The 60,948-nt window shown below is 39.7% G+C and overlaps 2 protein-coding genes and 2 pseudogenes across 3 annotated transcripts; 3 read left to right on the top strand and 1 right to left on the bottom strand.

The window, feature by feature from the left end:
- Positions 1 to 8,119: 8,119 nt before the first annotated feature.
- LOC101711821 (guanine nucleotide-binding protein G(i) subunit alpha-3 pseudogene) lies at positions 8,120 to 9,409 on the top strand (annotated as a pseudogene).
- Positions 9,410 to 25,524: 16,115 nt separating this feature from the next.
- Positions 25,525 to 26,591, bottom strand: LOC101712185 (TAF5-like RNA polymerase II p300/CBP-associated factor-associated factor 65 kDa subunit 5L pseudogene; annotated as a pseudogene).
- A 2,380-nt stretch (positions 26,592 to 28,971) lies between these two features.
- On the top strand, positions 28,972 to 41,544 carry LOC101699606 (olfactory receptor 2C1-like). Of its 2 annotated transcripts, XM_087181032.1 has the most exons (4): positions 28,972 to 29,638; positions 32,796 to 32,993; positions 33,525 to 33,719; positions 36,989 to 41,544. In XM_087181032.1, exon 4 carries the CDS (start codon positions 37,011 to 37,013, stop codon positions 37,968 to 37,970), a length of 960 nt encoding a protein of 319 aa, XP_087037158.1. In that variant the 5' UTR covers positions 28,972 to 29,638; positions 32,796 to 32,993; positions 33,525 to 33,719; positions 36,989 to 37,010; the 3' UTR covers positions 37,971 to 41,544. The 2 variants fall into 2 exon arrangements, with proteins under 2 accessions (XP_087037158.1, XP_012924695.2); XM_013069241.3 differs by lacking the exon at positions 33,525 to 33,719.
- A 13,433-nt stretch (positions 41,545 to 54,977) lies between these two features.
- Positions 54,978 to 55,966, top strand: LOC147826532 (olfactory receptor 2G3-like). The gene has a single exon (XM_087181019.1). The coding sequence runs from the start codon at positions 54,978 to 54,980 to the stop codon at positions 55,938 to 55,940; it is 963 nt and encodes a 320-aa protein (XP_087037145.1). The 3' UTR covers positions 55,941 to 55,966.
- The last annotated feature ends 4,982 nt before the right edge of the window (positions 55,967 to 60,948 follow it).

The following is a 60,948-nucleotide window of genomic DNA, read 5'->3' on the forward strand; positions in this document are numbered from 1 at the left end:
ATTTCTTTCTCTTGTCTAACTGCTATGGCTAATATTTCCAGAACAATATTGAACAGGAGTGGTGATAGTGGGCATCCTTGTCTTGTTCCTGATTTTAGTGTGAAAGTTTTCAGATTTTGACCATTTAGTATGATGTTCGCTATTGGGTTTTCACAGATAGCCTTAATCAGGTTGAGATAAAGACCTCCTATTCCAATTTTCTGTAGCATTTTTATCATGAATGGGTGTTGGATTTTGTCAAATGCTTTTTTGTGCATCTATTGAGATGACCATGTGGTTTTTGTCCTTGACTCTGCTAATATAGTGTATTACATTTATTGATTTATGGATGTTGAACCGTCCTTGCATCCCTGGGATAAATCCGACTTGGTCAGGGTGTATGATCTTCTTGATGACACTCTGTATTCTGTTTGCCAATATTTGTTGAGGATTTTTGCATCTATGTTCATTAGGGAGATTGGTCTATAGTTCTCTTTTTGGGTTGGGTCTTTCCGTGATTTTGGAATCAAAGTAACACTTTCTTCCAGGAATGAGTTTGGAAGCCTTGTTTCACTTTCAATTTCCTTGATGAATTTAAATAGTAATGGTGATAGTTCTTCTTTAAATGTCTTGTAGAATTCAGCAGTGAAACCATCAGGACCTGGGCTTTTTTTGTTGGTAAGTTTTTTATTACATTTTCAATTTCACTCATTGTAATTGGGGTGTTTAGAATTTCTATATCTTCTTCATTTAATTTTGGCAATTCATATGTATCTAGGAATCTGTCCATTTCTTCTGTGTTTTCCATTTTATTGGAGTACAGGTTCTCAAAGTAGGTATTGATGATTCTCTGGATTTCTGCTGGATTTGTTATGGCTTCACCTTTTTCATTCTTAATTACATGGATTTGAGCCTTTTCTTTCCTTTTTTGATAAGGTTAGCTAAGGGTTTATCAATTTTATTTTTTCTTTCAAAAAACCAATTCTGATTCATTGATTTTTTGTATCATTCTCTTAGTCCCCATTGCATTGATTTCTGCTGAGATCTTTATCATTTCCTTTCTTGTATGAGCTTTGGGTTTGCTATGCTCTTCTTTTTCTAGGAGCTTGAGGTTCTGCATTAGGTTATTTATCTGAGTTCTCTCCATTGTCCTAATATGGGCATTCACTGCTATGAATTTCCCACGTAGAACTGCTTTCAATGTGTCCCACAGATTCCTGTATGTTGTACTGGCATTATCATTTACTTGTAGAAACTGTCTAATCTCTTCTTTAATTTCCTCTGTGACCTATTGGTTGTTCAAGAGGGTGTTCTTCAATTTCCATGTGTTTGTGGGTGTTTTGCGGTTTCTTATGTTATTGATGTCCAATTGTATTGCACTATGGTCTGATAATATACAGGGGATAACTTCGATTCTTTTACTTTTACTTAGATATGTCCTCTGAGCTAGCATGTGATCTATTTTGGAGAATGACCTGTGTACAGCTGAAAAGAATGTGTATTCTGATTTTGTGGGGTGGAACACTCTGTAAACATCTATTAAATCCATCTGTTCAATAGCTTCATTTAGTTCTAGAATTTCATTATTAATTTTTTTCCTAGTTGATCTGTCTATTTAGGATAGAGGGGTGTTGAAGTCCCCCACTACAGTTGTATTAATGCTTATTTGGTTTTTCATGTCCATTAATATTTGTTTTGTATAGTTGGGGGCATTTGTATTTGGTGTGTATATATTTAGGATTGTCATCTCTTCCTCTTGGATTGTTCTTTTCACGAGGATGTAGTGACCATCTTTGTCTCTCTTAATTAGTTTTGATTTGAAATCTACCTTGTCTGCAAATAAGATTGCTATGCCTGCTTTTTTCTGGGTTCCTGTTGTGCAGAGAACTGTTTTCCATCCTTTTACTTTCAGTCTATGGATTTCTTTTTGAGTTAGGTGTGTTTGTTGTATACAGCATATTGCTAGGTTTTGCTTCTTAATCCATTCTGCCAGTCTATTTCTTTTGATTGCTGAATTGGGGCCATTAACATTGATAGTTATAATTGATAGAAATTTACTCATCCTTGTCATGATGTTTTACTGTTGTTGACTCTTACTTCTTTTTCCCCCTTTCCCTTTAGTTATTTACCTTGCCTGGTGGCTTCCCTCTGTTGAGCCTTATGGAGTTGTGACCTTTGTTTCCTTTTTCTAGGATATTGCTTAGAATTGTTTGGACTGCTGGTTTGGTGTTCATTAAATTTCTCAGGTGTCCTTTGTTATGGAAGTATCTAATTTCCCATTGTTTTGAAAGATAATTTTGCCAGATACAACAGTCTAGGTTGGAAGTTATTTTCTTTTAGGGCTTGAAATACTTCACTCCAGGCTCTCCTTGACTTGAGAACCCTCAAGTGTTGAGAAGTTTGCTGTGATTCTGATGGGCTTTCCTTTGTAGGTGATTTGTTTCTTTTCTCTAATTGCTTGTAGGATTTTGTTTTTCTGTTGGGTTTCTGGGATCTTGACTATTATATGTCTAGGTGTAGATTTTTTTTGGTCATGGTTAGTTTGAGTTCTATACGCCTCACTTATCAATAAGTCCAATTTTCTACCTCTGTCTGGGAAGTTTTCTACTATTACTTCTGTGACCAGTTTTTTATGTCAATTGTACTTTCTTCTGTTTTTTCATGGATTCCTATCAGTCTTATTTTATTCTTCTTTGCATCATCTAGCAGCTGCTGGATTGATTTCTCATTGTCCCTTACTATCTTTAAGAAATCTCTGTTTTCATGGTCCTTAACCACAATCGTGTCTTCTATACCTGATATTCTGTTTTCAGATTCTCTTAGTCTGCTCTGCATGCTTTCAATGGAGTTTTTAATCTCCTGAATATCTGCATGATTCTGTTTCATGGATTCCATTTCTTTCTTATGTTGGGTGATCATGGTTTCCATTTCTTTCTTATGCTGGGCATTCATGGCTTCCAGCATGTTTCTGATCTCAACTATTTTCTTATCTGTTTCTGCTCTCAACTATTTTCTTATCTGTTTCTGCTCTAGAGCCTCTAATCATGTCTTTCACTCTGCTCACCATCTCTGTATTTATCTGGGAGATTATTTCTGCTTTGAATTTTTCTAGAGCCTCATGCATCCGTTTTGTTACTTCCTGTGCTATCAGTTCAGGGTGTCCAAGTGGTTGCTTATCAGAGTTTTCCACCTCATTTCCCCCAGAATTTCCTTTTTGTGGCATGGAAGCCTGCGTTTGTGCCTTGCTTAAGTGTCTTCTCATTTTTATTTTTGGTACTGTCCTTGGTTTAATTCCTGGGTAGATATTTCAAAATTGCTTAATATGGATATCTTTGTTGCTTGTGTTTAAAACCCTTGTGGAATGATAGCTTTTCAGAGGTGTCTTCCAGATATGGCTTGTGTTTTGGTTTTGAGACTCTAATGACTCTGAGACGATTTTATTTTTCTTGTACCAGGAAGGAAAACTAATTAGATCAATCACAACATGTTAGCCCAAATGACACCATCAGCAATACCATAGCATCAAGTGCAGCCTAGAAAATGACAATTTGTGATAGTTATTAATCTATCACATTTAACTGTGTGAGTTAAATTAAAACCAAGGACCAACCCAACATAAGTTTATAATGAATGAACTCTTCAATATAGCATCTTTGCCCTTTGGGGTGGGGAGTTAGAAGGAGTTGGGGAGGGATGGACAGGTAGAAAGATCAGGAAAGATTAGCGATGAGGCCAGAAGGCATAGGAAGATCATACAAACTCTAAGAAGTTGTTAAGGGCAAGAGGAAAAGGCAGAATGAAAGAACAAAGATGTGAATAGAATCACCTAACAGCAACAGGGAGGCTAGATACCGTATTCACTTTCCTTTATACCTAATGATAATCAAGAGAAGGAAAAAGAGAAGAAAAGAAAAATAAAGGAGAAATCCAAATTCAGTGCAGAAAGGAACAAATGGGGAGATGGAGAGCAATGTGGGACAGCAAGAGAATGAGTGAGAGAGTGAGAGAGAAAGAAAAGATAAAAGAAAGAAAAGTAAAACTTTGAAGAGTAGAAAAAAGTAAAAATTAAGAATTAAAAATAAGGGGAAAAAATTTTTTCTTTTTTGCAAATAGCAAAAAATAAAAATTATAGGCCTTCTTCAGGGTATGTCTCTGCTGTCACAGTAGGCAACATAGGAATCTGTGTGCATATATGAGTCAATGAGTCTCAGCAAGCCAGCAGCAGACCTGTGAGATTCAGGCAGATTTCTGGCTGCTAGTCCCAAGTTGAGCTTCCTGTCCTCCTGCAGGGTTGAACTCTGCAAAGTTCTACTGCAGGTTCCAGTTGCCCTTCCCCTGGAGATAGTGCAGGTTTTGATGGGAGGTAATGGTCCCAGGTGATGATCCCTTCAATTTACCAAGTATGGTGGCCTGATGTGCCTTTATTGTAGATTCCCTTTACTTTTCCACTGAGCTTCAGTTTTCATTGAGGAGCCTGAGAAGCTCTCTTTCTGTTACTAACTTCTGCTCTATCTTGTGGCATTCAGGACAGGGGTCTTTATAATCCCCTGTGCCTCTGTAGTGTAGGACGAGGTAGCAGAAAAGCCAGAAGGCTAGAGGCAGGGCAGGGGGCAGTGAGACTGGGCCTTGGAGGTGCCCACATGGCTAAGCAGACCTCACCACGGCATGGGCAGGGCCTGGGACAGCTGGGGAGCTTCACGCTGCTTGTCTCACACTGTTTCAGTTATTTATACTAACATCTTGGTTCAGTAAGATATGTGTACCTAGAAACTGGTCCATTTCTTTCCACTGATGTTTGAAATTATTGGAAAGTTATTTTTCAAAATATTTCCTGATGATCTATTTGATTTCAGTTTGTCTAGTGGAATATTTCCTTTCTCACCTCAAATTTTGTTTACTGGGGCTTGCTCTTTCTTTTGCTTAGTTTTCCTAAGAGTCTGTTCATTTTCTTTACCAATTCAAAGAACCAATGCTTGATAGAACTCAAGTAATGAAGGCTCAAAGTAAGGGCCACAGAACGTGCTGACTTACATATTAATTAAACTAAGCAAAACCTTCCTAGGCAGAGTGCTTATAACAAATGCCTAAGTGTTCAAATCAAAACTGATATTTTTATTTCTCAACTCAATATACTTATCCAAGATTCCTGTAGGATGATGGTGATCTCTTCTGATTGGAACCTGGAAGATACTCAGATCTCCTTGTCCAAATGTTCATTCTCCATTTCAGGACAGTATGTCTGATCCTGGCTTCAAAGTGATACTGTCCTGCTGATAATATCTAAGTTGTCTGAGACATTTCTGTCCAATGACCATCCTTGTGAAAATACACACAATAATTTCTATGCCATGAAATTGTGGAGGATCTATCTTTAGCTCTCAGTTGAAGTAAATCAGCCAAAACCTATGTCTCTTTTTGGAACTTCTTATTCATCTTTTTCTTGAATTTCTTATTCATCTGGCCGGTCCTGGTTATTATAACCTGTGAAGGCCTCTTTTACCAAAGTTGACAGTGGGATTTCAGGTCCTGACTCAAGTTTTGTAACTTTCTTCAAATACCGGAATAGAATGCATTATAAAATACATGGCTGTTAGGGCTCTCACCTCTGATGACCCTGGGTCAATTTTAGTACACATTAAGAAGGCCTCTAACAAGTGATTTAAAAACACAGTAGTACTATGCTCTCTTTCTTACATGATCTCTTTGCCACTATCATAACTGACAGGTGTAACTTGTCACCTTCCCATTCTTTCCGTAATACAAGATAAAAAATTCTCCATCCTCCTTTATGGATAGAATTTTCAGGTTGCACTTAGGATCTTAATAGGGAACTGTGTCTTCCCTAGGCCTCTGAACACCATGGCATGAAGTGTTAACTGCCAACCTATCACTACTACACCAGCAATTCTAAGAATATGTACCTTAAAATATTTAGGAAAAGAACAACACCTTAAAGTGAAAAATATGTTTCTTCAGATCAGGAGGATAATAACAAGTAACCAGGAGGATAATAATGAGTTAATGAAGGATAATAATTCCTTCAAGGCAGAACAAAGGATGTGCTCAACTGACAAAATTCACCACTAAATTCACCAGGATCATCCTAACAATGAATAAACCTTTCTTTACACTGAAACATGTTTAAAACTGAGAAAGGAAGATGTGCTCTGATAGCTTCTTCATCCCCCCCAACACTTCCCATAATGGGAACAGATTTCCCTGAATAATATGAGGTGTTGGAGGTGGAGAAGCCCAGCACCATGGGCCAACCTGTAGCACTGCCCCTTGGGCATAAGGGAGTGGAGGAGCCAGCCACACAGGTGCCAGTGCCCCCACCCCACCTCTGAGCACTGGGCATCCCAGCACCTGACACCACAGAGGGGAAGTGGGTCAGAAAGGCCATTGTTGTGAGCTCCAGAAGATAGAGCAGAGGTGAATAACAGAAAGAGGGCTTCTCTGAGGCTCCTTGATGAAAATTGAAGCCAATAGGAAAAGTGAATGAAATCTCTGCAATAAAGGCACACCAGACCACCTTAGTTGGTAAGGCGGAGGGATAACCACCTCCCATTGGAACCTGGACTATTCAGGGGAAGGGCAGCTGGAATCTGCAGTAGAACCTTGCAGAGTTCAACCCAGCAAGAAGTCAGTGAACTCAACTTGGGCCTTGAAGCCAGAAATCAGCCTGAATCTCAGGGGACAGCTGCTGGCTTGCTGAGAGTAATTGACTTAGAACTGCACACTCCTGTCCACACTGTCTATTGTGACAGCAGAGACATACCCTGAAGGAGGCCCTTTATTTTTATTTTTGTTTTTTATTTTCAAACTTATTTTTTCTCTTATTTTTAATTTTTTTCTTCTATTTTCAAATTTATTTTTTTCTTATTTTCTTTCTTCTTTCTTTTTTTTCTTTCTCTCCCTCTCACTCTCCCTCTCTCCCACCTTGTTCTTTATCACTCTCACTTTTTGTTCCTGTTCTTGTCCTACTTCATATTTCTTTTTTCATTCATTTTCTTTTCTTCTCTCTTTTCCCTCCTCTCAATTGTCATTAGTTTTATAGGAAAGTAGATACAGTTTATAGCTTCCCTATTGCTGTTAGGTTGTTCTGTTCTTTTCTTTTTTTCTTTCATTCTGTCTCTTCCTCTTGTCATCAAAAGTTTCCTAGAGTTTACATGATTTTCCTGTGTCCTCTGGCCTCACTTATAAACTTTCCCTGTTCTACCTATTTATCCCTCCCTTCCCAACTCCAAGTCCCCATTCCAAAGGGTAAACTTGCTATATTGAAAAGTTTATTCACTATAAACATATTTAGGGTTGGTCCTCAATTGTGACTCAATACACATGTTTAAAGGTGATAGATTAATGACTACTACAAATTGCCATTTTATAAGCTGTGCTTGATGCTATTGTTGTTGCTGATTGTATCACTTGGGCTAAGGTGTTGTGATTGATCTAATCAGTTGTCATTCCTGGTGTACTGAAAACGAGATTGCCTAAGAGTCATTAGAGACTCAAAACCAAAAACCAGATGTATCTGGAAAACACCTCTGAAAAGCAATCATTCCATAAGGGTTCTAAATACAAACAACAAAGATACTTTCAATAAGCAATATTAAAGTATCAACCCAGGAATTTTTTTTAAATGGTACCAACAACAAAAATGGAAATGAGAAGACATTTAAGCAAGGCGCAAACCCAGAGGTCCAGCTCACCAAAGGGAAATTCTGGGAGAAACAAGGTGGAAAAGTGATAATCAACCGTGTGGATATCATGAACTGACAGCACAGGAAGTAACAAAATAGATGAATGAGGCTCTAGAAAACTTCAAAACAGAAATAATTTCCCAGGTAACTACAGAGATGGTGAGCAGAATGAAAGACATGATTAGAGACTCTAGAACAGAAACAGATTTTTAAAAATATGTGAGTAAACACCGGATGTCCAGTTCCTGTGGGCACTAGGCTGCTGACGGAGAGGGCCACCGCCTGCAGTAGATGCCATCTCAGCTAGCAAAGCCACAGTTCCCACAGTGTGTGAGTGAGCTCGGGCCTAGTTCCCCCTCCCGCTGCCATCGTGGGCTGCACGCTGACCACCAAAGACAAGGCAGCAGTGGAGCGGAGTAAGATGATTGACCACAATTTGCAGGAGGACAGGATAAAGTGGCCAAAGAAGTGAAGCTGCTGTTACTCAGAGCTGGAGAATCTGGTAAAAGTACCATTGTGAAACAGATGAAAATCATTCATGAAGATGGCTATTCAGAAGAAGAATGTAAACAATATAAAGTAGTTGTCTACAGCAATATTATACAGTCCATCATTGCAATCATAAGAGCCATGGGATGGCTAAAGATTGATTTTGGGAAAGCTGCCAGAGCACATGATGCTCAACAGTTATTTGTTTTAGCTGGCAGTGCTGAAGAAGGAATCATGACTTCAGAACTTGCAGGAGTGATTAAATGGTTATGGCGAGTTGGTGGGGTCCAGGCATGCTTTAGCAGATCCAGGGAATATCAGCTCAATGATTCTGCTTCATATTACCTAAATGATTTGGATAGAATATCACAAAAAAACTACATTCCAACTCAGCAAGATGTTCTCAGACAAGAGTGAAGACCACAGGCATTGTGGAAACACATTTTACCTTCAAAGACCTACACTTCAAGATGTTTGATGTAGGTGGCCAAAGATCAGAACAAAAAAAATGGATTCACTGTTTTGAGGGAGTGACAGCAAGTATCTTCTGTGTGGCCCTCAGTGATTATGACCTTGTTTTAGCTGAGGATGAGGAGATGAACTGAATGCATGAAAGCATGAAACTATACGATAGCATTTGTAACAACAAATGGTTTACAAACACTTCAATCATTCTCTTCCTTAACAAGAAAGACCTTTTTGAAGAAAAAAATAAAGAGGAGTCCATTAACTATCTGTTATCCAGAATATACAGGTTCTAATACATATGAAGAGGCAGCTGCTTACAGTCAGTGCCAGTTTGAAGATTTGAACAGAAGGAACGATACCAAGGAAATCTATACTCACTTCACCTGTGCCACAGACACCAAGAATGTGCAGTTTGTTTTTTATGCTGTTACAGAAGTCATCATTAAAAACAACTTAGAGGAATGTGTACTTTATTGAAGAAGGGGGATATGTTAGTAAAAGTTACTACAGTGTGGAGTGTTGAGACCAGACATCTTTTGCTGCCTTGTGGGGCAGCTGCAAGCATGAGGGGACCAGGGAATGGCAGCAGCATGAAGAATCTTAGCACTTTTCAGCACAATCTTCTGCATTAGGGAACTTTAATTGACATAAGATGCTAAAGTCAGACATTTGAATTTGCACAACTGTAAAGTGTGATTTGATCATCAAGATATCACTTGGATTTTGTAATTTTTAAGGCAGATATGAAGTTGAGGTGCTGCATTCCAGAACTTCAATACATAGCTTACTTTTTTCCTTCTTAATAAATCACCAATTCATTTCTAAAAAAAAAAAAATATGTGAGCTCAGGAAGATGATGGAACCCATGAATGAACAGCATAGGAAAGAAATGGAAAGCATGAATGACCAACATAGAAAAGAAATGGAATCCATGAAACACATTCAAACAGATATCCAGGAGATTAAAAAATGTATTGAAATCATACACAACAGACTGAGCCAATCTGAAGACGGAATATTGGATATAGAAGACAGGATGGCAGTCCATGAACATGAAAAGAGAAATCTCTTAAAAATAGTAAGAGACCATGAGAAATCAATCCAAAAGCTCCTAGACAATCCAAAGTAGAATAATATAAGATGGATAGGAGTCCAGGAAAAAGGAGGAGAAAGTACAAATGACATTTAAAAATCTATATTTACAGAATTAATGACAGAAAACTTCCCAGACAGACCAAAAGAATTTAACATACAGATAAGTGAGGCATTCAGGACTCCAACTACCTATGATCAAAAACATCTACACCTAGGGCGAGCTGGTCCCAGCACCCAGAAGGAAGCTCCCATGCTGCCATCCCAGGCTCCTAGGGCAGAGAAGGTGAGCCAGTCCCAGCACCCAGAAGGAAGCTCCCTAGGGAAGGTGAGCACCGTGGGCGTCAGAAGCACCGCCCCCCCCCCGTGGAAATGAGAAAACACATAAACAAGCCTCAAAAACAGACTTCCAGATCACCTACAGCAACCCCAGAGGAAAACAAGATGGAACACTCTGATACTCAACCACCTGGACTCTCTGAACTGACAACAAAAGAGGATCTGGGAAAAATGAAATCAGAAATAATTACTCAGATAACAGCAAAGATTTTGCTCATGGTGCAAGACATGATTAATAAATCTAGAGAGGACACAGATAAAAAAATAGAGGATCTGAGGAACATGATGGAATCCCCACATAGGAAACAAATGGAATCCATAGAACAGATACAAACAGATTTCTAGGAGATTAAAAACTCCATCAAACGTCTGCACATTAGAATGAACCAATGTGAGGACAGAATTTCAGATATAGAAGAAAAGATTGCAATTAGTGACCAGGAAAAGAAAAATTGCTTTAAAATTGTAAAGGAACATGAGAAATAAATCCAGCAGCTGCTAGATGATGCAAAGAAGAATAACATAAGATTGATTGGAGTCAATGAAGAAACAGGAGAGAGTGCAGATGACATAAAAAAATCTGTTCACAGAAGTGATGGCAGAAAACTTCCCAAGGAGGGGAAAAGAACTTGACATACAGATAAACACAGCATATAGGACTCCAGCTAGCCTTAATCAAAAAAAATCTACACATAGGCATATAATAGTTAGGATTCCAGAAATCCAACAGAAGAACACAATTCTACAAGCAGTGAGAGAAAAGAAACAAATCACATACAAAGGAAAGCCCATCAGAATCACAACAGACTTCTCAATGCAAACCCTCAAGGCAAGAAGAGCTTGGAGTGATGTATTTCAAGCCCTAAAGGAAAACAGCCTCCAACCCACATTGATGTACCCTGAAAAACTATCTTTCAAAATTGATGGACAAATAAGATGCTTTCAGGATAAAGAGCACCTCAGGAACTTCATGAATACCAAACCAGCACTCCAAAAAATTTTAGACAATACCCTAGGAAAAGACAATGAGGATCACAGCCCCAGGAAACGCAGCAGAATGAATCCATTGGGTGTGACAAATTAAATGCAAAGGGGGAGAATCCAACAAAAAGAAAAAGTCATGACAAGGCTTTTAAAACTTTTAACTTCATCTCCCTCATGAGTGTATAATTCAATCTTGTTATTGTACTGATTAGTATTTTTCTGATTCTAGAGTTGCACACCTTTCCTTGTGCTATACTGGCTATTTATCATCTTCTTATGTCTACATTTTAATTGGGTTATCTATTAATGAGCTCTAAGAATTCTTTATATATTCTGGTCATAGGTTATATACATTGTAAATATGGTCTGTTTAAGGACTACTTTTCATTTTAATGATGTCATTTAAAGTTTTAAATTTTGATGGAATCTCATTTATCAATTTTTTTCTTTTATAAATCATGTTTTTTGTACCCTAGGTAGTTCTTGCCTACCCTGAATTCATAAATATTTTCCCTTATAATTTCTTCTTAAAGTTTTATACTTTTAGTGTAAATAAGGACTAAAATGTATAATAGGTTATGTGAAATAGGAAGAAAAGGGGCAAGGGGGAAGGAAGTGGGAGGGCTAGGGGAAAGGATAGAAGGGAATGGGATTAATAGGAGAAAATGGAAAAGTAGGAACAAAACCTTTGTAAATAGGGAGGACTGGAGGGGTTGAAGGGAGGGCTGGGCAAGGGTGAAAAATAAGAACCAGGAGAGACTATGTAAAGGTGCAAATTTCCAATGATGAATGTCATTATATTGTATACCTAAAATGTACCAATGATTAGAATGAATAATCGATAATGCAAAATAGGAAGAAAAGGTCCAAAGGGGTAGGGGTAGTGGGAGGGGCAGGGGAAAGGAAAGAAGGGAAAGGAAAAATGATGAGAAATGGAAAAAATGCAAATAAAGTCTTTGTAAATAGGGAAGAGTGGAGGGGTGAAGGGAGGGCTAGGAATGGGGAAAAAATAAGAACCAAGATGCATTATGTAAAGGTACAATTCCCAATGAGAAATGTAATTGTGTTGTATACCTACAATGTACCAATAAAAGAATTTAATAAAGTGCAAAGAAAAGAAAGTTTTGTACTTTCAGGCTTTCTTATTTAGGTTCATAGATCCCTTCAAGGTATTTTCATGTATGGAAAAGAAGGGTTGAGGTTAATTTTTTATATACGGATACCAGGTGTCCTAGTGCCATTTGCTGAAAACACTATCTCTTTCTCAGCTCTTGAATTGAGTTTATATTCTATAAGATGCTAATGTTAAATAATCTTTCAAAACTCAGTGGACCATATATGTGTGGTTCTATTTCTAGATTCTCTGTTTTATTCCAATGATCTATATGTCTTTCCTTATACCAACACTGCCTTAATTACTGTAGCTTTAGAAGAAGTCTTAAAATTGGGTGCTAAACATCTTTCAACACTGTTTTTTTTAAAACTTTTCTAGGTCCTTTGTACTCCTACATAACTTTTAAATTTCAATATCCAATTCTTCATTTATAGCAAGTATACACAGACCTGAATTTTTATATATACCTTGTGTTTTCTAATCCTGCTAAATTCAAATACAAGTTCTAGGGGCTCATAGAGATTTCTTAATATTTTCTCTGTAGATGATCATTTCATCTACATATAAAGATTTTGCTTCTGCTGTCCCAAACCTGTCCTGGTTGTGTCATTTTATTGCCAGACTATTTTGGTGGGGACTAGGTTTCAAAGTTTAATGGACAGATGAAGAGTAAGCATATCTGCCCTTGTTCCCCACCTTAAGGAGAAAGCATTGAATCTTCTCCATTTATATAAGGCATTCTCACTGGAAGTATGGAGTACATGTCTTTAATCTGTAGAGAAGTTTCTGTTCTACTTCTAGTCTCCTGATAGCTTTTACCACGAACAGTTGTAGAATTTAGTCCAATACTTTTTCTCCAACTAGTGACAGGATCATATGGCTTTTTCCTTTCCTCTGTTTAATTGATGACTTTTGGGGGTGGATCTTCCATTGGTGAACCAACACTGCCATCCCTATAACAAAACCACTTTCTACATACTGCCAGATCTGACTTCTAATAGTTTGTTTTGTTAACCAAATTTCTATCTATGTTCATACTTTTTTCTTCTATTATCTTTATCCAGTTTTAGGATTAGCACAATGTTGAGTTCCTAAAATGAAGGGAGAAGTGTTCCTTCTTTTTCCTGCTTTAATTGTTTGATATAATTTATCAGTTAAAATGTTTATGAGCCTGCTGTTGTCATATAGGTAGGTTTTCACGCTAGGAATATACTTTCTTTAATAGGTGCTATTCAAATTTTATATTTCCTCCAGAGTTAGTTTCATTAATTTGTCTTCCAAGATACTTCTTAGAAGTTGTCAAATTTATTTCAAAAAAGATTTTTGTAATATTTTTTCTATATCCTTTTAAATTCTGTAAAATCTGTGGTAATATCTCCTAGATCTTGATATTATAATTTTAAAAATGTATAACTGATATTGTGTAACAGGAAGAAAAGGTCTAAAAGAGCAGGGGAATTGGGAGGGATAGGGGAAGGGAAAAAAGAGAAAGGAAAAAATATGAGAAGAGGAAATAAAATAGAAACAAGGTCTTTGCAAATAGGGAAGGGTGGAGGGGGTGAAAGGAGGGCAAGGGAAGGGGAAAAAAAATAAGAACCAAGAGACTCATGTAATGGTACAAGATCCCAGTGATGAATGTAACTGTATTGTATACCTAAAATGTACCAATAAACTTAATGGGGAGAAAAAATGTACCAATGATTACAATGAATAACCAATTATGCAAAATAAGAAGGAAAGGTCCAAAGGGGTAGGGGTAATGGGAGGGGCAGGGGAAAGGAAAGAAGGGAAAGGAAAAATGATGAGAAATGGAAAAAAGGGAAATAAAGTCTTTGTAAATAAGGAAGGGTGGAGGGGGTGAAGGGAGGGCTAGGAATGGGGAAAAAAATAAGAACAAAGATGCATCATGTAAAGTTACAAGATCCCAATGAGAAATGTAAATATGTTGTATACCTAAAATGTACCAATAAAAGAATTTCACAAAAAAAATGAAACTACGACCTCCCCCCACAATAAAAAAAAAATCTACACCTAGGCATATAATAATTAAGATCCTTAAAACCCAACAGAAGAACAAAATCCTATGGGCAGTTAGAGAAAAAAAACAAATCACATACAAAGGAAAGCCCCTCAGAATCACAGCAGACTTTTCAACACATACCCTCAAGTCAAGGAGAGCTTGAGTGAGGTATTTCAAGCCCTAAAGAAAACAATGTCCAACCTCAACTGATGTATCCTGCAAAACTATCTTTCCAAATTGGGGAAATAAGATACTTCCATGACAAAGAACATGAGAAACTTCATGAATACCAAACCAGCACTCCAAACAATATTACACAATATCCTGGAAAAAGAAAATGAAGGTCACAACTCCATGAGGTCCAACAGAGCAAATCCACCAGGCAAGGAAAGAAATTAAAGGGACAGGGGGAGCCAACAACAGGAAAATAACATGACAATGATAAGTCAATGTATGTTAGTTATAACCATCAATGTTAATGTCCTCAATTTACCAATCAAAAGAAATACACTGGCAGAATGCTTTAAGAAGCAAAATCTGATAATATGCTCTACACAAGAAACAGATCTAATTCAAAAAGAAATTCAGAGACTGAAAGTTAAAGGATGGAAAACAGTTCTTCATTCCATAGAGCCCAGAAAAAAGAGGGGGCAGCTGTCTTCTTTGCAGAAAAAGTAGATTTCAAACCAAAACTAATTAACAGAGACAAAGAAGGCCATTACATCCTTCTAAAGAGACCAATGAACAATCCAACAGGAAGAGCTGACAATCATAAATATATATGCACCAAATAGGAATGCCCCAAACTATACAAAACAAATATTAATCGACATGAAAAACCAAATCAGCACTAATACAGTTGTAGTGGGAGATCTCAATACCCCACTGTCACAAATAGAGAGATCATCTAGACAAAAAATCAACAATGAAATAATAGAACAGAGCCAAACATTTCAAGAAATGGACTTAATAGATGTCTACAGAGTACTCCACAACACAAAATCAGAATATACATTCTTTTCAGCTGCACACAGGTCATTCTCCAAAATAGACCACATGCTACCTCATAGAACATGCTTAAGTAAATGCAAAGGAATTGAAGTTATCCCCTGTATATTATCAGACCATAGTGCAATTAAACTGGAGATGAATAGCATAAGAAATTGCAAGAACTCCACAAACACATAGAAATTGAATAACACTCTCCTGAACAACCAATGGGTCACAGAGGAAATTAAAGAAGGAATTACACAGTTTCTACAAGTAAATGATAATGCCAGTACAACATACAGGAATCTATGGGATGCAATGAAAGCAGCTCTGTGAGGGAAATTGATAGCAGTAATGCCCATTGTAGGAAAAGAGTGAGCTCAAATAAATAACCTAATGCTGAAACAAGCTTCTAGAAAAAAGAAGAGCAAGAAAAACCCAAAACTCATACAAGGGAGGAAATTATAAAGATTGTCAGGAGCAATGCTACATAATTTTAGGGAAAAAAATCATTTGATTGGGCCTAGTTCTCCTGCCTACAGGCCAGCTATGGCATTTTGAGACATAACTCCATTTTGGCCTCCCTGGTCACAACTGAGACCTCAATGATCCGGTGATGCTGTGATGTTCCAGGACAAGATTACACCAGCTGAGGACATCCTTGGAGGAACAAAATCTTAATCTTCTCAGTTCCTCATTGTTCTTGGATTGTTACACTTTGTTTATCCTGATGTACTGAACTCTCTGCAAGTCATTTCTTACATCTTGTTTGTCTGCATGTACTGAACTCTCTGCAAGTCATTTGTTACATTTGTTTCTCCTGATGTACTGAATAAAAGGTGCCGTAACATGGGGGGTTTTGTCTTTGCTGCCCAGAGCAGCACTGATCAGACCCAAAGCTCAGCCTCTTCTCAAAGTCTCATTTTTCTACCTTTCCTGTATAATAAGTTAATTTGCCTTGTGCTGCCATGGCTTGCAGGAGACTAGGACTTACTGCAGAGGGAGTAATTGTCCCCTTTCCCTGTTCACTACAAATGATCAGAGCAGAAATCAGTGCAATGGAGACTAAGAGAATGATACAAAAACTCAATGAATTGAAGAGTTGATTTTTGAAAGAATAAATAAAATTGATAAACTCTTTTCCAACCCTATCAAAAAAAAGGAAAGAGAAGGCTCAAATTCATGCAATTAGGAATGAAAAAGGTGAAGTCACAACACATACAGCAGAAATCCAAAGGATCATCAATACCTACTTCGAGAATGTGTACTTTAATAAAATGGAAAATACAGGAGAAATGGACAGATTCCTAGATACATATGAATTACCAAAGATGAATGAAGAAGATGTAAAGTCTAAATACCCCAATTACAATCAGTGAAATTGAAAATGCAGTTTAAAATTTTCCAGCAAAGAAAACCCCAGGTCCTGATGGCTTCACTCCTGAATTCCACAAGACATTTAGAGGAGATCTATTGCACTACTCTTTATACTCTTCAATGAAATTGAAAGGGAAGAAATACTTCCAAATTCATTCCTGGAAGCAACTGTTACTTTGATTCCAAAACCAGGGAAAGACCCAACCAAATAAAAGAACTACAGTTCAATCTCCCTAATAAACATAGATGTAAAAATACTTAATAAGATACTGGCAAACAGAATACAGAGGGTCATCAAGAAGATCATACAGCCTGATGAAGGGATGCAAGACTGGTTCAACATATGTAAATCAATTAAAGTAATACACTATATTGACAGAGCAAGGGACAAAAACCATATGATCATCTCAATAGATGAAGAAAAAGCATTCAACAAAATCCAATACCCCTTCATGATAAAACCCCTACAGAAAATTGGAATAGATAGTCTTTAAATTAGCCTGATAAAGGCTATCTATGAAAAAGCAACAGCAAACATCATACTAAATTGGCAAAAACTGAAAACCTTCACTCTAAAATCAGTAACAAGACAAGGATGTCCATTATCACTACTCCCGTTCAATATAGTCCTAGAAACATTAGCCACAGCAATTAGACAAGAGAAAGAAATAAAAGGAATAAAGATAAGAAATGAAGACATTAAATTGTCCTTATTTGCTGATGATATGACACTCTGCATAGAAGACCTAAAAAACTCCAAAAAACAGAGTTCTAGACTTAATTGACAGATTCAGTAGAGTAGCTGGATACAAGGTCAACACTCAAAAATAAATAGCTTTCTTGTACACAAACAACAGTCTCACTGAGAGAGAAATTAGGGAAATAATTACTTTTACAATAGCATCCAAAAGTTAAATATCTGGGAATCAATCTAATGAAGGACGCAAAAGACCTCTACATTGAAAACTAAAGCACTCTGACTAAAGAGTTCAAAGGGGATATAAAAAAAATGGAAAGACACCCCCTGTTCCTGGGTAGAAAGAACCAATATAGTGTAAATGGTCATATTTCCAAAACTACTATATAGATTCAATGCAATCCCAATTGAAATCCCAACAGTATATTTCACAGAACTAAAGAAAGTAATCCAAAAATTCCTTTGGAACCAGAAGAGACCTACAATAGCAAAAGCAATTCTAGGCAAGAGAGACATGGCAGGAGGTATCACAATCCCCAACTTGAAACTGTACTACAAAGCCACTGTGATTAAAAAAAAAAAATACCATGGTGCTGGCAAAGGAATAGACCTGAGGGAAAAAAAACAGACCTGAGGGTCAGTGGAATAGATTAGAAGATGCAGAAGCCTCTCCAGACATACTCAACTACCCCATCTTTGACAAAGGAGCCAAACATCCTCACTGGAGGAAAGATATCCTCTTCAATAAATCATGTTGGAAAAACTGGATTTCAACTTTCAAAAGATTAAAACTAGACCCCTACCTTTCACCATGCTTTAAACTAAAATCCAAGTGGATTAAAGATCTAAATATTAAAACAGAAACACTGAACTTGCTGGAAGATGTAAGGTAGAACTCTCAAAGACATTGATATAAGAAAAGATTTTATGAACTAATCCTCGGTAGCACAGAAACTAATACAAAGAATCAACAAATGGGATCTCATCTTTGTAAAAAGCTTCTGCACTGAAAGAAAAACCAACAACAGAGCTAAGAGACAACCTATAATGTAGGAAAAATTTCTATCAGCTGTTCCTCACACAGAGGACTACTATCTAGTATATACAAAGAACTTTTAAAAAAACAGAGCTCCAAAATATAAAAACCCAACTCAAAAATGGGCATTTTAAATGAACAGACATTTCTCAGACAAAGAATTAAAAGCAGCAAATAAACATATTAAAAAATGTTCAACATCATTGGTCATTTGAGAGATGCAGATGAAAACAACACTGAGATTCCACCTTGCCCCAGAAAGAATAGCTGCTATCAAGAAATCAACCAACAACAAATGCTGGTGTGCTTGTTAGGAGAAGGAACCCTTCTCTATTATTGGTGGCAGTGCAGACTGGTGCAATCACTGTGGAAATTAATATGGAGATATCTTCAAAAACTAGGATTAGAGGTCCCATTTGTCCCAGCTAACCCCATGCTGGGTATCTTCCCAAAAGAATTAAAAGAATCACACCACAGTGATATATGCTCACCCATGTTTATAGCAGCACAGTTTGTAATAGCTAAAACTCAGAAACAGCCCAAGTGCCCATCAACTGGGGACTGGATAAAGAAGATACAGTTTTTTAATAAAATGGGATAACTCTCAGCCATAAAGAACAAGAAACTAGAGACATTTATAGCTAAATGAATCCACATTGAGACCACACTCTTATGTCAAATAAATAGGACACACATGTATGAGTGCTGAATAGTTTCTGTGGTGTGAAAAACTAAAAGTGTAAATAAGGTTCAAAATGTATAATTGATAATGTGAAATAGGAAGAAAAGGTCTAAAGTTGTAGGGGAAGTGGGAGTGGTAGGAGAAAGAAGAGAAGGGAAAAGAAAAAATATGAGAAAAGGAAAAAATGGAAACAAGGCCTTTGTAAATAGGGAAGGGTGGAGGGGGTGAAGGTAGGGCAGGGGAACAAGGAAAAAATAAGAACCAAGATACATCATGCAAAGGTACAGGACCCCAATGATGAATGTGACTCTACTGTATACCTAAAATATACCAGTAAACTTAATGGGAAAAAATCAATTATCTACAAAGACACTTGGTCTCCAACAGAGAATGTGACAGTGAACACAGGTCTCCTCACAAAGAAATAGGGTTCTCAGATTCAGACAGTCTGTTGAGCATCCTCAGCATGTTCCACACCCTGATGTCCAATGGTGCTCACAATGGTGCTCATATAATAAGGACTTTTGAAGGCAGTACTACTCATATATACTAAGTGCAAGGTGAAGAGATTGCACTAGGCAGAGCCATCCAGAAAGCAGTGGAATTTCTGGCATGAAGAAGAAATGGAGAAAATACTCTAAGAGGATAGAGAAAATGTGTATGGTCTTAGAATGGAAAGGAGAATGATAAATCTAACTTATCTTGAGGAATATGACAAACTTACTCTAAAACAGTGTCAAAGTTCTTAATGAAACAATGGAAAACATGTTACTCTAAACATATTCAGTATGGGTTGTGGAGTGCCTCTTTATCCAATGTAAATTAATAGCCATGACTAAATATATATCTAGAACTTTTAAAAGAACAATAAGTGATAACCTATGTATAGATTCCAAATAGGAAAAAGAAGCTTAGCTAATTCTATACAGAACTGTAATTCTGAATGCTTTTTTACTCATCTGCTAAAATAATGCAGAAAAGTACATACCTGCTTGGACATTTTAGATTGACTCAGCCAAAATTTTTCAATTTTGACAGTGAAAAGAAATAAATCTGGGTATATTTTTATGTGTGTGTTTCATTTTTTAATGGTTAATGTATGTTTATAAATTATAGCTGTACATATTTATGGTGTGCAAATAAATTTTTAATGTAATGTAGAATGATGGAATCAACCCAACCAACATATCCAGTATCTCAAACACATAATGTCTCCTGTGTGTTAATAGTCTAAGATTACATTCCATAATTGAGAAAGATGTTCAAGGAATACATATTTTACACACTTGTTTAAAAATGCAGATGACTTTAGATGAAAGCTAAGGCTTATTATTAACCTGGTTAATTTGAAAAAAAAAAAAAAGCAACATTTGAATAATTAATGGAATATGAGAAGGAGATTAAAATAACATAAAGTTTTTATTGAGTTTGTCCCAGGAAAAAACAAAGCAAAAAAGAATAAGGTAAACAGTAAGCAGAGGCAGGTCTGCGGACGCCGTAGGCACATGGCGAGTCACCGGGAACGAGCCAAATCAGCCTGCTGCAGACAGGCAGGTCTGCGGACGCCGTACCAAGGTCGCAGGTCGCTCGGAACAAGCCAAATCAGCCCGCGCCCCCTGGCAGCAATCCACTGGACACTCCCCCCCCCCCCCCCGCTCCTCTGGCCTCTTCTCTGTACAGCCACCTGGTTCCACACTACAAAGATGCAGAGGACACCGGACCACCAGACCACTGTACTGGGTAAGTGGGAGTCATCTTCACCTCCCATTAGGACCGGGACTATCTTCAGGGGAAGGGCAGCTGGAACCTGCAATACAACTCTGCAGAGTTCAACCCTACAGGAGGACAGGGAGCTCAACTTGGGACTTGCAGCCAGAAATCTGCCTGAATCTCATGGGTCTGTGACTGGCTTGCTGAGACCCACTGACTTATATCTGCACACTGCTACCCACGTTGTCTATTGTGACAGCAGAGACATACACTGAAAGAGGCCCTTCATCTTCATGGTTATTTTTTATTCCCAAAATTAGTTTTATTATTTTTTTCTCTTTTCTTTTCTTTTGCTCCTCTTATCTTTAATTTTTTCCCTACTCTTTTCAAATATTTGGTTTTCTTATTTTATTTTCTTTTCTTCTTTCTTTTCTCTTTCCTTTCTCTCTCTCTTGCACTCACTCTCTTGCTCTCTCACATTGTTCATCTTCCCTTTTTGTCCCTGTTTTGGTCCTCATCCAGAGTTCTTCTTTATTTTCCTAGTATTCTCTTTTTCCTCCTCACCTGTGTCCTCTGGCCACACTGCTAACCTTCCCCTATCCTTCTTCCCATCTATCCCTCCCTCCCCAGCCCCTTCTAACTCCCCATCCCAAAGGGTAAAGTTGTTATATTGAAGAGTTTATTCACTATATATTGGGTTGGTCCTCGATCTTGATTTAAGTCACACAGCTAAAGGTGATAGATTAATAACTACCACAAATTGTCATTCTTTAAGAGGTATTTGATGCTATGGTGTTGCTGATTGTATAACTTGGGCTAAGGTGTCGTGATTGATCTAAACAGTTTTCCTTCCTGGTATAATGAAAATGAGATAGCCTCAGAGTCATTATAGACTCAAAACCTAAAGACAGCTATATCTAGTAGATACCTCTGAGAAGCAATCATTCCATAAGGGTTTTAAATAGATCAACAAAGATACTTACAATAAACAACTTCATAATATCAACCCAGGAACTAAACCAGGGACAGTACCAAAAACAAAAATGAAAAGGCATTTAAGCAAGTCACAAACCCAGACTTCCACCCCACAAAAGGCAATTTCTGGGGGAAATGAGGTGCAAAATTCTGATAATCAACTACCTGGATACCCTGAACTGATAGCACAGGAAGTAACAAAACAGGTGAATGAGGCTCTAGAAAAATTCAAAGTGGAAATAATCTCCCAGATATCCGCAGAGATGGTGAGCAGAGTGAAAGACATGATTAGAGGATCTAGAACAGAAACAGATTTAAAAAATAGATGAGCTCAGAAACATGCTGAAGCCATGAATACCCAGCATAAGAAAGAAATGGAAACCATGATCGCCCAACATAAGAAAGAAATGGAATCCATGAAACAGATTCAAACAGATATTCAGGAGATCAAAAACTCCATTGAAGGTATCCACAGCAGATTAAGGGAATCTGAAGATAGAATATCAGATATAGAACACAGGATCACAGTTAGACACCATGAAAACAGAGATTTCTTAAAAATAGTAAGGGACCACGAGAAATCAATCCAACAAACTGCTAGATGATGCAAAGAAGAATAACATAAGACTGATTGGAGTCCATGAAAAAACAGGAGAAAGCACAATTGACATAAAAAAACTGTTCACAGAAGTAATAGTGGAAAACTTCCCAGACTGAGGTAGAAAATTGGACATACAGATAAGTGAGGCATATAGAACTCCAACTAGCCATGATCAAGAAAAATCTATATCTAGACATATAATAGTCAAGATCCCAGAAACCCAATAGAAAAACAAAATCCTACAAGCAGTTAGAGAAAAGAAATAAATCACCTACAAAGGAAAGCCCATCAGAATCACAGCAGACTTCTCAACACAAACCCTCAAGTCAAGGAGAGCCTGGAGTGAAGTATTTCAAGCCCTAAAAGACAATAACTTCCAACCTAGACTGTTGTATCCTGCAAAAGTATCTTTCAAAATTGATGGGGAAATTAGATACTTCCATGACAAAGAACACCTGAGAAATTTCATAAACACCAAACCAGCACTGCAAGCAATTCTAAACAATATCCTAGAAAAAAGCAATTAAGGTCACAACTCCATGAGGCCCAAGAGAGGGAAGCCACCAGGCAAGGTAAGACACTAAAGGGAAAGGGGCAAAAAATAAGAAATAAAAGAGCCAACAAAAGTAAAATATCATGACAATGATAAAGCAATATCTATCAACTATAGCCATCAATGTTAATGGCCTCAATTCACCAATCAAAAGAAATAGACTGGCAGAAAGGATTAAAAAGGAAAATGCAACAATATGCTGTATACAAGAAACACACCTAACTCAAAAGGAAATTCATAGACTAAAAGTAAAAGGATGGAAAACAGTTCTCCATGCCACACTAACCCAGAAGAAAGCAGGGGTAACAATCTTATTTGCAGACAAAGTAGATTTCAAACCAAAACTAATTAAGAGAGACAAAGATGGTCACTACATCCTTGTGAAGGGAACAATCCAAGAGGAAGAGATGACAATCCTAAATATATATGCACCAAATACGAATGCCCCCAACTATACAAAACAAATATTAATAGACATGAAAAACCAAATAAACCCTAACACAATTGTACTGGGAGACCTCAATACTCCATTGTCACAAATAGACAGATCATCTAGACAAAAAGTTAACAAGGAAATTCTAGAACTGAACCAAGCTATTGAACAAATGGACTTCATAGATGTTTACAGAGTGTTCCACCCCACAAAATCGGAATACACATTCTTTTCAGCTGCACACAGGTCATTCTCCAGAATAGACCACATGCTAGTTCATAGGACATATCTAAGTAAATGTAAAAGAATTGAAGTTATCCCCTGTATATTATCAGACCATAGTGCAATACAATTGGAGATCAATAACATAAGAAACCGCAAAACCCCAACAAATGCATGGAAACTGAATAACACCCTCTTGAACAACCAATGGGTCACAGAAGTAATTAAAGAAGAAATTAAACAGCTTCTACAAGTAAATGAAAATGCCCGTACAACATACAGGAATCTATGGGACAAAATGAAACCAGTTCTACATGGGAAATTCATACCAGTGAATGCCCATATTAGGAAAACAGAGAAAACTCAGATAAATAACCTAATGCAGAACCTCAAGCTCCTAGAAAAAGAAGAGCATAACAAACCCAAAGCTCATACAAGAGAGGAAATTATAAAGATAAGGGCAGAAATCAATGCAATGGAGACTAAGAGAGCAATACAAAAAAATCAATGAATCAAAGAGTTGGTTTTTTGAAAGAATAAATAAAATCAATGAACCTTTAGCCAACCTTATCAAAAAAAGGAAAGAAAAGCTGCAAATACATGCAATTAAGAATGACAAAGTTGAAGTCACAACAGACCCAATGGAAATCCAGAGGCTCATCAATACCTTCTTTGAGAACCTCTACTCCAATAAAATGGAAAACACAGAAGAAATGGGCAGATGCCTAGATACATACGAATTGCCAAAGTTAAATGAAGAGGATATAGAAATTCTAAACACCCCAATTACAATGAGTGAAATTGAAAATGTAATAAAATATTTACCAACAAAGAAAAGCCCAGGTCCTGATGGCTTCACTGCTGAATATTTTTTTTTGAAACTAAATACATTTTAATAGAAAACAAAATACAAAATAACTTTTCGGAAAACAGAAATATTTAATCCTTTCCCCATACACTAGAACTTGCTTTATCCTCAGAACACAGTTTGACATGTGCGTGCGCACTCAGGATTCACCTCATGATGCGCTCACCGCAGGAGAGAGAGCGGAAATGCTAACCTCTGGTTAACGGTCACTCTGAAATCTAATACTAATTCTATCTTCTGACTTACTCCAAATTATTCTTCTTTTTTTTTTTTGGTACTGGGAATTGAACTCAGAGACTTGTGCTTGTCAGGCAGATGCTGTGCCACTGAGCTACATTCCCACCCTCCAAATTATTAACCATAATCTTTTTTCTTTGGTGGTGCTGGGGATTGAACCTAGGGCCTCCCACATGCTAGGCAAATGCGCTACCACTAAGCTGCAGCCCCTCCTACCATAATCTTTCTTTTCAGGGGAGAGAATTATTGATAGAGGTGCAGCCAAGAAAGACTGTTTCCCACCAAAATTGCGAGAGCCCAGTGTTCTCGGTCAACCCACCCACCGGCTTCCGTGAACATGCTGTTGGTGTGCTCAGCGTGCGCCCAAGATTTCCCCTTCTCCTGATACACTGTGCCACCAAAATCTCTGATTTCCCTGAAGCTCAAAATCCCAAATATCACAGCCAGTGTCAGGAGTTGAACCTGATGATAAAAGCAGCAATGTTCCCCTCTGCCAGTGCTAGGTTTCCTCTTTGCAATGATAATCATCATCACCATAACAATAAAAAATCCTGGTTCTACCACTCAGGAAAAGGATTATCCCTCCCTTTGCCAGTTCTGTCCCCACTTCCCTCGAGGGTGGCTCAACTGAGGGTGTCTAGGGGTGCTGTGGAGGGCACTGGGCAACGGCCCTCAGTAAGCACACTGGGAGGCAGACAAGATGAAAATGGGAAGGCATTTGCACATAGGGTCCCAAGGGTCTCTGGGAGCATGCCACGGACCTCAGAGCACCCAGCGCTCACCTCGAGTCCAGGCATCACTGAGCCATGCCCTGGCCCTGACTGAGTCCCGTGACTACGAGGCTGCATCGGGGGAGGGCTCTTTCACAGTCTGTCAGTAATTTGCTCACCATGGCCATGTCCATGCTGCACCCAGAGGTCTCTCACCAGAGCCCAGTCCATTCCAGCCAAGGTAAGAATCAGTGTTCCTGATTCTCCTGTGTGATCCCAGTCACAAGAAGCAGGTTGCAGGCCATGAACTGCACGCTCAGGACACTGCTCATCTGCCCAGTGTAGACACCCACAAACTCACTGGAGGAGCCATCTGCGGGCGCACTGCAGCATGTGTTCTGGAGGCCCCAGATGCGCACTGAGTTGTCCATGGAGGCAGAGGCCACTAGGCCACTGTCAGGGCTGAAGGCGAGGCTGGTGATGGTGTCTGTGTGGCCTCTCAGCTCTTTAAAAAGGGTCCCGGAGGCCAGGTCCCACAGTTTTAACCGCTGGTCCCCACCAGCAGATGCCAAATACTTCCTGTTGGGAGAGAAAGCCAGAGAGAGCCCAGGGCCATGGTGGCCTGTGAAGAGCCTCACTGAGTTCCCCTGCTGGGCGCTCCACAGCCGGACAGTCTTGTCAGTCAAGCCGGTGGCTAAGTAGTTAGAGTTAGGGTGGAATCTGACACAGTCCACATCTGCCAGGTGTCCTGCATATATCCTCAGTGGGTATGTCTGATGGAAGGACCACAGCCTGGCAGTGCGGTCATGGGACCCACTGGCAAAGTACAGGCTGTACGGGCTGATGTCCAGGTCCCACACGGGATAGGCATGTCCTTGGTACAGCACAGTGTTGATGAAACCCCCCAGATCCCAGTACCGGATGGACATGTCCTCAGAACAAGAAAGCAACCCTGAGCTGTCCGCGAGGAAATGTGTGCTGTACACTGGTCCACAGTGTCCCCGCAGGATCTTCATCTCCGTGCCTGCGCTGTCCTCCTCATCCTCCTCTTCCTCCAGAGTATCACAAGCCGAGTGGATATGTGATGTGTCTACAAGGTGGGGCTCTGATTTCAACTTCTTGGACGGCAGACTCCAGAGTTTTATACAGGAGTTGTCAAACCCAGCAGCTAGCAGCTTGCTATTGGGGGCAATTTCTGCAGTGTTCCGCAGCTGCTCCGTGTTGTAGAAGGCGTAGAAGCAGATGGTGGTGAGGGAGGGGGGGCCATCCTTGACGCGTTTGATGCTCTCTCGTAAGACCTCCAGTGAGGCCTCATTCTGCAGAATTGGGGCTGGGCACATCCTAGGGCTCCAGGCCGCTGCTCTCACTGCGGGAGAAGCCACCACTGATATAGAGCTGGTAGTCTGTTCTCTTGGCAGGCTGCACATCCAGGTGGATATGTAAGGGGAGGACCTTGCACAGGGCAGTGCTGTTGTCACTTTGGAGGTAGTGGATCAACTAGTTGTAGCTGTCTTCCTGGAGACAGACCACGTACTTGTTATCTAGGAAGACACGAAGCTTGAAATTGGACAGGATGTCCTGGATGGTCTGAGTTGTCTGCAGCTGCTCAATAACATCCTTCTGGCTTGCATTCTGCAGGAACATTCCATGGAAGTGGCTATAGAAACTTTCCACTGTGCTTTCTGGGCTGCCCTGGACCAGGCTGAGATGGAGGTAGACAAACAGTGGGTAGAGAAGAGGCAAAACTTCATGGCTGTACTGGGAATCAGAATCAGTGAGAAAATTCCGCAGTCGTCCAAACTGTACTTCGTATTGCTGGGGTTCTGCCTGGCAAAGGGCTGCAGACACTATGTTGGCACAACCAGATGCTGACTGGACTGTGAGGTTGACTGCCATCTCCTCAGGAGTCTGAGACAGGCGCAGGCCTTGATCAAGCCATCTGAATCCACGTACTGGCGGCGCTTGAGGTAGCAGGACACTGCCATCTGGACGTGCTCACTCGGTGCGCACCCGTTTCATGACCTTTCATAGTCAGTCTCTGCTCAGACTGACAGTCACACACTGGAACCAGAAGCTGTGCTGTTTCCCATGGTGTCTGAACATTCCGGGCGGCTCCCGCTCCCGCTCCCGCCGCCGCTGCCGCTGCAGGGCCTCCCTCCACTGCCGCTAGCCAGGCCTCCGCGCCCCTCGCCCCGCCGCACCCACGGTTCTGGGCCCGTCGCCCCATGACCCCCTGACGGAAGGCTGGGCCGCAGACGCCGACGCCGCGGCCAGGCGCACTCGGCGCTCAGGTGCCTCCTGCACTCCATGCCGACCATCAGTCACAATTTTCTATGCCTAGCTGTCATGCCTGTGGGATTTGGGCCACCCTCCCTGCATCAGGGGCCCTTCTGTCTGTTTGGGGGAACACTGCTGGTGTAGGCTGCAGGGTAGGGTGTGAGAGGGCTTTGGGGTTAAAGTCTGCAGCCCCAGGGTCTGGTTGCTCTGTCCTCTCCCCAGGCATTGCCCTCATGCAGGATCAGGCCAGTGGGTTGTTCCCATCTCCACTGCAGGACTGTGCCTATGCCCTGGTCCTGCAGCCTTGATGCCTCCAAGCTGCAGGATGCTGCTCATCCACTGCTGCACTGCTTGCTTGCACGAGGCAATGCATCACTCCCACCAAAGGTTTTAAAATCTAAATAAAACTAAACCTGTTTACAATACACAATATACAATAAAAATGTATGGTACTTGTATATTTAAGTTTTTATTTTCTGCAGCACTTAGAATCAAGACCAGAGGTGTTCTGTCATTCATTCCATTTATTCATTTATTTTTTGACAGGTTCTCACTAAATTCCTCAGGCTGGCCTTGAGTTTTTTATTCTCCTGCCTCAGCCTACTGAATACCTGCAATTACAAGGAAGGCCAGCATGGCTGGCACATGTTTGCATTTTTAGTACTTCTGGAAGCAAGCTTACATGACAACATTACTTTCCAAGGACTTTGATATTTTAATGATACAGAGGACTTGTGCTACTACAAAAAGAAATACCAACATTCCCGAATACCACAGCCAAAGAGAACTGGCAGCCCTGGCAGACTGTTGAAAACAACAGAAGTAAATGAGTTCTTTCTCTGTTGCAAGGATCTGCTGTGGAGGTGGCACCTTCAGCAACAGCTCACCCTTTCCATCCTCTCTGCCTCAGCCACCTGCATATGGCCTCTGCTCTTGTTCCCATTTGTTCTTCCCACAGATTTCACTGATGCCTCGCAGAGACCAGGCCCCTCTCCACGTAAAGGAGAACTCTCAGCTTCTCCACACCCTGCCCCTGGACCTGGTCAGGTGTGGGGACCTGTGGCAGAGGGGCAGAAGAGTCTCCTCTGAGGCTCAAGAAAGAGGCTACGGAACATCCTGCCTGGGGGGCTGCACATCACTAGGACATTTGCAGCAGCTCTCTCCAGCTGGGCTTGAGCAGCTCAGCACTGGTCCAAAGGTGTGGAGGTCACTGCAGCCCACAATGGGTTCGAAACCAAGCCAGGCAATGTTATCTTCTCAGTTCACTCTGAGGGTGGAAACAACAGCAACCATGGAATCCGGAACAAAGCCAGGGTTTTGCAATGTGGTAAAATACATTTCAGGAAAATCAGTATTGCAAAACACAGTACTTTATAAAGGTGTCATCAGGTTGCCCACAAGACCAAAGGGCAAATATTTATGCAGCTAAAGAGCTTCCCTTCCCAATTTTCTGCTAAAGTGAGCTGTTTTGTTTAAAACATACTAATTCAAAAAATTAAATATACTGATTCACATGTAATGAGCCGGGAAGTTTGTCTACACTCACGTAAGTAAGGAAACCCTAATATTCATCTGGTCTCAGAAGCTCAGAAAGGTTAAGCCTGTTTAGGACTTGTATAGGAAAGTGCAGAAGATTTAAATTGAGTTTCCACTGTGGCTGCATCAGGCTGCCCTTAAGCCCAACATTTGAAAGAAGCATGAGAACAACAAGCTGTGGACTTAGAGTCCATGTCAATCCTGGAAATGACAATTTTATTTAATCACCATCTGGACTTCAGCTCTCTCAGACAGATGCCTCAGAGCAAGATGATTCCCAAGAATCATAAGAGAGAAGCACAAATCCCTCTGGGCCTCTCCTTTCTACAGTCTCAGCCCTGGAGCTAATTACGTGCTGGAGCAGCTCAGGTCTCAGAGCATCCAGCCAGCAATCTCAGGAGGCCTCCACTCAACAAATCCCCTCTCCTGGCTGGATTCAGGTGACTGCACCTCTCTGTGGATGGAACCCTACATCCTGGAAGGAAGCTGCCTCCCTGACCCAGGACCCAGCCTTCCCACTGCTGGCTTCCCGCTCTCTTCACAGTCAAGGTAATGGGGGAGGGGACCCAGTTATTCACGAGCACGAGTCCTGAGCCTCCTTCCTCCTCAAGTTGTGAAGGAGATTCTCGCACTTAGCCAATGAGGGTGGTTCAATCTAGACACTAAATGAGTGCTTTGAGGAGAGAATTTTTAAACCTGGTGATGTCCTTCCCTCTGTTATCTTATCTATCAGGTTTCCAACCCTAGAAAAGATTAAGTCTGAGAAGACGTAGATGACCTTGGAAGTTGCTGGCACTGGAAAGGTGGCAGCACAACAATCCCCAGTGGTGAAACAGGGAACCAAACCATCCCTGCACACTGAGGGCCTGGTAAGGAGCAAGCATTGCACCAGGGTTAGATGAAAATCAGCAAGAAAAAAAACATTAAAAAATCTGTCATTCCATGTCTTACATGATACTGGAAACCAGGGGCTGAAGATAAAATAAAATTTCCGTAAAGTCTAGAGCATTGGACAGAAATTGGGAAAGGAATAAGATGTTTCCATGGCAAATGAGAGAAACATCATCCGCAGCCGAACTGAATCAGCTCCACGTGTGGCTGAGCTGTGAGGAGGTGGACAGGAGCGGCCAGCGTGGGCATCTCAGTGGGGCTGCAGAGGGAGAAGGAGCTTGGATGAGGCTGTGGAAGTATGTGAGCCGCCCCACTTGAGTAACGCCACTTGTATGTTTAAACAATCACTAAGAGACTGCCACAGGGAGCACATGAGCAGGAGAGGCAAACTTAAAGGTCACAAGATGGAAAAGCTGGCAGCTCTGATTTGATCTCTACACTTTACATACATGTGTGAAGTAACCACACAAGGCCATGCAAGTAGGAAAACATTCTAAATTAATAATAATTATGGAGATGGTTTTTTGTTTACTTGTATTTATTGGTGGTGGGGCTTGATACCCTGGCCTTGTGCATAGTGGAGAAATCCTGTAGCACAGAAGTACATCCTCAGCATTATACAAATTTTTGGAACTTAAGCATACATCAAACTCAAAGCTCTCAGTGGCAGAAGGAGAGGCAAGAGTGGCTGCAGTGGTGAAAGAATTCAAAGCCACGCGTGAGGTAGAGAGGGGAGGCCATGGAAGAGGAGGAGCCAGCTCTGGTGCAGGTTGTGCACAAGTCACGTCCCCCTGCAGGCCAGCGGAGGAGAGGAGGAGCCCTGTGCAGGGGTCCAGGCCTGCAGGGGGAGCAGGCAGAGGAGAGGATGAGGTCGGAGAGAGAACACACGGGAAGATGAAGGGGCCACATCGGGGCCTGAGTGTAAAGTGGGGGCTTCCAGGGTCCCTCTGAGCTTTTTTTTTTTTTTGCTTAAATTCTTTTATTGGCACATTTTAGGTATACAATACATTTACATTTATCATTGGGTGCTTGTACCTGTACATGATGGATCTTGGTTCTTATTTTTTCCCCATTACCTGTGTGCCCTTCACCCCCTCCACCCTTCCCTATTTACATAGACTTTGTTTCCATTTTTTTTCTTTTCTCATAATTTTTCCTTTCCCTTCTTTCCTTTCCCCTTCCCCTCCCACTTCCCCTACCCCTTTGGACCTTTTCTTCCTATTTCAAATTATCAATTATTAATTTTAATCATTTTAATCCTTATTTCTGGGGATCACTTGAGCAGGTGAGCATGAGGACTGGATTGGGTTCAGCGCCTCTGGACACAGAACTGTCCCAGGGATAACAAGTCTGACATTATGGCAAGGGAAGCCTGTGAAGTGTTTTTCATTCCTGAGTTTCCTGAATAGTTTTGTGCTATTCCCAAATATTGGCAACTCAAATAATCAAATTTTTCCAATGGTATTTTGCAAGAAGAAAGTTCTTTTTAAAACAAAATTTTTCTTTCTATGTCCCCAAATTTACCCATTTGTCCCAAATGACAGGATTTCCTCTCTTTTTAAGACTGAATAATATTATATTGTATATACATACCACATTTTTGTGTCCTTTTTTATACTGATGAACACAGGTAAATTCTCTATCCTGCTTTTTTGAATAATGCTGAAATGAAGGGCAGACGATTCCTCAACATGCTGATTTTTGTTTCTCTTGGTTATATACTCAGAAGTGGGAGTGACTGGTGCTGTGGTAGGCAGTTACAGTCTAATTCATTCTGTTGTCCATATGGCTGCATAAATATGCAACCCCACCAACAGCATACCTGGGTTCCCTTTCCTCCTCATTCCTTCCAACATTTGTTCTCTTTGTCTTTCTATATCAGCCATTCTAACAGCGGTGAGGTGAGAGACAACTACCACAAGGTCTCACTCAAATTTAGAATCTCTCAAAGTGAATCTTTTTGAAGTAGACAGTAGGACAGTGATTGCCAGGTTTGGACACTTAAGGAGGGGCAGGGTTGAGAGGTGGTGGCCGACGGACACTAATGTACAGCTAGAGGGGAGGAAAAGTCAAGAGCTTTGTTTTGGGATTTTGAAAATGCTAAGCACATGGATATTAAATATTATGACCACAAAAATATTACTGTGTGGGTAGTGCACATTATAGAATTAGCTATATCAGCCACTCCACCATGCACATGTTCCTCAGAACATCACATTTTACATGATGTACAAATAGATCTGTCAACTTTTGAAAATATGTAACAGATATTTATCCAAAACTGAGTCTGCATAGGTCTTTTATGTATGTTGTTGCTGAAAAAATTTGGAGTCTATTTCCCTGTCCTCCAGTGTGTGCCCATGTACTGAATTTGATGTCCACAAAACAGCATCTCTGCCAACAATTCCACGTCCTCCAAGGAGTTGCTGGGTACCAATCTTCAGAGTCCAGCTGAACCCCCGTCACCTCAGTGCACCCATTTATCATGTGCTTGTCAAATGATGTCTAAACAAACGGAGGCATGCAGAACGCCGATGTGATTCGGCGGTGCCGAGGGCTTGGTTTCAGACATACTGCATGCTCTGGACAGCATTGCTATCAAGAGACCCAAGGTGTAGCTTATCTCAATATCCCCCTTTGTTCTACTTGCTTTAAGTATGAGATCAAACAAAGCCTTTACCATCCTGTCACAGGCTTAATCTCAGTACCGATCCCCTCTGCTGTGAGGAGGGGTTGCATGTCCTGGTGACTGTCAGGTCTCTCTTGTGCATGGCCCAGGGTCTTTGCTCCACCATCTTCTGCATTCACTATGCAGGTGTGCTTCCTTCACCCTGACTGATCAACTGCAAATTGCATGTGAGCTGTGACAACCCTCCGTCTAGAGAGGAAGAGAGAGAGGATCGCTCGGGAGCTCACTAAGCACAGCAGGGCCCTTGCACTGGGCTGTAGGAAGCAGTATTTGGGCCATCACAGTACAGCTTCTCTCCAGCCACATTGATTCTCACGTGCTATGGTGAGTTGTCATGGTTTTTTGTTTGTTATTTTGTTTAATATTTCTGGGAAAATAATTGTAGAATGAGCAAGTCGCCCGTTTCAGTTGACTACTCTTCATATACGTGCTGATACTCCACTGAGTCTCCTCCAAATCCTAACAGTGAGCATGATTTCTTGCATTTCAGTGCAAGAGGCCAAAGATCAGGGTGCAGATACTGCCTGCCCTCAACACCGGGGCTCACTGTGTCTGCCAACCGAACATTCAGAGAGTGTTACTCTGGATGTAAACACAGGGTGCATGGTCCTACTCCAGATGTCCAGCTACAAACAGAGTCCACAACAAATATCCACTCCTCACTCTCCAAATAAGGCCCCATTTTCTCTTGGGTTCGAATTGACCTGCATTTGCTATGACTCACCCCACTCTCACGAACATTTTGTTCAGTGCTGTTCTCTACTTTCCCCTTCAATTATCACAAAATTTCTTTCTTTCTGAAACTTTGGGTAATATTTGCCCCTCATGTCTGCTGATACTTTTCTGACTCTGCAGAATGCTTGGCTAAAGATCTGCAAGCTGATCAACTATGTTTCTGTAACATCCATGAATCTAAACAATTTGCCATGGATCATCTCAGGGTATTTTTTCCTGGTGGCTTGGTAACATATCCCAGAAAAGCTGCTTCGGAGACCACTTTCCTGAATACAACGATGGTGTTTAGTCATGATACTATAACTCTTTTTAAAGGTAAAGTAAATAACATTGTTCATAACATTTTATAAAATTTCAACTCATTTTTTTTCATTCTTCATGTAATTATGTTTCCAATCTCATAGCATGTTTTTTAAACTAGTTCATGCATATTCCTCCCAATCGTGAGATAAAATGTGTTCTTTGAAGTGGTGCATATATGAAAATATTTGCTCTCTATGGAACTTTATGATGAAAAGTTATTGTAAAAATGAGATGAAAATGACAGAAGTACATTTAAGGGAAAGAGAGACAGCATAGTGATATCTTAGACTGTTTGTGCTCCATAAAAAAACTACCACAGGCTGAATGATGTACAAAAACCCAGAAATTTATACTGAATAGGATGGTGAATATCAGAGAAACAGCAGGAGACAGGGTTGCTCTCCAGTATGTGGATGGTTGGAGCCCTTGTGCACTGCTGGAGGAAGGAAAATAGCACAGCAGATGGGAGAGAAATGTGGCTGTTCTGCAGAGACTTGGACACAGCGTTACTGTAGGGTACAGAAAGGTCACTTCTGAGTCTGCACCCAAAGAAATGGAAACCAGGATCTCTAAGAGGTATTGGACACCAATGTGCATAGCAGCATCAAGCACAGTAGCAGAACAATAAAAACAATGTGTGCATCAATTGAGAGATGAATGTAAACATAATTTTACATATATACAATCTGAGTCAAAAACTAGAAAATGTTAATATATGCTTCGGTACACATGAAATTTAAGGTCATAATATAAGGTAAATAAACTAACCACATAAATGAATGCTCCTTGGATGTAATTCGGGTGATGAAGGTCACTTGTCAGGAAACAAAGGAGATATTGCATAGGTACAGATTGAGTTTGCAAGAGGAAAATATTCAGAAAATAGATGATGGTGATGGTTTTAAGATATTATCAAGGTACTTTTTAAAAATTTTATTTTATTGGTACATTTTAGGTGTACAATATAATGGCATTCATCCTTGGAAATATGCACCTTTGTATAATCTCTAATGGTTTTTATTTTCCCCTTCCCCTGCCCTCCCTTCAACCCCTCCATCCCTCCCTATTTACAAAGACTTTGTTTCCATTTTTCCATTTTCTCCTATTAATCCCATTCCCTTCTTTCCTTTCCCCTACCCCTCCCACTTCCTTCCCCTTTGCCCCTTTTCTTCCTATTTCACATTATCTATTGTATGTTTTACTCTTCATTTACACTCTCAGTTTCTCACACTAGAGAAACTATTTGATATTTACACATGTGTGTCCTATTTATTTCACTTAAGAGCATGGCCTCAATGTGCATAAATTAAGCTATAAATGTCTCTAATCCTTCATTTCTTATGGCTGAGTAATACTCCATTTTATTTTTTAAAAACAAATTTTCTTTATCCAGTCTCCAGTTGATGGACACTTGGGCTGTTTCCACATTTTGGCTATTACAAACTGTGCTGCTATGAACATGGGCACACATATATCACTGTGATATGATTCTCTTACTTCTTTGGGGAAGAGCCCCAGCAGTGGAATAGTGAGGTCAAATGGGACTTCCAGTCCTAGTTCTTTAGGGTATCTCCATACTGATTTCCACAGTGGTTGCACCAGTCTACACTCCCACCAGCAGTGGAGCAGGGTTCCTCTTTCCCCACAGCCCCACCAGCATTTGTTATTGGTTGATTTCATGACAGCAGCCATTCTTTCTGGGGTGAGGCGGAATCTCAGAATTGTTTTCATTTACATCTCTCAAATGACCAGTGATGTTGAACATTTTTTCATATCTTTATTTACTATTTCTACTTCTTTGTCTAAGAATTGTCTCTTTGTTTCAGATGCCCATTTTCAGATTGGGTCTTTAAATCTGGGAGGTCTGATTTTTTTAAGTTCTTCATAGATTCTAGATAGTAGACCTTTGTCTGAGGGACAGCAGGTGAAAATTTTTTCCCATATTGTAGGTTGTCTCTTCACTCTGTTGGTACAGAAGCTTCACTCTTCTGTACAGAAGCTTTTTAGTAAGAAGAGATCCCACTTGTTGATTGTTTGTGCTAGTTCACAGGCAACTGAGGTTTGGTTCATAAAATCTTTTCCTACACCGATGTCTTCAAGACTTCTGCCTAACCTCTGGTGCAGCCGGTTCAATGTTTCTGTTTTAATATTTAGATCTTTAATCCATTTCAATTTCAGTTTAGTGCATGGTGAGAGATATGGGTCTAGTTTTAATCATTGGCAAGTTGAAACCCAAATTTTCCAGTACCATTTATTAAAGAGGCTATCTTTCCTCCAGTGAGGGTGTTTAGCTCCTTTGTCAAAGATAAGATGGCTGAGTGTGTCTGGCATTGTTTCTGCATCTTCTAATCTGTTCCACTGGTCGTCAGGTCTGTTTCTTTGCCAGTACCATGCTGTTTTTATCACAGTAGCTTTGTAGTGTAGGTTCAAGTTGGGGGTTGTAATACCCCCTGCCATATCTCTGTTACCTAGAATTGCTTTTGCTGGGTCTCTTCTTGTTCCCAATGAATTTTTGGATTATTTTCTCAAGGTCAGTGAAATATGCTGCTGGGATCTCAATTGGGAATCTATATCGCAGTTTTGGAAGTATGGCCATTTTCACTATATTGATCCTTCCTACCCAGGAGCAGGGGATGTCTTTCCATTTTCTGATATTGTCTTCAATCTCTCTTTTCAGAGTGCTATAGTTTTCAGAGAAGAGGTCTTTGATTTCTTTTGTTAGGTTGATTCCTAGGTATTTCAGCTCTTTGGATGCTATTGTGAAAGGAATTATTTGCCCTATTTCTCTCTCAGTGAGTCTGTCATTTGTGTAGAGGAAAGCTATTGATTTTTGTGTGTTGACCTTGTATCCAGCTACTTGACTGAATTTGGTTATTAAGTCTAGAAGACTTTTGGTGGAGTTCTTGGGGTCTTCTGTATAGAAGATCGTGTCATCTGCAAATAATGACAATTTGACTTCTTCATTTCCTATCTTTATTCCTTTTATTTCTTTCTCAATTTCCCATTATCAATGTACTTAATACTACTGAGCTGCATGTTTAAAAATTTTTGAGTGGATAAATTTTATGTCATCATAAGAAAAATTTGGAACAAAAGAAAAGAGAAAATGTTGCCTCAGATAAAGTTTATTTGATGCCCTCTTTAAGGAAGAAAATGTTCATAGGGTATGAAGCTGCATGTAAAACTATTAAACATTGTAACATATACTAATAAAAAAGGAAAAGGGGAAAAGACATAGAAAAGCCATATTTATTTTCAAAAAACTGTCTCTTTACTTCCAGCCATATATTAAAGACAGATGCCATGGAAAGGGAAAACATGAGTTTTCCCAACACTTTTGTCCTGCTGGGCTTCTCAGAGTTTCCGTGGCTGGAGAGGCCCCTCTCTGCAGTGGTCCTCCTCTCCTACCTCCTCACCCTGGTGGGGAACAGCTCCATCATCCTCCTCTCCCTGGTGGACCCCAGACTCCAGACACCCATGTACTTCTTCCTGGACAACCTCTCTCTGCTGGACCTTGGTCTCACCAGCACCACTGTGCCCCAGCTGCTGGCCAACCTGTGGGGGCTAGACAAGGCAATTGCTGCCTGGGGCTGCATCACACAGGCCTATATTTTCAGCTGGATGGGCACCACTGAATGCATCCTACTGGCCATGATGGCTATTGATCGCTATGTGGCCATCTGCCGGCCCCTCCAGTACACTCTCATCATGCGTTCCTGGGTTTATGTGAGGATGGCAGCTGCCTCCTGGTCTGGTGGCCTGGCCAGTTCTCTGCTCCAAGCCACAATGACCCTCCAGCTCCCCCTCTGTGGGCAGCACACCCTGGACCACTTCTTCTGTGAGGTGCCTGTGCTCATCGAGCTGGCCTGTGGGGACACCACTGCTAATGTCCTAGCCCTGACTGTACTAGACATCTCCTTTGGAATGATGCCCGCCCTGCTGGTGGTCATCTCCTACACCTTCATTGCCAGGGCTATACTGAAACTGCCTTCAGCTGAAGGAAGGCACAAGGCACTCAGCACCTGCAGTTCCCACTTGGTGGTGGTCACCATGTACTTTGGACCAGGCCTCTCCATGTACCTCTGTCCACCAGCTGAGAGTTCCCAGGCCAAGTTCTTGTCCTTCTTCTACTGCATCATCACCCCAGTGCTCAACCCACTTATCTACACCCTGAGAAACAAGGATGTGCAGACAGCATGGAAGAAGATCCTGCAATCCCAGGGTCTGGTGATGGCTTGGAAAGCCAGGTCTCTGCCTGTCTAAGCAATTACATACATACGTTGATGAACACAGGCATATTATGTCTACTTTTCCAAGTAAGCATCTATGAATTCCCCCTAAGTGTCCCCACTTCTCAAGGTCAACCACGTTACTAATTATAAAGTAAAACTCTTTGGAGTGAAATGTTCTATTTTCTTCAGTCTTACAGATGCCACAATCCTTTATGTAACCCTTCCAGAAATGTCAGGCCTCCATTAACAGAATAAGCAGCATGGTCCATACATTTTCAGGCTTGTGAGAAACACCATGTGTTACATTTTTTCTGTCTTTCTTTCACTTCTTTCTCTTTGTCACAATTATTGCTACATACTAATTTTATACAATAATGTGTTTCATTATGACATTTGTCGACATGCCTGTAATATGCTTTGATCATATCCATACTCCTATTCCCCTCTCTAATTCTCCTCTGGAGCTCTTTGCCTTCCCTAATGTCTTTGCTCTTTTATCATGTTATCTTCCCCACATACACATAGCCAGATCCCATATATTGTAGCAATAGAATCATGTCCTCTGCAAACAGGGATAATTTGATGTTTTCATTTCCTCTTTCTATCCCTTTTATTTCTTTCTCTTGTGAAATTACTCAGGCCAAATTTTCCAGTACAATATTGAATAAGAGCTATTGTAATCCAGCATGGACAATGTATCTAAGTGTGTAACTTCATTTAATATAATTTTCTTATGTGTTTAGATATGTGTGGCCTATTGGTCTAGTTGTTAATATGTATATGATAATATATGTTAATATGTATATGATAATTATAAGGGGATACATAAATAAATCAAATTCTAGAAAAAGAAAAGGAGGTGGAAGGAAGTGGAAAAAAGAATTGAGATATGTTACGAATGTGTTCCAATTCCCTGCAATAAATGTAATCATTATGTAATGCAAATATGTACTGATAAAAATTTTAAAACAGTATTGAATAAGAGTGGTAAGATTGGATATCTGTGTCATGTTCCAGAGTTTAGAGGAAATCTTTCAACTCTCCTCCATTCGGTATATTATTAGCTCTGGGTTTGGCAATACAACCTGTATCTCCCCTTATGTCCTGTAGCATTTGTTTTATAACTGTGTGTTCTGGCATTCCATGCATATTAACATGCCATTATTGTTCTTGATGGAATGTTGCCATTATCAATATGCAGTGACCTTAACTGTCTCTTCTGACCGGTTTTGGCTTGAAGTCTGGTTCAACGGATATGAGTGTAGCTACTCCTGCTTGCATATGGAATTCATTTGCTTGGAATGTTATTCCTCATCCTGTCACCCTCAGTCTGTTCATGTGTTTGCCAGGAACCCAAATGTAGCAGGAGACCCCCCCTTGAACAAAGTCAGAGCAGGCTGTAATATGGAGCAAATATTCTTTCCTTAGAATTGGCTACATTGCATTCAGAGCTAGACCAAAGCCAGTGTGACTCACAGGAGCATGTTAAATGGTGCACGGGCTAATACAGTTCCCCCATCAATGGCAGTCACAGAGATCTAAATCCTGATTTGTGACACTGCAGAGCTCTGAAGTGAGATAACACTATGGCCAAGGACCTTTGGCTCCAAGCCACATTCCATTCATAGTGCTACCTTGCCCTTAATTGTTTCAGTATCTCACTAGTTAACCACAACCTACCTTTGGTCTGTTCTGCTCCTTTGCAAGAATGCCTTATCCTCCTTTCCACAAGCCTTGCCTGTGTCAGCTGATATTATCAGATGCCACACACAGCCCCTACCCTATTCTTACACACCACACCTGTGTAATGATAAATACCAACAATCCTAGTTGCTGGTTGTCCTTGCAAGATGCTTGATGTGGCCCATCTCAGTTCCCTACTTTCTGTTTAAGCCTTGTTTCCATGTCTTTCCTTTGCTTTGCATTGTATTGCCTTGTGGGAAAACAAGGCACTCAGCTGGCATCTGCTATAATTGGCACCCAACATGGTTGCTGGTTTGACCAAAAAGTGAAATCGCCTATGTGGGAGAACAGAGGTGGTGTCTAAGGCACTTGGACTTCACAGGATGATTACCAAAGATGCCTGGTGCAGAACAAGTCAGTGCTTTGCTGTGAGTAATTTTTTAACCACTGGGATGAGAATATGGGCAATCTCTTTCAACAGGAGAGCAACATTAAACCCAATTGTTTCATATGCTTTCAAAGCAACCAACATGTACTTTGCCAGTGAGTACTATTATTAAAATGTTACAGGACAGAGTTAAATATAATCCATGGTTTCCCCAAGCTGAAACACCCTAATACTGAATGGGTACATGGGAAGCACCCTTCAAGGCATTCAGCAAAGAGGGAATCCTGTCTCATGACATACTTTCATTACTTGCTCTGTGCTTGAACCATATCAGCCAGCCCAGGGGAAGGTGGCCACACCTGCAGCTGTGGCCACACCCACTCCTTCCAACCCTCAGTTGACTCTTCCAAGTGACGAGCATTTAGTTTCAGTTTTAAAACAACTGCTTGCCAAATTTTATATCACTCACATGGCAGGCTCACCTCTCCCAAAAAGTATAACATCATTACAGGCAAACCTCAGTGCTTCCCATCCAGAAGAGGTTGGGCTGCCTCCCCCTCTACTTGAGTTGCTAGGACCACCATGTGTCTGCAAAGGAAGTGAGGATGAAAGCATGAGGAGAATTACTTGTCATTATCACACCAGGATGTGCAGGTGGGTGCCACAGTCAGACTCAGGAAAAGTCAAACAAAACCTAGGTTAAAAAAACTGGAATGAGAAAATATATGAAAATAAAATGTAGTAAAAACAGCTACAAAAGCTCTGGAGAGCATAGAGCAAAACAGTGAGTAAAATAATCCTGACTTTAAAGACTCCAAGGCCAATACTTACTCAATATTACCAGCCTGAAGATCCCTGCAAAATTCTGAAGCTGCAGTCAGACCTAAAAAGCTGCAACCATGCTCTGCCAGGCATAAAGAGGTTTTGCAAAAAAAATCAAATTACAAATTTTAGCTAATTGATAAATGTACTTTTAGTTTCCAAATGTTTAATTGGTGTGCTTAAAACATTTCATGTACATTACAAATTCTTGCATTATAATTGTACAGATAACTTGCTCTTGAGTGTAACAATCTGAGAATAGAAAAAGAAGAGAAAGGAAAAAAAGGAGATTTTAAAATCCAAAACACCTACAACCAAGTTTGCTATAAAAGGTTTACAATAAGTGAGACAGATGAAAAATATTTAAAAAGCTATAAGTAAAATAAATATTTTTGATATGAAAGAATTTTGTATGATAAAAGTTTTATCTTGTTAGGATAAAAAGACAGATATATTATGAAAAAACTGGAAAGCTTATATATGTTGAGAAAGTGGGAGGAAGTGATTTATCAAAGGAAATAAGTGTGATTGCTTGTTAGTTTCCAGTTTTTTATAGAGATTTATAGTAAATGAGACAAAAGAAAAGGTCATTAACCTAGGGCTCACCTTCAAAATTGTTTTTCAATTACAAATATAAAGGGCTTTTATTCCTTCTAATTCTAATTAGAGGAGATCTCTGTTAATTGAGCTACAAAAAGGTTGGACTAGTCTTATTTACAATTATATACATAAAAAATATAAAGGGTTATTATACTTCAATTTGGCAAAATATATCTGAGTGTACTCTAGCTTTATAGATAAATGGTCTTATATGTGTGTTTGTCTGTCTTCCCAATTTTACAGTTATTTTGTTTAAGCTCAACAATTTTTCCCTTTTTTAATTTTTTTTTAAAATTTGTCTATAATTTAAATTGGCTTATAGATAAATATTATTAAAGTAAAAGTCATGCTTTTACCCCCAGGTTGCTAGCTGATCAAAATGATGTTAAGATTAATTTTAGAAATGCAATGCATATTGTTGGCTGTATTTAATAAATCAGAAAATTTTACTGATTAAAAATAATGTGTGCCCACAAGAACAAGGTCCTAATTTCAATCCCCAGTACCAAAATAATAATAATAATAATAATAATAATAATAATAATAATGTGTTAACTGTTACACTCTGGTTTTTAGAGATTATTTAAAAATATATAAAATAATTAAATGGACACCATGAGCTTTAAAGAGACTGCTAAAAAGGACTCTCTGTGGTCAATAAAGGAGTAAATTCATAAAAATAATTTCCAACCTATGTTCACTAGGGGGACCCCAAGCATTTCCATACCCTTTTAAATGACTTCCCCTAATATATATTGCTAAACATTATTGTGATATATTTATATTGATCATCTTCAAAAGGTTAAATTTTCTGTGGGAAAAACAATAACGTTTTGTTTTTTTACAGATGCTTTTGGTACAAAGCTAGATTAAAAGACAAAAGGTTTCACACGATTGTGATACTTACTATTGCTTATTTCAGGATGTACTAAACATATTCAAGTCTTGTAAATATACAGGTCTTCAGAGATATTGTTTATAGTAATAACCTCTGTTTGATTTAGGTATTTGCCTTGTTCTTATGCTCCAGCTACTTATGATGATGAAAGGTATATTTATAGGTTGATACATTTTCATTAGATGGCATACTATTAAAAGATAACAATTTAAGTGAAAGTGTTTTGCGTTATTTAATATTTTGTGATCAGATAGGTGTTTGACTAAAAGGCTATTTTATACTAAGATGGATATTTAAATGTGATACAAAAATAATGTCACCACAATTGTCATGCTAAAACATCATGTGTGGACTCAGAAGGAAGCTCCCCCACCTCCATCCCAGGCTCCTAGGGCAGAGAAGGTGAGCTAGTCTCAGCACCTGGAAGGAAGCTTCCCATGGCCATCCCAAGCTCCTAGGGCAGAGAAGCTGAGCCAGTCCCAGAACCAAGAAGGAAGCTCCCCTGCTGCCATGCCAAGCTCCTAGGGCAGAGAAGGTGAGCCGCATGGGTGCCAGAAGCACTCCCCCATGGAAATGAGAAAACACATAAACAAGCCTCAAAAACAGACTTCTGGATCACCTAGAGCAACCTCAAAGGGAAAAGAGATGGAACAATCTGATACTCAACCACCTGGACTCTCTGAACTGGCAACAAAAGAGGATCTGGGAAAAATGAAATCAGAAATAATTACTCAGATAACAGCAAAGATTTTGCTCATGGTGCAAGACATGATTAATAAATCTAGAGAGGACACAGATAAAAACAAACAGAGGATCTGAGGAACATGATGGAATCCCAACATAGGAAACAAATGGAATCCATAGAAGAGATACATAGATTTCCAAGAGATTAAAAAATACATCGAAAGTCTGCACAGCAGAATGAACCAATGCGAGGATAGAATTTCACATATAGAAGATAAAATTGCAATTAGTGAGGCAGAAAAGAAAAATTGCTTTAAAATTGTAAGGGAACATGAGAAATCAATCCAGCAGCTGCTAGACGATGCAAAGAAGAATAACATAAGACTGATTGGAGTCAATGAAGAAAGAGGGGAGAGTGCAGATGACATAAAAAAACTGTTCACAGAAGTGATGGCAGAAAACTTCCAAAGCAGGAGAAAAGAACTTGACATACAGATAAGTGAGGCATATAGGACTCCAGCTAACCTTAATCAAAAAAATCTACACATAGGCATATAATAGATAGGATTCCAGAAATCCAACAGAAGAACACAATTCTACAAGCAGTGAGAGAAAAGAAACAAATCACATACAAAGGAAAGCCCATCAGAATCACAGCAGACTTCTCAATGCAAACCCTCAAGGCAAGAAGAGCTTGGAGTGATGAATTTCAAGCCCTAAAGGAAAACAGCCTCCAACCCAGATTGATGTACCCTGCAAAACTGTCTTTCAAAATTGATGGAGAAATAAGATACTTTCATGAGAAAGAGCACCTCAGGAACTTCATGAATACCAAACTGGTACTCCAAAAAATTTTAGACAGTACCCTAGGAAAAGACAATGAAGATCACAACCCCAGGAAACCCAGCAGAATGAATGCATTGAGCGTGACAAATTAAACACAAAGGGGGAGAATCCAACAAAAAGAAAAAGTCATGACAAGGCTTGTAAAACTTTTAACTTCATCTCCCTAATGAATGTATAATTCAATCTTATTATTGTACTGATTAGTATTTTTCTGATTCTAGAGTTGCACACCATTCCTTGTGCTGTACTGGCTATTTATCATCTTCTTATGTCTACATTTTAATTGGGTTGTCTATTAATGAGCTCTAAGAATTCTTTATATATTCTGGTCATAGGTTATATGCATTGTAAATATGGTCTGATTAAGGACTACTTTTCATTTTAATGATGTCATTTAAAGTTCTAAATTTTGATGGAATCTCATTTATCAATTTTTTTCTTTCATACTTCATGTTTTTTGTATCCTAGGTAGTTCTTGCCTACCCTGAATTCATAAATATTTTCCCTTATAATTTCTTCTTAAAGTTTTATACTTTTAGGCTTTCATATTTGGGTTCATAGATCCCTTCAAGTTATTTTCATGTATGGAATTAAAGGGTTGAGGTTAATTTTTTATATATGGATACCAGGTGTTCTAGTGCCGTTTGCTGAAAACACTACCTCTTCCTCGGCTCTTGAATTGAGTTTATATTCTATAAAATGCTAATGTTTAATAATCTTTCAAAACTCAGTGGACAATATATGTGTGGTTCTATTTCTAGATTCTCTATTTTATTCAAATGATCTATATGTCTTTCTTTACACCAACACTGCCTTGATTACTGTAGCTTTAGAAGAAGTCTTAAAATTGGGTGCTAAACATCTTCCAACACTGTTTTTGTTTTTGTTTTTGGCTTTTCTGCATCCTTTGTACTCCTACATAACTTTAAAATTTCAATATGCAGTTCTTCATTTGTAGCAAGTATACACAGACCTGAATTTTTATATATACCTTATGTTTTCTAATCCTGCTAAATTCAAGTACAAGTTCTAGGGGCCCCTAGAGTTTTCTTAGTATTTTCTCTGTAGATGATCATTTCATGTACATGTAAAGATTTTGCTTCTACCTTGCCAATCCTATCCTAATTGTGTCATTTTATTGCCAGACTATTTTGGTTTGGGCCTAGTTTTCAAAGTTTAATGGACAGATGAAGAGTAAGCATATCTGCCCTTGTTCCCCACCTTAAGGAGAGAGCATTGTATCTTCTCCATTCATATAAGGCGTTCTCACTGGAAGTATGGAGTACCTGTCTTTGATCTGTTGAGAAGATTCTGTTCTACTTCTAGTCTCCTGATAGCTTTTACCATGAACAGCTGTGGAATTTAGTCCAATACTCTTTCTCCAACTACTGACAGGATCATATGGCTTTTTCCTTTTCTCTGTTAAAATGATGGCTTTTGGGGGTGGATCTTCCAATGCTGAACCAACACTGCCATCCCTATAACAAAACCACTTTCTACATACTGCCAGATCTGACTTCTAAGAGTTTGTTTTGTTGAACAAATTTCTATCTATGTTCATACATTTTTCTTCTATTATCTTTATCCAGTTTTAGGATTAGCACAATGTTGAGTTCCTAAAATGAGGGGAGAAGTGTTCCTTCTTTTTTCTGCTTTAATTGTTTGATATAATTTATCAGTTAAAATGTTTATGAGCCTGCTGTTGTCATATAGGTAGGTTTTCAAGCTAGGAATATACTTTCTTTAATAGGTGCTATTCAAATTTTATATTTCCTCCAGAGTTAGCTTCATTAACTTGTCTTCCAAGGCACTTCTTAGAAGTTGTCAAATTTATTTCAAAAAAGATTTTTGTAATATGCTTTCTATATCCTTTTAAATTCTGTAAAATCTGTGCTAATGTCTCCTAGATCTTAATATTGTAATTTAAAAAGTGTATAACTGATATTGTGTAACAGGAAGAAAAGGTCTAAAAGAGCAGAGGAATTGGGAGGGGTAGGGGAAGGGAAAAAAAGAAAAGGAAAATATATGAGAAGAGGAAAAAAATAGAAACAAGGTCTTTGCAAATAGGGAAGGGTGGAGGGGGTGAAGGGAGGGCAAGGGAAGGGGGAAAAAATAAGAACCAAGATACTCATGTAATGGTACAAGATCCCAATGATGAATGTAACTGTACTGTATACCTAAAATGTACCAATAAAGTTAATGGGGGAAAAAAATTTTAAAAAAACAAAGAGTGGGTTTTTTGAAAGAATAAATAAAATCAATAAACCTTTAGCCAACCTTATCAAAAAAAGGAAAGAAAAGGTGCAAATCCATGCAATTAAGAATGAAAAAGTTGAAGTCACAACAGATACAACAGAAATCCAGAGGCTCATCAATATCTACTTTGAGAACCTCTACTCCAATAAAATGGAAAACACAGAAGAAATGGGCGGATTCCTGGATACATACGAATTGCCAAATTTAAGTGAAGAAGATATGGAAATTCTAAACACCCCAATTACAATGAGTGAAACTGATAATGTAATAAAAAATTTACCAACAAAGAAAAGCCCAGGTCCTGATGGCTTCACTGCTGAATTCTACAAGACATTTAAAGAAGAACTATCACCATTACTCTTTAAACTCATTGAGGAAATTGAAAGAGAAGCAAGGCTTCCAAATTCATTCCTGGAAGCGTTACTTTGATTCCAAAACCAGGAAAAGACCCAACCCAAAAAGAGAACTACAGGCCAATCTCCCTAATGAACATAGATGCAAAAATCCTCAATAAGATACTGGCAAACAGAGAGTCATCAAGAAGATCATACACCCTGACCAAGTCGGATTTATCCCAGGGATACAAGGATGGTTCAACATCTGTAAGTCAATAAATGTAATACACTCTATTAACAGAGTCAAGGACAAAAACCATATGATCATCTCAATAGAAGCAGAAAAGGCATTTGACAAAATCCAACACCCATTCATGATAAAAACTCCACAGAAAATTGGAATAGAAGGTCTTCATCTCAAGTTAATTAAGGCTATCTATGAAAAACCAACAGCCAACATCATACTAAATGGTCAAAAACTGAAAACTTTCATGCTAAAATCAGGAATGAGACAAGGATGCCCACTATCACCACTCCTGTTCAATATAGTTCTGGAAACAACCACATCAATCAGAAAAGAGAAAGAAATAAAAGGAATAAAGATAGGAAAGCAAGAAGCTAAACTGTCTTTATTTGCTGACGATATGATACTTTACCTAGAAGACCAAAAAAACTCTGCCAAAAGACTTTTTGACTTAATTGACAGATTCAGTAGAGTAGCTGGATACAAGGTCAACACTCAAAAACAATAGCCTTCTTATACACAAATAACAGACTCACTGAGAGAGAAGTTAGGAAAACAATTCCTTTTACAATAGCATCCAAAAAAATGAAATACCTAGGAATCAATCTAACAAAGGAAGCAAAAGACCTCTACACTGAAAACTATAGCACTCTGAAAAAGGAGATTGAGGAGGATATAAGAAAATGGAAAGACATCCCTTGCTCCTGGGTAGGAAGAACCAATATAGTGAAAATGGCCATACTTCCAAAACTACTATATAGATTCAATGCAATGCCAATTGAAATTCCAACAGTATACTTCACGGAACTAGAGAAAACAATTGAAAAATTCATTTGGAACCAGTAGAGACCTAGAATAGCAAAAGCAATTCTAAGTAACAGAGACATGGCACAGGGTACCACAATCCCCAACTTGAAACTATACTACAAAGCTACTGTGATAAAAACAGCATGGTACTGGCAAAAGAACAGACCTGAGGATTAATGGAATAGATTAGAAGATGCAGAAGCAACTCCAGACATACTCAGCTACCTCATCTTTGACAAAGGAGCCAACCACCATCATTGGAGGAAAGATCGCCTATTTAATAAATGGTGTTGGAAAAACTGGATTTCAACCTGACATAGATTAAAACTAGACCCATACCTATCACTGTGCTCTAAACTAAGATCAAAGTGGATTCAAGATCTAAATATTAAGACAGAAACACTAAACTTGCTGGAAGATAAGTTAGGTAGAACTCTTGATGACATTGGTACAGGAAAAGACTTTATGAACAAATCCTCAATAGCACGGGAGCTAGCACAAAGAATCAACCACTGGGATCTCATCATATTAAAAAGCTTCTGCACTGCACGAGAAACTACCAACAGAGCTAAGAGACAACCTACAATGTGGGAAAAAAATTTTTAACAGGTGTACCTCAGACAAAGGTCTAATATTGAGAATATATGAAGAATTGAAAAAAATCAGGCCCCCAAATTCAAAGACCCAATTCAAAAATGGGCATCTGAGATGAACAGACATTTCTCAGACAAAGAAGTAAAAACAGCAAATAAGTATATGAAAAAATGTTCGACATCACTGGTTATTCGAGAGATGCAGATGAAAACAACACTGAGATTCCACCTCACTCCACAAAGAATGTCTGCTATCAAGAAATCAACCAATAACAAATGCTGGCAGGGTTGTGGAGAGAAAGGAACCCTTCTCCATTGTTGGTGGGAGTGCAGACTGGTGCAACCACTGTGAAAATCTTTATGGAGATACCTCAAAGAACTGGGACTACAGTTTCCATTTGACCCAGCTATTCCCCTGCTGGGTATCTTCCCCAAATAATTGAAAGAATCATACCACAGCGATATAGGTGCACCTATGTTTATAGTGGCACAGTTTGTAATAGCTAAAGCTTGGAAACAGCCCAAGTGCCCATCAATTGGAAACTGGATAAAGAAGATGTGGTGTTTTTAATAAAATGGAGTACTACTCAGCCATAAAGAATGAGAAACTAGAGGCATTTATAGCTAAATGGATGCATATTGAGGCCATACTCTTAAGTAAAATAAATAGGACACACATGTGTAAATACCGAATAGTTTCTCTAGTGTGAGAAACTGAAAGTGTAAATAAGGATGAAAATGATTAAAATGAATAATTGATAATTTGAAATAGGAAACGGTCCAAAGGTGGAGGTGTGGTGGGAGGGGAAGGGAAAAGGGAAGAAAGGAAAGGAAAAATGATAAGAAAAGAAACAAAAATGTAAACAAAATCTATGTAAATAGGGAAGGGTGGTGAGGGTGAAGGGTGCACAGGTAATGGGAGAAAAAATAAGAACCAAGATACATCATGTACAGGTACAAGCACCCAATGATAAATGTAAATGTATTGTATACATGAAATGTACCAATAAATATATTTTTTAAAAGTGCTCCTCCATGTGCTACAGAAGTGTTGTGTTTCCACGTAAAGTGTACTGCTTCAGATGTGATTAACTGTGAAACTTTTAGATGAAAATTCCCCTGCAGTGGCATCAGTCTGCACTATGCACAATCTCTCATAGAGAGCCATGGGACCAGCGCAAGGTGGCTAAGACTCCATGTGCATCCATCTCTATGGGAAGCATACTGTCTCAGGGTCCTGTCATCATCTCACACAGGCGAGGTGATTCTATAGACAAACAAAACAGAAGAGGGGATTCCCTGTAGTGCTCATCTCTACACCAGAGGCCCTGAGTTAATGGTCTCCCTGCACTAGCTCAGGTCTCAGAGGAGCTGAGCCAGGCGACCTCAGGAGCTGCTACTCATCACTCTCTCTCTCTCTCTCTCTCTCTCTCTCTCTCTCTCTCTCTCTCTCTCTCTCTCTCTCTCTCTCTCTCTGTCCTGCCTGGATTCTGATCACACCCACCTTGCTCTTATGAAACCCCAAGATCTGAAGAGAACCTGCCTCACTAGAGCCAGCCCAACTCTCTACCCCTGGCCTCTCATTCGTGGGTCTATTCCTCCTTCATTTCAAGGTGAGTGAGTGGAGTCCGGGTTGTCCCTGAGTAGCTTGCTAACCTCCTTCTCCTCCAGTGAGTCTCACAGAAGCAGAGCAAACGTTCTTTCACTTACCTGATGAGCCTGGGCTCTTCTGGGTAATGGGGCTAAATTCAAAACAACCACAATGAACTTATTAAGGAAATAATCACTAATAACATAATTGCAATTCCAAACATACTATCAACACACAGATTTTCATGTCCAAGAAGAGATGAAGACAGAAAAACTGAATACATTTTCAAAATGAGTTGTAAAAGAAACACCAGTAGCAAAGGACACCACAAGGAGATAAAATAAAACAAACCAGCAAACACTACTCCTCTCGTACACATGAAGCATTGCTCTGGATGTGAGGTAACAGAGCAATGCAGGATGGAAAACTTGTCACCCTGTGCTCTAAGTGATGACAAAGGCAAACAACTTGAGAACAGCTAAATTTTCAATGAGTTTAGAGTGTTGGATAAAATTGAGGAGAAAAATAGAACAAAGCCTGTGTGACTAGTGGAAGAAATATCATTATGAAGAGTGTTAATTTATGCATTTATTACATAATTGTTAGAGACGAAACAAAGTGCTAGGAAGGCAGGAAAACAAACTCAGGTTGAAATCCCAAGGTGCTCACAGGCAGAAAGGCAGTGGAGAGAGTGACCGCTATGGTGCAGGAATTCACAGTCACTCCTGGCGGCAGAGAGGGCAGGCCTGGGAGGATTCACACAGGAGCCCGTGCGGGTGCAGGGGTCACAGGAGTCGCGCATTCCAAGGGGCAGCTGGGAGGCAGGGAGAGAAGCCAGCTGCGCAAGGGGCCAGGGGGAGGTGAAAGCAACCAGTGGAGATGGCGTTGGGTAGGAAAAGCATGGGGCTGCATAGTGTCACATCCGCGGTGGGCCTGGCTGTGACATGGGAGTTTGGAGGGTCCCTATGGACTTTTAAATGAGGACTGAGATTTCTGAGCATCCTCCTAAAAGGCTATCATGGGGAACGGGCTGGTGCACATCTTTGGAGACAGAACCGTCCCAGTGATAACAAGCCTGACACGATGGAGCAAGGTAAGCCAGTGAAGGACTTCATTCAGTCCTGAATTTCATGAAGAAGTTTACTATTCCCCAAAGATCCTGAATCAACTAAACCAAATTTGTCCAGTGGTGTTTTTCAACAGAGAACGTTCTTTCCAACAAAATTTGTCTTTCCATGTCTGGCTAGTCTCACATAAGGTAATGGCTCCCAGGTTTACCCACCTGTCCCAGTGCAGGATTTTCTCTTCTGCTGATTACTGTGCTATTGTTCCTACACACCACATCTGCACCCATTCTGCCACTGACAAACACTTGGGTCAGTTCTCAGCCCTCTCTATTTTGAATAATGCTGCAGTGATGTGCAGACAATTCCTCTACACCCTGCCTCATGTCCTCAGTTATGTTGTTCACAGGGGAAATGACTGATCCCACAGTAGGCAGTTAGAGTTTAACACATGTTGTTTTCCACAGTAGCTGTACTGATGCACACCCCATGTACCTGGGTTCCCTCCCCACAGCCCTGGCCACATTTATTATCTGTCTTTTCTACATCAGTCACTCCAACATCTGGGATGGGAGAGACAAATACACAGGGTCTCACTTGAATTTGGAATTTGAAAAGGCTGATAGCATTGAGGCAGAGAGTAGAGTGGTGGGTATCAAAGGCAGGCAGTGGTAGAGAGGTAGCATTGAGAGATGGTGGCCCAAAAGGTGACAGCAAACTACAGCCAGAAAAGAGGAAAAGCCAAGGACTCTATTTTTGTTTTTTGGTTTTTGGTTTTTGTTTTCTGGGGGTTTTTTGGTACCAGGGATCGAACTCGGGTCCTTGTGCTTTCGAGGCAGGCGCTGGAACTACTGAACTAAATCCTCGGCCCAAGGACTCTATTTTTGATTAGTCACAAGATAATATACACATGTTTTATATAATACACAAATATAGTTGTCAACTTAAGTAAATAAATAACCCTGATAATATATACATTTATTTATATAAAAAATACTTCCATGGGTTTTCATCTAAGTTCCTACTGAAAATATTTTAGAGTCAGGTGGTGGAACCACTGAGCTAAATCCCCGGCCCTAGAGTATGTTTTCCTGTCCTGCACATGAGGCCCCATGTAAGGAAGACAGTGTCCATGCCTCTCCCAACAGTCCAAAAGCACATTTCCAGGCACGAGTCAACAACTTCTCCTGCAGCGCAGTGCAACTGCTTAAAATCCACCTGTAAATGTTGTACAAACCAACAAATATGAACACAGAGAGACATACATGTGTCAGAGACAATTTCACAGCATACAATGAATATATTCTTCAGCTTCGCATAATCTGGACAAATCCCCTCTCCTGTGAGGAGCAGGTACATGTGAAGCAGAGTGTTCCCTCACTGTCCTCTCTGACACCACACAGCCTGAGGGTGCTGTCCCTGCAGCTCTGCCTCCTGCATATTGGGCAGTCCTTAGGGAGGCAGTGAGGAGGAGACAGACCCTGGCCTCAGGGAACCCTGGCTCTGTCCTGCTGACACTCTGCTCTCCTGTGCATGGCCCAGGGGCTCTGCTCCACCTTCCTCTGCTCTGGCCTCACTGGTGTGCATTCCTTACCCCACTGACCAAGTGCAAACTGTGTGTGCGACATGCCCACCCTTGGCCTAGAGATGAGGAGAGGGAGGCGCTCTTGGAAGCTCACTAAGGCATGCAGGCTCCTCATGTGTTGAAGACCAGAAAGCCACAAGTTGGCCACGGTTACACAGCCTCTCTCCTCCCACATTGACTCTTGTGTACTATTATGGGTCATGCTTTCCTGTTAGTCTTTTATTGCTTACAAGGAAATTCATGTTGAGAATGTGGAAGTCACAACTGCCCACATGCCTTCTGTTCCCATCCATGCTGTCAGTCCACTGAGTCTTCTCCAACCTATGGTGAGTGTGATTTCTTGCCCTTTTGTGCAAGAAGACTGAGAATCAAGGTGCTGACATCCCCAGGGCCACTGTGTCTGGCTGTCTTGCCTGGACTGGGACAGTGCTACTCCAGATGCAAACACTGTGCCCTATTCCCTGTATCAAATATCCACCCATATCCACAGTGCCCACAAGATCAAACCTCATTTTACAGATAAGCTTACTGTTCCTCCTCAGTTAGAGTCACTTGCTTTTGATACTACTGACCACGCTCTCTCGAGAGGCTTACAAACATTTTCTTCACTGCTCTTCTCTAGTTTCCCATTCATTTAACATGAAACAGTATTTTTTCCCAAGCTTCCGCTTCCTCACTTTCTGAAACTTTGATGATATATTTGCCCCTCATGTCTGGTGATATTTTTCTGACTCTCCAGAATGCTTGATGACTATGCATCTTCAGTTGATTCAAACTATGTATCAGTAACATCCATGAATCTGAACCATTCACCTTGTGTCCTCACCCAGGGTGCTGCTCTCTAAGTGCTTGGTGACAAAGCTCAGAAAAGGGGCTAAGATTCACTTTCCTGAGTAAGATGGATTGGACTTAGTGATGCTACTGTGACTCAGTTTTTTTCAAAAAAATATGGAAATAAAGAATACAGTATTGTTCGTAGCACAATATAAAACTGCAATTCATAGGGCTTCTGTCTTCATGACATTATGTTTCCAAAGTCTGGTCTTTGTTCTTGAAAACAGTTCAAACATATTCCTCATGTTTATGACATAAAAACTATTCTTCATAGTGCCCAATATATGAAAATATTTCTCAGGTATGTAATTTTATGTTTGAGATGAAAAAGTTTGTGTAAACATGAGATGAAAACGATTGCAGCACAAGTAAGGGAGTGAGAGACAGAAGAGTGAAGAAGATGTCTTAGTCTACTTGGGGATGCAAAACAAGTTAGAGCAGATGGTGTGGTGTACAAAAAGCCAATAATATATATTCAAAGAAAAAACACCAAACACAGCAGAGCCGCCCAGAATTGGACAGCTGGAGCCCTGATGCCCTGGTGGAGGAAGGAAAACAGCACAGCAGCGGAGCAGAAGAGCACAGCTGTTCCCCACAGAATTGACCTAGGGTCACCTTAGGATGCAGAGAGGTCCCTTCTGAGCACTCAAGGACGTGGAAAGCAGGGTCTAAGGAGGCATTGGACAGGGATGTGGGAAGGAGCATCAGTCATGGTAGCAATAAAGTGGAGATAATGTGTGCCTCCACTGGGAGATGAGCCTGTAAACACAGGTTTGAGTACATATATAATATACATGCATATAGACATGCATATATACATATTTCTATCTTTCACAAAAGAGGAATTTTAAGACTATGATATAAGCATAATAGCATATCACAAAAACATGAATGCTGCTTTTTTTCTAGTGTAGTGTAATGAAATGAATGTAGACAGACAATACAAGAGGGATTTCTGTGGTAGGGGAGGGCAAGGAGACGTTTAACAGGCAAAAACTGACTTTGCATGATGAAAACATTCAGGAAATGGGTGGTGGTGATGGTTGTTAATATTTTCAATGTTAACATTTTCAATTCCATTGAATTTAAATTCCATTGAGCTACATGCTTAAAAGTTCATGACTTAGTACATTTCATGTTGCATGTATCTTATCACAAGAGAGATTTGGGGAAAAAAAATAAGAGAGGGATAGCCAAAATAAACACCAATCCCAGGGCAGGGTGAAGTCTGGCAGAAAAATGTTCACAAGATTTGCACCTGAATGTGAATTTTATGTCACAAATATACACTATTAACAGAGAGAGAGGAGAAACTAGAGTCATTTATAGCTAAATGGATGCGTATTGAGGCCATACTCTTAAGTGAAATAAATAGGACACACATGTGTAAATACCAAATAGTTTCTCTAATATGAGAAATTGAAAGTGTAAATAAGGATTAAAATGATTAAAATGAATAATTGGTCATTTGAAATAGGAATAAAAGGTCCAAAGGGGTAGGGGAAGTGGGAGGAGAAGGGAAAGGAAAAATTATGAGAAAAGGAAAAAACAGAAACAAAGTCTTTGTAAAAAGGGAAGGGTGGAGGGGTGAAGGGTGCACAGAGAATGGGGAAAAAATAACCAAGATACATCATGTACAGGTACAAGCGCCCAATGATAAATGTAAATGTATTGTATACCTAAAATGTACCAATAAAAGAATTTAAGCAAAAAACAAAAAAAATAGAGAGTGTAAAAAGAATGGAAAAGTAACATTTATCCTGAAAACCAGTCCCTTTCTTTCCAGGCATGTATTAGAGACAGATGCCATGGGAAGGGGAAACATGAGCTTTCCCAACACGTTTGTCCTGCTGGGCTTCTCAGAGTTTCCGTGGCTGGAGAGGCCCCTCTCTGCAGTGGTCCTGGTCTCCTACCTCCTCACCCTGGTGGGGAACAGCTCCATCATCCTCCTCTCCCTGGTGGACCCCAGACTCCAGACACCCATGTACTTCTTCCTGGACAACCTCTCTCTGCTGGACCTCGGTCTCACCTGCACCATTGTGCCTCAGCTGCTGGCCAACCTGTGGGGACCAGACAAGACCATTACTTCCTGGGGCTGCATCACACAGGTCTGTGTTTTCTGCTGGACAACCTCCAGTGAATGTGCTGTTCTGGCCATGATGGCCATTGATCGCTATGTGGCCATCTGCCGGCCCCTCCAGTACACTCTCGTCATGCGTGTCTGGGTGTGTGTGCAGATGGCAGCAGTATGCTGGTCCAGCGGGCTTGTGAACTCTCTGCTTCAAACCACACTCACAATCCAGCTCCCCCTCTGTGGGCAGCACACCCTGGACCACTTCTTCTGTGATGTGCCTATTCTCATCAAGCTGGCCTGTGGGGACACCACTGCTAATGAGCTGGCCATCAGTTTGATGACCATCCCATTTGGAATGCTGGCTCCCCTGATGATGGTCATCTCCTACACCTTCATTGCTAGGGCTGTACTGAAGCTACCCTCAGCTGAAGGCAGGCACAAGGCACTCAGCACCTGCAGTTCCCACTTGCTGGTGGTCACCATGTACTTTGGCCCAGGCATGTTCTTTTACCTCAAGCCTTCAGCCAAGAGTTCCCAGGCCAAGTTCATATCCTTCTTCTACTGTGTTATCACTCCGCTGCTCAACCCACTCATCTACACCCTGAGAAACAAGGATGTGAAGACAGCATGGAAGAGAATACTGCAAATGCAGAGCAGGACAAAGTCTTTAAAAGCCCAATCTCTGCCTGTCTCCTGACTAATCACATACACACATCCAAGCATACTGGCAAATCACATCTGCTTTCCTGAAAGAGTGTCTGTGAATTCCAAGAAAGTGCTCTCAACTCTCTTGGTCAGTCACCTCAACGTTTTGAAAAACTCTTTGGACTCAGAACATCCATAACTGTGACTCACATAGTCAGCCTGCCCCTTACTAAGGCCTCCATAGCTGGTCTCTGAACAGAGGAGCAAGCAGCATGGTTTTTATGTCTTTGAGCACGTGAGAAATATTCTTTTATTCTTTCTCACTTCCTCATTTCTTTCCTTCTTTCTTCTTGCTGTTGTTTCTTTCTGTCTATCTTATTTTAACATAACTGTTACTACATATTAATTGTACACTACAGTGGCTCTGATTTTAACATTTCTCTGCATGCTTATAATGTGTGTTGATCACACCCATTCCCCCTTTGTCACATCCTAACTGTGCTAAGTCTTCTCCTGAGCACCTCTGCCTTCCCTAACAGTGCATTGTCTCCTATCATGACATCTGCTTCCCTCCACATTCTATATATGACAATAGATGTGGTATTTGTCTCTTTATGCTCTGCTTGTTTGCTATACATAATGATCTTGAATTCCATCAATTACCCTGAAAATGACATGATTTTATTTCCATTTATAATAGAACAATAGTCCATTGTGTACCACTTATTCTTTATCCATTGTTCCACTGATGGGCATCTAGGATGGTTCCATAACATACCTATGATGACTAGTGCTATGATAAAAATTGGTATGAAAGTATCTCTTGTATGATGACTTTAGCTACTTTGGGCAATATAACCCAGAATGATAAATCTGGATAATGACGGAGTTACACTTTTAGTTTTATTTTCACGTTTTTTTAAGGAACCTCCATTTCACAGTGACCGTAATAATTTACATTCCCACCAACAACGTGTAAGGGTTCCATTTGAAATTCATCCTCACCAGTATTTATTACATTTTATTTTTTTATAATAACCATTTTGACTGGGATGAAAAGAAATTTCAATATAGTTTTGATTTGCATTTTCCAAATGGCTCCTTACACTGAGCAGTTTTTCACATAATTATTGACTATCTATTCTTCTTCTTTTGGAAAGTATCTGTGCAGATCTTTGGCCCATTTATTGACTGAGACACTTGCTCTTTTGGTGTTAAATTTTCTGAGCTCTTTACATATTCTGGATATTAATCATCAGTCAGATGGACAGCTGACTAAGATTCTCCCATTCTGCAGATTGTCGCTTTGCTCTGCTTACTCTGTCCTTTGTTGTGCAGAAGCTCTTTAATTTCATGAAATGTCATTTGTCAATTCTTGCTCGTATTTCCTGAGCTATTGCATCCTGTTCAGGAAATCAGTGTTTGTACCAATATCTTGAAGTGTTTCCACTGTGTTTTCCTCCATTGCTTTCAGAGTTTTAAGTCTTTTTTTTTCTTTTTTTTCCCATTAAGTTTACTGGTCCATTTTAGGTATAAAATACAGTTACATTCATCATTGGGATCTTGTACCATTACATGAGTATCTTGATTCTTCTTTTTCCCCTTCCCTTGCCCTCCCTTCACCCCCTCCACCCTTCCTTATTTGCAAAGACCTTGTTTCCATTTTTTTCCTTTTCTCATATTTTTTCTTTTCCCTTCTTTCCTTTCCCCTACCCCTCCCACTTCCCCTGCACCTTTAGACCTTTTCTTCCTGTTACACAATATCAGTTATACACTTTTTAAATTACAATATCAAGATCTAGGAGACATTACCACAGATTTTACAGAATGTAAAAGGATATAAAAAGCATATTACAAAAATCTGTTTTGAAATAAATTTGACAACTTCTAAGAAGTGCCTTGGAAGACAAGTTAATGAAATTAACTCTGGAGGAAATATAAAATTTGAATAGCACCTATTAAAGAAAGTATATTCCTAGCTTGAAAACCTACCTGTATGACAACAGCAGGCTCATAAACATTTTAACTGATAAATTATATCAAACAATTAAAGCAGGAAAAAGAAGGAACACTTCTCCCTTCATTTTAGGAAATCAACATTGTGCTAATCCTAAAACTGGATAAAGATAATAGAAGAAAAAAGTATGAACATAGATAGAAATTTGGTTAACAAAACAAACTCTTAGAAGTCAGATCTGGCAGTATGTAGAAAGTGGTTTTGTTATAGGGATGGCAGTGTTGGTTCAGCATTGGAAGATCCACCCCCAAAAGCCATCATTTTAACAGAGAAAAGGAAAAAGCCATATGATCCTGTCAGTAGTTGGAGAAAGAGTATTGGACTAAATTCCACAGCTGTTCATGGTAAAAGCTATCAGGAGACTAGAAGTAGAACAGAATCTTCTCAACAGATCAAAGACAGGTACTCCATACTTCCAGTGAGAACGCCTTATATGAATGGAGAAGATACAATGCTCTCTCCTTAAGGTGGGGAACAAGGGCAGATATGCTTACTCTTCATCTGTCCATTAAACTTTGAAAACTAGGCCCAAACCAAAATAGTCTGGCAATAAAATGACACAATTAGGATAGGATTGGCAAGGTAGAAGCAAAATCTTTACATGTACATGAAATGATCATCTACAGAGAAAATACTAAGAAAACTCTAGGGGCCCCTAGAACTTGTACTTGAATTTAGCAGGATTAGAAAACATAAGGTATATATAAAAATTCAGGTCTGTGTATACTTGCTACAAATGAAGAACTGCATATTGAAATTTTAAAGTTATGTAGGAGTACAAAGGATGCAGAAAAGCCAAAAACAAAAACAAAAACAGTGTTGGAAGATGTTTAGCACCCAATTTTAAGACTTCTTCTAAAGCTACAGTAATCAAGGCAGTGTTGGTGTAAAGAAAGACATATAGATCATTTGAATAAAATAGAGAATCTAGAAATAGAACCACACATATATTGTCCACTGAGTTTTGAAAGATTATTAAACATTAGCATTTTATAGAATATAAACTCAATTCAGGAGCCAAGGAAGAGATAGTGTTTTCAGCAAATGGCACTAGAACACCTGGTGTCCATATATAAAAAATTAACCTCAACCCTTTAATTCCATACATGAAAATAACTTGAAGGGATCTGTGAACCTAAAAAAGAAAGCCTAAAAGTATAAAACTTTAAGAAGAAATTATAAGGGAAAATATTTATGAATTCAGGGTAGGCAAGAACTACCTAGGATACAAAAGACATGATGTATAAAAGAAAAAAATTGATAAATGAGATTCCATCAAAATTTAGAACTTTAAATGACATCATTAAAATGAAAAGTAGTCCTTAAACAGACCATATTTACAATGCATATAACCTATGGCCAGAATATATAAAGAATTCTTAGAGCTCATTAATAGACAACCCAATTAAAAAGTAGACATAAGAAGATGATAAATAGCCAGTATAGCACAAGGAATGGTGTGCAACTCTAGAATCAGAAAAATACTAATCAGTACAATAACAAGATTGAATTATACACTCATTAGGGAGATGAAGTTAAAAGTTTTACAAGCCTTGTCATGACTTTTTCTTTTTGTTGGATTCTCCCCCTTTGCGTTTAATTTGTCACGCTCAATGCATTCATTCTGCTGGGTTTCCTGGGGTTGTGATCCTCACTGTCTTTTCCTAGGGTATTGTCTAAAATTTTTTGGAGTGCCGGTTTGATATTCATGAAGTTCCTGAGGTGCTCTTTGTCATGAAAGTATCTTATTTCTCCCTCAATTTGGAAAGATAGTTTTGCAGGGTACATCAATCTGGGTTGGAGGCTGTTTTCTTTTAGGGCTTGAAATACATCACTCCAAGCTCTTCTTGCCTTGAGGGTTTGCACTGAGAAGTCTGCTGTGATTCTGATGGACTTTCCTTTGTATGTGATTTGTTTCTTTTCTCTCACTGCTTGTAGAATTTTGTTCTTCTGTTGGATTTCTGGAATCCTAACTATTATATGCCTATGTGTAGATTTTTTTTTAATCAAGGCTAGCCAGAATCCTATATGCCTCACTTATCTGTAGGTCAAGTTCGTTTCCCCTCCTTGGGAAGTTTTCTGCCATCACTTCTGTGAAGAGTTTTTTATGTCATCTGCACTCTCTCCTCTTTCTTCATTGACTCCACATCAGTCTTATGTTATTCTTCTTTGCATGGTCTAGCAGCTGCTGGATTGATTTTCATGTTCCCTTACAATTTTAAAGCAATTTTTCTTTTCTGCCTCACTAATTGCAATCTTTTCTTCTATATCTGAAATTCTATCCTCACATTGGTTCATTCTGCTGTGCAGACTTTCGATGGAGTTTTTAATCTCCTAGAAATCTGTTTTCATCTGTTTTATGGATTCCATTTGTTTCCTATGTTGGGATTCCATCATGTTCCTCAGACCCTCTATTTTTTTATCTGTGTCCTCTCTAGATTTATTAATCATGTCTTGCCACCATGAGCAAAATCTTTGCTGTTATCTGAGTGATTATTTCTGATTTCATTTTTCCCAGATCCTCTTTTGTTGCCAGTTCAGAGAGTCCAGGTGGTTGAGTATCAGATTGTTCCATCTCTTTTCCCTTTGGGGTTGCTTTAGGTGATCCAGAAGTCTGTTTTTGAGGCTTGTTTACTTGTCTTCTCATTTCTACGGGGGGGGGGGTGCTTCTGGCATCTACACAGCTCACCTTCTCTGCCCTAGGAGCTTGGGATGGTGGCAGGGGAGCTCTCTTCTGGGTTCTGGGCCTGGCTCAGTTTCCCTGCCCTAGGAGCTTGGGATGGTGGCGGGGGCAGAGTTTTAAGTCTTATAGTAAGGTCTTTGGTCCACTCTTTAGTTGATGTTTTCACAGGGTGAGACATAGGATCTAGTCAGTCTTCTGCAAGTTGTGTTCAGTTTCTCAGAATCATTTGTTGAAAGAGGCTCTTTTCTTCAATGTGTGTTTTAGCTACTTTTTGATGAACTGTTGGCTGTAGATGATGGACTTATTCCTACTTCATCTATTTTTGTACATTGGGTAAAGCCACTCCACGTGAGGGAGGGA

Source organism: Heterocephalus glaber, unplaced genomic scaffold (genome assembly GCF_053883595.1).
Source record: "Heterocephalus glaber isolate CG9 unplaced genomic scaffold, H.glaber_assembly_v1.0 deba00001466, whole genome shotgun sequence".
Taxonomy (NCBI): Eukaryota; Metazoa; Chordata; class Mammalia; order Rodentia; family Bathyergidae; genus Heterocephalus; species Heterocephalus glaber.

Coding starts and splice junctions, on each gene's coding strand:
- LOC101699606 (XM_087181032.1), top strand. CDS start 37,011: ATGGAAAGGGAAAACATGAGTTTTCCCAACACTTTTGTCCTGCTGGGC.
- LOC147826532 (XM_087181019.1), top strand. CDS start 54,978: ATGGGAAGGGGAAACATGAGCTTTCCCAACACGTTTGTCCTGCTGGGC.